Raw genomic sequence first — 72089 nt, 5'->3', positions numbered from 1 at the left:
AAATTCAGGAAAAATTAAATATTTGATTGCTTGCTAAAGAAAATATAAAATATTGGCGTGACTATAAATTACTTATTTCTGTGATCACATAGCATGTTTGTAATTGTCAATAAATCAGAAAGGGAATATCACAACAATAAAAATATAGTATCTAAAAGATTAGTTAAATTATCCTTCTATAAACTAAGTAGTTTCATATATTTACCTAAGAATAATTAATTCCTTGATCAACAAAGTCATAACATTATTGACCTAACGCAAGCATGACATATAATTTGATGATTGCGTAATTGCGTTGACTTTGATTATCAATTAAGGAATCAAATGGATACAATTTGAAGATGCTCTCTATATTCATTAGTTTCTCTACTACATTTGACATTTCTCCTAAATATGACAATATCATTTTCCTGATTGCTTTGTATCTTAATTGAAATATATTCATTTATTTAATTATTAATTACACATAACTAATTTTTTCGATATTCTTATCAATCCTATCAACTGGAAAGGCAAGTCTTAAAGGCCCGTCAAATCTATGCAGCAAAGATTATTTGTTCTCTGAAAAATACATGGCGAAACAAGATGTTCAAAGAAATTTAGACAATGACTAGATTCAAAAAGTAATGTGCTGCAATGACTTGAATAAGAATGTTGTAACTTGCTATTGATAAGAGTATTCTAGTCGATGTACAAGAGTATTAGTTTGGATAATATTTTAGTCTTGATGAACTTAGAACCTAATGCTTTATATAAGATTTGAAAATTTCTATGTCTACAAATGAATGCTAATGTGCTCCAAAATGTATGAGTTTGGCTAATACTTTAACAGTCATTATATGTAGCAGTTCTCTATAAATTTGTTCCATATAATTTTTTATGATCCATATGAAGTATATGAAACAGGAAAATAAGATTTTTTAGTTTAATTCTACTAGACAAGAAAAAAACTAAGGTTCAATACATTAAGATAGTATAACAGAAACAAATTTCATAACATCAAAATTTAGGGAATAATTTTTAACAGATTCAACGTTTCAATATTTGATTCCAGTCCATAACCAATATATCAAAGGGAAGAGAGAGATTTAAACATGTTTCTGTGACAAAACCAAAAATAAAGGAGAAAAAAACAATCGTTAAAAGTTCAAACTCGAATTAGTCGGATATTTTATTTCACATACAATACTTCTAAAACCCAAAAATTGGATAAGTGAACCCTAAATGATTAACATTTGTAAAATTGGGGAAAGATTTTAAATTTCATTACTTCAAAAATTTAGGATTTAAGTTACCGGTTCCTAGGCTTTAGGGCCTTTGGCCCTAAAGCCTAGAACAGTTTAGGGTTTAAACTTTGTTGCTTAGGGCCCCAAACCTTAAACCTTAATTAGTCGGATAGTTTATTTCACATACAATATTTCTAAAACCCAAATATGGGATAGGTGAACCCTAAACGATTAATATTTGTAAAATTGGGGAAAGGTTTTAAATTTAATTACTTCAAAAATTTAGGATTTCCGTTACCGGTTCCAAGGCTTTAGGGCCTTTGGCCCTAAAGCCTAGAACAGTTTAGGGTTTAAGCTCTAGTGCTTTGGGCCTAAAGGCCCTAAGCACCACACCTTAAACCCTAATTAGTCGGATATTTTATTTCACATACAATATTTCCAAAACCCAAAAATGGGATAGCTGAACCCTAAACGATTAACATTTGTAAAATTGGGGAAAGGTTTTAATTTTCATTACTTCAAAAATTTAGGATTTACGTTACCGGTTCCTAGGCTTTAGGGCCAAACTAGAACAATTTAGGGTTTAAGCTCTGGTGCTTAGGGCCTAAAGGCCCTAAGCCCCGAATTTGGGGGTGTTACAGAAGTGGTATCAGAGCTAAGCGTTATAAACCTCAGAGATGAAGTGACGTTAAGATAATAAGTACACTAAGATAAATAAGAACTCTTGCCAAGTTCATAGTCGGGCTACCTAACGTAGTACTGACAGTTAAAACCCTTACGGGAACCCTTATAAATATCGTGATAGTAACATAGTTCGTTCTCGTATAGGGCAGCGGGGCACCGAACCCTGAGGTTCAGGAGCATCAGCATGAGGATGTTTTATTACAAGCTGGAGATCAAATTGTGAATCCGATGGAGTACCCTAATGAGGGACCGGATGAGATTCATATAGAGAATGTTGCGGTTGAGGATGTTATTCCGGAAAGGATTGTGGCTGAGGAGGATCTCATAGAGGATCCTGATGAGAATGAAGAGAGGACCGCTGAGGAATTGATGACCGTAGTCAGGGCGACTACCAGAGCAAGAATGGCCGCGAGGGTGGCGCTAGAGGATGAAGAGTTACCAAGGGCACAAAGGTTAATGAGGGCAGAAGGAGGGGGGCCTTCCACGACCCCAATTATACCAGTATCAGACCCTCTTCCAGAGGTTTCTGTAGACATCCATGAGGTTCCACCAATTCCTGTTCCCTCCCCTGTACAGAGCCCAGCACATACTGAGGAAATGCCACCTTTATCTCCTGCACCATTGTCACCTGATACCATGCTTGGTTATCCGTTTGGATCTCCTGGGTCTGCGCCACCTGCACCCCATGGACTGCTAGATGCTACCACTCAGGCTTCTCTTATTGCCAATTATCATATGACTTTGGGTGGCCTGTCTGAGGCCCGTAATGTTAGGAGTGATCTGTTGGATCGACTTACTGCACCGAGGATTGAGGGTGGGGTACTTCTGGCAGGATTAGCTCATAGCATGGAAAGTATTGAGGCTACCACCCGTGTTATAGCTAGAGGCCATCTTGAGGGTCAGATTGATCCAGCTCTACTTGCAACTATCCTAGACCTCATCACCGCTTTAATGGAGCAGGTTAGGGATGTCGTGCGTGCTCGCATTTCTTGATCCATGGTAGTGTGCAGAGCCAGAGCAATCAGACAAGAATTTCATGCAGCACCGCTTTTAGAGGATTAGCCTAAGTTATGAATGATTAGTTTTAATGACGAGATGACTATCTATGGTAGTACTTTTGGGATAGGAGCGATAAGTTCAAATGATGTAATCCTCTTTAATATGTTCAGTTGTTGTACCCTCGAACAAATGGTTATGTATATATTCGTTAATTTCAGTTCAGATCAGTTTGTTTGTGATAAAATCACATTGTTAATTGCTCTATTAACACTTAAGAGAGTGTCATGAAGTTTATTGAACTTGAGAATTCATAATTTGCAATCGTGCAAGGACTAAACGAGGGGAAGACTTAAGCAAAGTAAGTAAGACAAATATCCGGAGATTCTCAAAATTTTCCAAGTAATATGCCCCCACAAGGAATAAGATTAGGGGCAAACCTTGAATGTGATAATCAGGGAGGTCGCAATTAAGATATAAAGAACCCGGAATATAATAAAGTGGAAAATGAAGATTTTAAATTAAAAGATGACCCCAATTATGGGGAGTAGGAAGAAATATTTAGACTAAGAAAGCAAAAGTCGAGCGAGATAAGGAGACCCGAGACGGTACTCCTATACGGAAATTCATGGACCTGTCTAAACAGAACTTATATTTTATTCCCAACCACCACCTTGATGAAACAATATGGTGTGAATTTCTTTCAGGACCTCTAAGTCGCTAAGCTCTCAGAGTTCCAAGGAACAAGCTGACCCGGTCGAGGCAAGAGCCTGGCTAAAGGAAATATAGGAATCATTTGAGATTCTAAATGATTGACGAACCACAAAAGACTGTTTTTATCACTTACCCTCCTAAGAGAGAGACCACCCGCTGGTGAAAGACCAAGGAAGGCACGGAGCAAGAGATTATAATAAACTGATTTAAGTTCAGTCAGTTGTTTTCAGGCAAGTACTTCCCAAGGTTATAGAGATAGAGTAAAAGCTTTAGAGCCAGAACAAAGGCAGACGAGTATGATGAATTATGAATCTCAGTTGTAAAAGTTGTCAAGATTCGTTCTGAGGACACGAATCCAGAATGATGCGATGTTTGAAATCGATGCTTATGTTAGGTTGGTTCATGAAATAATGATAAGAGAAAGGAAAAAAAAAGAAACTGAAGTGGAAAGGAATATAAAGGCAATAGAGTTTGAGGAATGATAAGGAAGTTGGGTATGAGGAAACCCTAAAGACTCGTAGCAATAGAAATAGAAAAGTATGTAATCGTCAGGATGAGGGTGATTCACCATGAGTTAAAATTGATGGTTGAGGGCATAAGAGATACATATATTTTATCCCCTGTAAGTTGGGAGGATTCGAGGAAACCTTGAGATAATTCGAAGGATAAATAATGAGACGCAGATAGACTAAAGAGACAAGAAAGTAAGAGATTAGGAAAATTGGATGAAGGAAGGACCTTCAAGAATGTAAAGTGTAAGACCGGTGGCATGATACCCAGAAAGGGAGACGCCAGGTATGAAAGATATCCCAACATTGAGATGATTGTTGAGGTAAACAACAAAGGTAAATAAGGAATTATTAAGAAGAAGTTCGCGTTGAACATGACCAATATCTTCCAGAACATCCTCGTTATCGTTACCAAATTAGGCAAGAAAAGCGGATAACCGTTGTTATCTTTTGGAGGCCATATTGATTGACCTCATCTTGAATACAGACGTTATTGTGAAAATTAGGCATATACTATCGAGGTGGGAATGATTGAATAAGACACCCTTATCAGGGATATATGACTTGATTTATCCATGGAAGGATGCATGTATTTTTTTTAAAGGTGGAATTAAGGATAGAACATCGGTAACTTAAAACGAATCCTAGGGGAATGCATAAAGGTTGGCATTTCACCCTTAATAGGGACATCATGAGTTTTGACCGTATGAATTAGGAAAGGATTAAGGTAATAACGACCTTTAAGGATCAGTGGAGAAATTTTTCAGAAGTATATAGACTATGATTCTGGTATTAATAAATGGTATCTTGATATGCCCTGTGCCTAGGGTGTACCTGATAAAGGATTTAGGATAACCTTAAGAGTTTTACAAGGAGAAAGGTAATATTTAAAATTCTCAAGAATAGAAATGTTGATAAAGGAAATATGACGTAATTATAATGATGCCAAGTGGGGCACGTGTTAAACCACGAGAAGGTATGGATCGAACCAGTAATGGTCGAAATTGTTCAGGGCAATTAGTACATAAGATAAAAGATGTTCTAATTATGATTGAGAGTCAGTCATGACAGTGATTAACCTCTAAAGACTAACGCAATAACTTATAGAAAAATGGTGATTTTTTTTTTACTCATCAGATTTTAAGGAAAACATCTTCACATAAGCTGCGACATTGACTGTAAGGAAATTTTACTATCAGGAAAGGCCAAAGAGGTGGCCGACACTTTAAAGGTAAGGGGATAATTATAGGCGCTTGTGCCAAAGGAATACAGTGATGATGGTTAAAGCTATGAAGGTTGTATTATGGTTTGGAAGATTGACATTCCTTCTGATGACTGTGCAATACCCAGCCGTAATAGTAGTTGGTAAAGGTTTAATTCGTGTAATCGCCATGAGCGGGCTATCTATCTTAGAAGGTACTATCTTGAGAATGAGCCTGGACCATGTTTCAAAAGGACTAAACGAACCTTTGAGTTAAGTCTTCTATCGAAGGCATATGATTAAGAATGGTATTAACCTACTATCGTTACTTTGATTGAAACTCTTCTGCAATTATATCTACTTCATGTCATGAAAGTACGTCAGAGTTTGGAGTGTTCTTCATGAATTGTGATTGGTGGTTATGTTAACTCCTTAGGAGAATTAGATACGAGATGTATGGACTCCGTATGGTTAGCTATGAAGACTTCATGGAAAATGAATGACTACAGTAGGTCAGTGGTGGACCATAGTAAGGCAACAATGATTCTGCGAGTAATGAGCTGATTACAACCGTGAGAGTTGTATTGGAATGGGTGTTGAGATTGAGTACCACTAATCGGGTCGTGGTAGTGTATAAGTTATCATTGATAGACTAATTAAGTAGAGTATCTACCTATTGAATATTATTCTTTCTTATCAATAGAGAGTCGTATTACTATACGAGGAAGGTTGCGGTGCAAGCATAGAATTCTATTAACGATGATGTATAAAATGAGATTCCAGATTCGATTTTCGATGTCGAGGGAGTTTCATAGGTGATTGAGTATAAGCTCGAGGAAGAGAATGGGTCCGTAGAATGATGGGTGGAATAATAAATATTTAGGCATGTGAAATACGATGCTATAATACTTGATGTTGATATAAATACATATATGTTTTGTTCTCCTATAATAAACCTCTATAATTCAGAGGTAGGTTCCAAGCCAGATATTTTATGGCAATATTTTTTTCATATATACAATTCTCTTCAGTTCGTTCTTTTCTCTTCTTTTCATTTCATATAACTGAGAAGAACAACCCTTCCAGAAGGGGAGGTCTTGCCGAATGACTATCTATCTGTGTGATAGAAGCCGAGTAGGATACCAGCTATTGTTTAATTGCTTGTCAAGTACTAAAGGCTGGCCACCTTCTGTACTAACTATGCAATGTAACAAGTGTTCATGATCATAGTGATCTCTCAACAAATTCCTTTACTTCTATATGATTGATCAAATTTTGGAAAATAGAAACAACTGAAAAAGGAGTAATAAAGTGGTGGTAGTATGCGGAATGGAAACACATTCGTGATACTAAGGTTGACGTGGTTATTAAAAGGTTATAGAACGCTAACGAGCAGAATTATAACCAGTATAATATTAGAAACGGAAGGTAGTAGCAACTACGAACTGGAAAAGAATGGGTAGTGAGAAGCAAAAGCTATAATGCTAGAAGCTATAATGAGAGTCTGTGCAATAGACTTGAAAGAAATTGGAATGATCACATAACGCGGATTGAGTTTTCTCACGACAATAGATCATATGTCAGTATTGAGATATTGCCATATGAGATTTTTGAGGGAAGACAATGTCGATCTCCCTTATGTTAGGATGAAGTTGTAGAGCGCAAGATGCTCGGACCCGCAGTAGTCCAAAGGACCAGGGATATAATAGATCTAATCAGAGGACGGCTGGTAGTAACCCAAGATGGACATAAGAGGTATGCTGATTTAACACGAAAGGACAAGGAATGGGAAGTAGGGGACCTAGTGTTGTTATAGGTATTCCCTTGGAAGGGGTTAATGAGATTCGGAAAGAAAGGAAAACTAAGCCCAAGATACATTGGACCTTTGAGATATTAAGATGGATTGGAAAGTTAGCTTACGAGCTAGCCCTACCCCCAAACCTGTAGCAAGTCATAACGTGTTTCGCGTATCAATCTTAAGGAAGTGTAATTCGGATGCCAGACAAATAGGGGCATATGAGCACATAAACATGAAACCCGACGTAACCTATATGGAGTAACCAGGAAGGGTTATAGATTGAAAAAGGAACAAGTGCTTAGGAGAAGGATTATCAAACTATTCAGAGTTTGATGGAAGAACCACAATGTGGGAGAATTTCCTTGAGAATTAGAAAGTGTATTGCTAAGAGAGTATCCCTATTCATTTTCTATCTAATTCTGGGACGGAATCCTTTTAAGGAGGTGAGACTATAATAACCCCAATTTTTGGAAATTTTTGAAACCCTTATGAATAGTGTTTTTGCTGAATGAGGTTACGTAAGAGGCCGTGGCGGCGGTCCAGCGTGAGCTATGTGTTATACAGGATATAACACCTTGCTAGGTCGATATGTGCCTTGGGTACCTTTTGTTTAGTTGGATATGCTTCGGCATACCGGTGTTGCTCCGCGGCTGATCACCGGCGGCAACACACCGTCGTTCGAGGATTCCAATCCCAAAACAAAATATATTGTAAATGTTGTTTATTATCAAATATATATCAGTTTTGATATTGTTCAGGTATTGTGGTTTGGTTTTGTTCATCAGATATATTATTGTTGTTGTTCCAAATCATAAGCTATTTACTGCTTGCTGAGCATTTCTTTCGCTCATACTTGTTTCATATCCTGATTCTTTCAGCTAGGCCAGGGCAAGCTTGAGTTCCAGTTCTGACTAGAAGTTGTGCGCTTGTAGATAGTTTGATATGTTTCCAGGTAGACAGTTTGGGACGCTTAAATAGTCTAGAGGTTTGTAATAAAATTTGAATAAGTTGTACAACTAATTAGACTTATGGTTTGTAATAATAGTTGGGTTGTATTAGTGCCTGTTCCATACTATAACCTGTGATCGATCCAGTGCAGGTAAAGGGGTCATATTTATTATATTATTCCGCTGTGATTATTTTATTATAGTTTATTGGCTAGTGACCCCCAAATCTAGACCCCGGGTTTGGATGGCGTCACAACTGCAATTTCCGGCTGCCGGTGTTCATCCAGACCAGAGGTCGACCCGGTTTTGACTCGGTTGTTGACCCGGGTTTAATCTTGTTTTTGCCTAAATCAAAATATGAATTGTGTTTTTGGATTTTTATTTTAAAAATGAATGAAAATTTATTAAGTATTTCAAAATTTGATTTTAGAATTTAAAAATTATTTAGTTAATTATTTAAAATAATTAACCAAATTATTTTAATTCCAGAAAAATTATTTTCTTTATTATTTTCAAAAATCTAAATTTGATTTAATTTTTTATCATTTATTTTATTTAATTATTTATGGATTTAATTAATTAATTAATTAATTTAATTAATTAGTTAATTCTATAAATATTTAAATAAAATATAATTATTTATAATTAAGCCAAATAATGATTTAAAAATCAATTTTAGCCATTAAAATTATATATACAAGTATTTAAAATTCAATTAATATTATTAGTAATTGAATTATTCTTATTTATTCATAATAAATCAATCGTTCGTCCGTTTAATACGAAACGAACGCTTCTAGACTCAGAAAAATATTTTACTTCTATTGAAAATATTTTCGAGACCTAAATTCTTTCATATCAGATGGGAGTTTGTTTTATGAATCATTCTGAGTCAGTTATTGATCCATAAAATACTATTTTTGACCCGATTTTAATTCTAAACGTTTTGAGACCTATCTTCTGACGATTCAACTTATGTGCTACATAAATTATGTGACTATGTGTTATATGAATTATGTGATACATGTCTTATGTGTTTACGTGTTATATAAATTATGCGTCCACGTGTCTTTTAAACGTTATCCGATTGAGATGTGATCCTTATCAATTATTATCGGGCGGGTAGATGATAAAGATAAACGTATAGGCTAGACAATGATATATTGTCAGTTAATTGAATAATATCTTTTATGATAGATACCCATAATGCGAGGCATTCAAATCCAAACAGAGATTGTAAAAGTAAGGTCTGATTACGTGTAGTCATGAAATGAGTGAATTCAGAATAGAGATAAACCTAAAATGGTGAATGACAAGAAAGGTCAAGTAGCCTGTCAATGGAAATACATATACATCAGGACTGAGTGATATGGCAGATAATTAAGATCAGAGGATTATCAATTGAAGCAAGTATTCCTAAATTTTCTTCTAAATACTGCAAATATTTTTTCATTCCTATTCTAAGTTCAGAATAGTTAAATGTTTTTGTATTTTGCTGCAATTACTCTTAATTATGCAAGTACCTCTTTGATCTTGTTCCATGATTATCAATTGATCTCTTGAGCAAATACCCATTATTTCGGGTTATGTTAGTCCTTAACAATACAACAAGAATTACAGAAGGGGGTTGAATATAATTCTGGCTACTTTTTAAGATTAAAGAAAAATGGTTCTAACTAAATAATGTATAAGTGTTTGATTTGCAAAGTGCGGAATGAATAGTTAGATAAATCAAAACACAAGTAATTAAAAACACAAGTCTTTAAAAACTTTCTGGTGGATTTGAATGTATCCACCAGATATATATATATATATATATATATATATATATATATATATATATATATATCAAGAGAACCCTGTGAAGCTTGAATAGCTCACAGCTGCTTACAAATATGAACACCTAAACTTATAGAGAAATGCTGCAGGATATAGCTTACAATTGTTTCTCTGAGAATGTATTTGCTTAGTCTTCTTGTTGTTCTATTTGCTACTCTTGGTTTATATATCACCAAAATTACATAGTAATAAGACAAGATAATAAAATAAAACCTATCAAGTCTAATACCATGCTGCTTCACTACTCTATTCCAGCATCTTTGAATATCTTCATAATAGCATGGAAATGGTAATGCTTCTTTGTTCCCAAAAACCCACTTGAATAGGCTGCCACATTCCTTTTGCAAACACTCGACGCATGTGACTGTGTTGTCATTGTCAATAGATGTTTGAATTTATCATTCATCAGGTACATGATTATCATCCGCCGGGTTGCCTTGTTGATCATCCGTCGGGAGCTTAGTTGATCATCCGTCGGTGGCTTTGTTGATCATCCGTCGGGTAGCCATTTGACATTTGACTTCATTTCACTTATGCAGAATTACAAGACATCTTATATTTACAATTAATCAACCTATTCTGCATATCAAATTAAAGTCAACATGACTTATATACTACTACAGAATCTATACAAAGGTGTTTATAGAAATGTGCTACATGACTTATTTTTACATAAGTTACTCACTCGATGGATGTCAAATCATCATCCGTCTGGACTATATTGAGTCATCCATCGGGACTATATCCGATCATCCGTCGAGTGCTACATTTTTCACTAAGTTGAATCTACTGAGGTATTTTGTTAATATAATCATCAAGTTCACAACATATTCCCAACAATCTCCCCCAATTTATGTCTACGAGAATTGTAGCCATAAATTAAGAGAAACTTGATGATAACAAAACACTCTAAGAATACAGATTTAAAAAGTAGTAGATAAAATTGAAAAGTGCTGCATAATTTACTGAAACATTTACAAGACAAAGTGTACAAAGATTTGCTCACAATCATTTTCAAGGTGCTCCTCTAGTCTGAGCAGATTGATCTATTTCCTTGATTGTCTGGATTTCTTCCCAAGCTTCCTATTATTTTCTTCTATCTGATTTTGGAGCTGTTTGTGGAATTCAAATTCATCAAATTCTGAAAGATCTAGCATTTATTGCATTTCCAGAAGAGTCTCATTGCTAGAGATGCTCACCTGGTCCTCTAATCTGAAGAAACTTCTAACTCCCTTATCATCCATGAATTCCATCAACCAGTAGGGCCTTAGATGCACTCTACTCCCTATGTAAGGAATAGTTAAGGTCTTTGGGAGTGCATCTTTGGCTCTAATACTCCTCAGTTCTTCAATCTTCTTTATAAATAGTCTTCTAGCTATCACATTAAATCCAAAGTTATTTTGAAGGATGAATAAACTTTTATCAGTACAGATTGGCTCTCTTGAAGAATCCTGTGAAGTGGCCATGATATCTCTTTTCCTCCCTTGTACTTGAATACTAACCTTTCAGGTAGATTCCTGTAAGTATCAATCCCTCTAACTTCTTCCAATTCATCTAGATAAAGGTTTAGTTCAGAGAATTCCTTGATGTCACAGATGTACATGATATCTCCCTTGTTGACCTTGGTTTGTGCTTTGGTTAGGGACTTGGATCTGAGAGGTGAGGGCTTCAATTTCTTGACTGCTCTAGTCTTTGTCTTCTTTGGCTTCATGAAATGAGGTAAATCGAGTTCAGGAATTGGTAGACTATCCCAGTCTATTGGCTCATCATTTGGAATGATAGGTTCACCATGGAAATTCTTGGATGGATCTATCTTGAATTCTCCATATGCCACAGAGGGCATGGATGTTTGAGTTGTTGTAGAAGTAGACTCTTTGGGAAAGTATCTTTCCATCTCCTCATCACTGAAATCCAATTTTCTCTTGATTCTTTGCTTGTATCTTGGCTTCTTTGTCTGTGGAGGTTTATTTTGCACTACTTGATCTTGAGATTCAGCAATTACAGATTGTTGTGCAGAAATTTGTTGTGTGGGTTTCACAGCTTGCAGCTTGGCCAAGATAGTAGCTTGCGCCTTCTTTTGCTTGAGCTTTTTAGCATCTAGAGCAACTTGCTTCTTTTCTTGCTTCAATCTTCCCTTTTCTTCCCTTTTTCCTTCAAAAAAAGAGGATGTCCAGCCACCACACAAATTTCCTTACCATTTCTGAAAATCTTGGCAATTCTTCTTTTTAAGACTGAATCTGCAGGATCCTTGTAGAATGCTATAGACCTGGCCAACAACTTCTTCTCATCAGGCTTTGGTGTCTCATATACTGTGTCTAAAGGATTCTTTAGTGAAGATTTTGGATAGTTTACCTTTGGCTTCATGATTAGATCTGATTTTGGAGACTTGATGCAAGATTTCTGGCCTCTTTCCAGATTGTTCATGCTCATATCATTCACAGAAATTTTCCTGATTTGAGAATGATGAATGGCTGAATTTTCTGGCTCCTTTGCTAGACCAAACTTCTTTTGAATATCCTCATCAATTTTCTCCCAGTTTATTGGACTAAACTGCTTCTTCTCAGCTGCTCTCAAAGTGGTTGCTTCTTCATTGATCAGATCAATGTTATTCTTAGCTGGCGGCTTTGTGAAAGCAATTGTAGGCACAATTACTTTGCTAACTTGAATGTTGAGCTGTTTCCCCCCCTCACTTGAGCCTTTGTCCCCCTTTTTGTTATCATCAAGTTGTATGGGAGGGAGTTGAGCAGCCACCAACTGTTGGAGTAGAGCAGTCTGAGTTTCTTGATTGGTAAGTATCTTGGCCATTGACTTCTCTACAGCAGATAATCTTGAGTCTGTGGCCTCAACTTTCCTATTAAGATCAGCCTCCTTCCTTAGCTTTTGAACTATTTCAGTCATGGTGGTTGCAGGAAGTCCAACATCCAACCTTGCTATGACATCTTGTTTTACTTCAGAAATTTCTTGCTTGATTCATGCACACTCTGACTGTGTTGGAGAGCTTAAATTTTATGCAGCTGGAGTGTTTCAAGGTGTGCGGTAAGTAGCTTCTTTGTGCTAGTATTAGAAGATTCCTGAATGGCTGTTTGGGTGTCATGAATTAGCTTGAATAGTGTTGATTGGAGATGTGAGTAGGAACATTCTTTTGTTAGCATCCAGGAAGGAACATCTTCATCTCCCCCTATGCTCATGCTATCTTCTTCATCATCCCACCAGCATCCCCAAAAGAATTTTCATTCAGTTCAAAATCACTGCCAATGGTAGAAGGCATAGCAGTGATTGTATCCTTTGCTCTCTGTAAAGATTATGTAGTATGTACCAAGTTTAGTATTCTTTCAGCCTCCTCATTGCCCTGTACAGCTTGAGTTTGGTAAGCTGTAACATGGTGAGTAAATGTCTCAGCATCTAGGGAAATAGAATCTATAACAACTTGATATTCTTGTTGAAATAGCCTTTTCCTTTCTGCATCATTGTCATTCATTGACTCACTTGCAATGGTTTCCATCCTTATCACTCATGTACCTGCATTTCTCTCATGATCTCTCTTTTCTTGCATCAAGATCTCACCTTGGCTCCCCACCCTCACACCCTCACCTTCACCATCTAAGGTGGAACTCCTCACACTCACTTTTACCAGTCTTGAAGAAATGGATTGCATTGGATCACTCTTTTTCTCTCCATTTTCCTGGGAGTAACCCAGACTCTCACTCATGTCACTACCTTCCCTCAATCCTAATAGTGATTGCACAATTACTAAGTCATCTGCACTTGTGACAATAGATGAACTTTGGAGTTGTGCACAGACACCCGACGGATGAGAAATATCCATCGGGTAGTAATTTGGCTAACCGACGGACGACTGTTGTTAGGCACATACAAACACCACTCGATGGATGAACAATATCCATCGAGTGAGTAGAAATAAATGAGTTTGGAGTGGAGACTATTGTTGACTCTGTGCAAATTGAGTAGAATTTTGGCACAGATGTCTCAACAGTCTCAGAAAGAAATGGCAAGTGAGCCAACAAATCATCTAGAAGATGATGCTCAATTGCATGGATTTTTGGCTTCTCCAACAGAGTTAAAGATGGAGGATATGGTTGTGATGTTTGAATCATGTCAACATCCAAAGATTGTGTGAGAGAATTTGGTGTTTGAGGTGTTTCAATTTGTACAGATTTTGGATATGACTCCACATTTATTGGAGCCACATCAATTTGACTTTGAGATGGTGCAGTGAATGGGTCTTTAGCTTCAGTTTGCACTGTGCGTGTACCCTGTGCATCCCCAAGGGTTTTAGATTTCTTCTTTCTTGTGTAGGTTTGTGGTGAACTTGTTTCCCTACCCCTCTTGGTCTGTGCTCTTGGCTGAGAGCTTGTTTCAATTGTAACATCCTTTTGGGAGGATGAAACCAGTAATGAGCTAATGTCCTTATTAAGCACTGTAATTTGTTGAGAAACTGCAGTGTGGCTAGGCTGGGAAACACTCACCTCTCCAACCTTATCCTTAGGGTTTCTTTGATTTTCACCCTGTCCCTCACTAGTCTTTCCCACCTTCACATTCCCCTCTTTGTGTTTAGTGGATTTTACAACTGGCATCTTTCGAGAACCACCAGAGGGGGCTTTCTTTGTCTTTGGTTTTGAAACTTTGGATTTGGTAGCTTGGGTAGGCATTTGTCTGGTCATTGACACAGATGCCACTGTTACACTAGAAGACAAAGAAATGGTTGAGGTTGGAAGAGTAGAGACAGTTGAGATTACCTCACTTACCTGAGGTGCCTCCATTACTGGAAAGTAGAAGAGTGGCACCTCTTTGTGGTGGTTTGCTCTGTTTAAATCTGCAATAATTTTTCTTTCTTGAACCCAACAATTTAACTTATTGGTTGGGTTCTCAAGCACAATGTCCTCAGAGAGGTGGTTAGCAAGCATCATGAAAAATATAACATAATAAATATTCTTACCCCACTTATTAAGCTCCCCTAACTTAAAACCCAACTCAAATAAGACTATATCACTAAATTTGAAGAATTTATCAGTTACTAGCATGTAAAGCATGTTGAGCATGGAGATATTAACTGAATCAAAATTGCTAATTTTACCAGAAAATACTTTAGTAACTACATCACACAGATAACTCCATTCCTTCCTAAGACCAAACCTCCTAATTTCACTTACTTTAGAATTAGAGAGTGCATAGCCCATGAAATTAAGCATATTAACAGTGTCAGTGTCTATGTGTGCAGAAGTTACAGTATTATCAGGAAACTTGAAGCATGCTTTAACAATATCACTATTAACACAGAATTCCTTACCTTTAATCGTGAAAGTGATGGTCTTGTCAGTTGAGTTGTACACTGCAGTTGTCCATATTTCTTCAACAACCTCACAGTAAATGGTGAGTGATTCCAGCATGGCATAGTTGAGTTTGCAGTTCTTCACAAAATCCATCATTTTATGGTAGTCGCCAGATTGTTGAATCCCCTTGTTCACTAGAGCCGTGAAATTGTTCTTCTCATAGATAAAACTAGTTTAAGACATGATTTTGACGACTGGTGCCATTGTTAGAGAGTAAGAACTTTTAGAGAGAGAGAGAGTAATTGCTTTTGAGAAAGAGAGAAGTTAGAGCAGATGAATTGAGAGTGATAAAAGAAAAGAAATGAAAATGAATTTTGCTTTTATATTCTCTCAAAAATAATAAAGTAAAATAAAGTGACCTATAAAAATTGCCCAAAATAGCCGTTTAAAATTTAACTGTAAAAATTCCATCACTTATCCGTCGTGTTATGCTTACAAATTGTAAGTATACTCGGTGGATAATGTTCAGAAAATCAACGGCTAAGAATGAGACAATTCAACGGATGAGGACAAATCAGTTATCCATCGAGATATAAAATATTCCAGAAAAATATTCCAAAATTTCATCCAAGACGGAAAAATCAATTCAATTTCTGGCTGCATTACAACTTGCAAAATATCTGAAAAGATTCAAGAGTAACTAAGCATACCTAACTCACTTACCAACCTTGAAAAGGTGGATTCATCCAGTGGCTTGGTAAATATATCTGCAAGCTGTTTTTCACTTGGAACAAAATGTAGTTCCACAGTACCATTCATCACATGTTCCCTTATGAAGTGGTACTTGATGTCTATGTGCTTTGTTCTTGAATGCTGTACTGGATTTTCAGTTATGGCAATTGCACTTGTGTTATCACAGAAAATAGGAATTCTTTCCACTTGCAGACCATAGTCTAGCAATTGGTTTTTCATCCATAAAATATGTTCACAGCAACTGCCAGCAGCAATATATTCAGCTTCAGCTATAGAAGTAGAAACTAAATTTTGCTTTTTACTGAACCAGGGCACAAGCTTATTTCCTAGAAATTGACAGGTTCCTGTTGTACTTTTTCTATCAATTCTGCAACCTGCATAATCTACATCTGAATAACCAGTTAGATCAAAATCAGAATCTCTAGGGTACCAAATGCCAAGTTTTGGTGTTCCCTTGAGATATCTGAAAATTCTCTTAATAGCTACTAAGTGAGATTCTCTAGGATCAGGCTGAAATCTAGCACAAAGACAGGTAGCAAACATTATATCTGGCCTACTAGCTGTTAAGTACAGAAGTGAGCCAACCATACCCCTATAACTTAAAATATCCACAGACTTTTCAGTAGTGTTTAACTCAAGCTTAGTTGCAGTGGCCATGGGAGTTTTTGTAGATGTGCAATCCATTATATCAAACTTCTTTAAAAGATCATGAATGTATTTAGTTTGACTAATGAATATTCCATCACTAACTTGCTTAACTTGTAAACCAAGAAAGTAAGTCAGTTCTCCCATCATGCTCATTTCATACTTACTTTTCATCAATTTGGCAAACTTTTTGCAAAAAATTTCATCTGTAGAGCCAAAAATAATGTCATCTACATAAATTTGAACAAGTATGCTAGAGCCATTAACATTTCTAAAGAATAAAGTTTTGTCTACAGTACCTCTAGTCAAGTGATTCTCAAAAAGAAACTTTGACAAAGTGTCATACGAGGCTCTATGTGCTTGCTTCAATCCATAGAGTGCTTTCAAAATATAGTATACATGATCAGGTAGATCTGGATCTTTAAAACCAGGAGGCTGACAGACATAGACTTCCTCCTCCAAATCTTCATTTAGAAAGGCACTCATGACATCCATTTGATAGACCTTGAAATTGGCAGGGGCTGCTTAGGCTAAGAAGATTCTGATGGCTTCAAGTCTTGCAACAGGAGCAAAGGTTTCATCAAAATCTATTCCTTCTTATTGACAATAGCCCTTAGCAACCAATCTAGCTTTGTTCCTGACTACTTTTCCATTTTCATCCATCTTGTTTCTGAATACCCATTTGGTGTCTATAGGATTCTTCCCTTTAGGCATGGGTACCAGCTTCCAAACATTGTTCCTTTCAAATTGGTTTAGCTCCTCCTGCATAGCTAAAATCCAATCAGGATCCAACAAAGCTTCTTCTACCTTCTTTAGTTCTTCCTTAGAGAGGAAGCTGCTATATAGACATTCTTCTTGAGTTGCTCTCCTTGTTTGAACTCTAGAAGATACATCACCAATGATGAGCTCAAAGGGGTGATCCTTTGTCCATTTCCTTTGTTGAGGTAGATTAGCTCTAGATGAAGATGCCTCATTGTTGCCTTGATGTGTGATTGAGTTTTGATTATTGGAAACTCCCCCTGAGTTTGTGAATCTATGATTTGAGAGAGGGGAATTTTCTACAAGTGATCTATTTTGACTTTCAACTTCTTTTGATAACCCGACGGATAGTGAATTTTGAGTTCCTACGGATGAAGCTGATTGTCTCTCGATGGATGATGCAGATTGTCTACCGACTGATGAGGCATTTTGTAACTCGATGGATGGTGAGTTATTAGCCTCATTGGTTTTAAATTTTTCTGCACTATCCTTATTAGTAGTTTCTTGATCACTTTCATCATCACTATCATAACAATCTCCACATTGTCAAAATTGAGGCTCTCATGGTAATCTCCATCTTGCAGTCCTTCAATCTTTTTATCAGCAAACACAACATCTATTGATTCCATAACAATGTTGGTTCTCAGATTGTAGATCTGTATGCTTTACCAATAGCATATCCAACAAAAATTCCTTCATCTGCTTTAGCATCAAACTTCCCATTCTGATCAGTTTGATTTTTCAAGATATAACATTTGCAGCCAAAGACATGAAGAAAGTTTAGAGTTGGCTTCTTGTTCTTGAACAATTGGTAGGGAGTCATGCATTTTGACTGATTAACCAAAGAAATATTCTGAGTGTAGCATGCAGTATTTACAGCTTCAGCCCAGAAATATATAGGTAACTTTGATTCTTCAAGCATTGTCCTTGCAGCTTCAATAAGTGATCTGTTCTTCCTTTTTACTACTCCATTTTGTTGTGGAGTTCTTGCTGCTGAAAACTCATGCATAATTCCATTTTCTTCACAAAATACTCTCATAATAGAATTCTTGAACTCAGTTCCATTGTCACTCCTGATTTTTCTAACTTTGAAATCAGGATGATTGTTGACTTTCCTTATGTGATTGATGATGATTTCACTAGCCTCATCTTTAGACTTTAGGAAATATGTCCAAGAGAACTTTGAGAAATCATCTACAATTACTAGGCAAAATCTTTTCCTTGAGATCGACAACACATTGACTGGTCCAAACAAATCCATGTGTAGAAGTTGCAAAGGTTCTTCAATTTTTTAATCAAGCTTCTTTTTGAATGATGCTTTGATTTATTTACCCTTTTGGCAAGCATCACACAGTCCATCCTTAGAAAACTCCACTTGAGGTACCTCTAACCAGTTATTTCTTTACAAGCTCATTCATCTTGAGGTACCTCTAACCAGTTAGATTTGATATCTTCTTGTGCCATAGCCAACTTTCATCTTGACTTGCTTTACTGAGAAGACAAGTAACAGATTCTGCATTTGATGAGTTGAAGTTAGCTAGGTACACATTTCCTTTTCTCACTCCAGTGAGAACCACTTTGTTACTCCTCTTGTTTGTCACAATACAGGCTTCTTTAGTGAAGGTTAATAAATTGCCTTTATTACAAAGCTGGCTGATACTCAACAAATTGTGCTTGAGATCATCCACTAAGGCAACCTCCTCAAAGATGACATTGTCTTTTGAAATCAATCCATATCCCACAGTATAACCCTTGCTGTCATCTCCAAAAGTATACTTGGGCCAACTCTTTCCTTGAACTCTGTTAGCAGGGTAGAATCTCCAGTCATGTGTCTTGAACAACCAATATCCAAGTACCACAGATTCTTTCTTTTTCCCTGCACACATTAAAATCAAATCAAGTTGATTTTGGTACCCAAGGTCCTTTGGGTCCTGCCTTGTTAGCTTTCTTCTTTTGTTTCTTAGGTTTGATCTCATTTGACTTGGGGATATCAGATTCATCCTTAGTCATCTGAGTCAGACCTTTGAAACCATTCATTAAAACAGAATTATCATGCACATTTTGATTAACAAGAAATGGTATGCTATTTGCAAAAATGTTATTCCAGTAGGGCATGCTAAATGGCATTTGAGGCATATTAAATGCAGCATAATAAGGATTAGGTACAAATGGCATATTGAAAAATTGTGCATTCATATTCTGTGTAGACATAGCATTCAAAGGCATAGAAGGCATATCACTCATGTTGGGAAAAGAAGGTGGTACAGTCATGGAAGTAGGCATGGCAAGTTTGTAATTAACAGACGGATGATTAACACTACCACACTTAACATAGATTTTTTTAGGAGCATACTTATCAGGTATGCAGTTGTTATGTTTGTTAATCCCTACTTTCCAATTTCTATTGTTTTTCTTTTTAGCCTCTGTTTTAACCTCAATCTTTTCTAGTCTGTCATTTAATTGCTTGATAGACAGATGACCAACATTCAATTTCTTCTCCTTCTTCACTTGACTAGATTCTCCTGAAATAAAGTTTTTAGAAACTGATCCATATTTTTCATTTAACTTGGCAAGTTTGGCTTTACTCACAGGTTTGCTCACAGCCGACGTATGAGGATTTATGTCACTCGACGGATAACCTTTTTGATTATCCGACGGATGACCCTCATCATCCATTGAGTCTACATCTATTAGCAATCCTTTAACCAAATTGGATTCTAGCTTCTCTTTACTCTTTTTCCAGGCTGCATCACAGAAGGACTCAATACCTTAAACTTTGGTGATTTGAGCATGGACATCTCTAGATGATTTCCATGCCTTAATCACCTCCTGTTCACGATCAAGCTGCTTCTTCAAAATTTCTTCTTTCTTCAAGGACTCAGTTAATTCATCCTTAGCAATCTTACATTCAATTCTCAATTTTTCAAATTCAATAAACTGAGACTCTAGCACATTATTCCTCTCACTTAAAAATAAATTGTTTTCTTTGATTTTAGCATTTTCCTTAGTGAGGGACTTAAGTGTAACACGCAAGTGATATAATTCTGTAGACATGTCATTTATAGCATTATTACACTCAGCTTTAGATAAATGTGCAAGGTTAGTGGTTATTACCTGATTACTTGAAGAACTTGTCTCTGTTTCATCAGACTTGGCCATTAGGGCTAGATTGACATAGCTGACATCTTCATCTTCATCCAGACCATCAGCTGCCCAGTCATTTTCTTGTGTAATAAAAGTCCTTTCCTTTTTTTTGAGCAACTTAAAATACTTCTGTTTATAATCCACAGGCTCAAACTTTTTGTTGCTGGAATCTGACTTTCTACACTCACTTGAAAAGTGCCCTGCCAAGCCACATTTGAAACATTTGAGTTTTGATTTATCCACCATGTTTCTCTTTGGCTTGGCTGCTCCAAAGTTCTTCTTGAACTTGAGCTTGGAAAATCTTCTGGAAAGAAATGCAAGATGTTCATCAATATCATCCATATCATCTTGGCTTAAAGAATCTTCATTTTCTGCTACCAGCCCCTTGCCCTTGTTTTCACAGACCTTTGAAGTAGACTCAACAGCTTCTATTTTCATCTCTTTCTCTTTCTCTAACTCAGCAACCAGTGCAATGGACCCTCCTTTATTTCTCCCTTTCTCCATTCTTTCATCTTGTTCTATTTCAAGCTCATAAGTCTTTAGAATGCCATACAGTCTCTCTAGTGTAAATTTCTTGTATTCTTGTGAATTTCTCAAGGAGACTGTCATTGGTTTCCATTCTTTTGAAAAGGATCTCAGGAATTTGAGGTTAGAGTCTTTGGTTTTATAGACTCTTCCATGCAGCTTCAGAGCATTTAGTAGCTTTTGAAATCTACTAAAGATATCTGTGAGCGTTTCACCTTCTTCACAGTGGAAATGCTCATATTGCTGAATTAGTAACTGCATCTTATTTTCTCTAACTTGTTCAGTGCCATCACAAATTATTTGAATGGTGTCCCAAACCTCCTTGGCTGTCTTGCAATTGATGATGTTGTCAAACATGTCACCATCAACTCCATTGAATAAGATATTCATGGCCTTCTTATCTTTCCTGACTTGTTCAATATTAGGATCTGACCATTCATGCCTTGGCTTGGGAACATATGGCTCATTTCCAGTTGCAGCTCTCATTGGTATATGAGGACCCCTCTCTATGCAATCCACATAGGCCTCATCTTGAGAAAGTAAATGAAGATGCATCTTTACCTTCCAGTGATGGTAATTACCTTTGTCCAGAAAAGGAATCTTGACTCCAACATCCTTCTTGTTCATCTTGCTGTTTGTTGTGATCTTTAAACTCTTTGTGCTTCAAGAGCTTGCTCTGATACCAATTGTTAGTCCTTAACAATACAACAAGAATTACAAAAAGGGGGTTGAATGTAATTCTGGATACTTTTTAAGATTAAAGAAAAATGGTTCTAACTTAATAATATATAAGTGTTTGATTTGCAAAGTGCGGAATGAATAGTTAGATAAATCCAAACACAAGTAATTAAAAACACAAGTCTTTAAAAACTTTCCGGTGGATTTGAATGTATCCACCATATATATATATATATATATATATATATCAAGAGAACCCTGTGAAGCTTGAATAGCTCACAACTGCTTACAAATATGAACAACTAAACTTACAGAGAAATGCTACAGGATATAGCTTACAATTACAAGATGTTTCAGTACTACACGTAAACATGCTTCAATTTTACAATATCTGTCTGGCTTTGAATGCCTCGAACTATGTGTATCTATCATAAATGATACCATTCAATTAACGGATAATATATATAATTGTCTATTCTATATGTTTATCCTTATTGTCTACCCACCCGTTAATAACAGACAAGGGTCATATTCTAATCAGATAGCTTTTAAAAGACACGTTGACTCATAAGTCACATAACACGTACACATAAGGCACATAATCATGTTATTTTTATAACACGTAGTCACATAATTTATGTATGACATAAGTTGAATAGCCAAAAGATAGGTCTTGATACTTTTAGAATTGAAATCGGGTCAAAAAGGTTATTTACCGATCAATTATTGACTCAGAATGATTCGCAAAACCAATGATCTTTTGATACAAAAGAATTTAGATTTTGAAAGTATTTTTATTGGAAGAGGAATATTTTTCTGAGTCTAGAGGCGTTCGTTTCGAATTAAACGGACGAACGGTCTATTTATTATCAATTAAATAAGAATATTTCAATTAATGATAATATTAATTGAATTTTAAATACCTTTATATAATTTTTAAAAACTCAAAATGATTTTTAAATCATTATTTGGTTTAATTATAAATAATTACATTTTATTTCCTTACTTACAGATAAAATTAATCAATTAAATGAATTAATTAATTAATTAAATCCATAAATAACTAATTAAAATAAATTATAGATAGTTGAATCAAATTTAGATTTTTGAGGATAAAAAAGAAAATAATTTTCTGGAATTAAAATAATTTAGTTAATTACTTAAAATAATTAACGAAATTACTTTTTATATTTAAAAATCAATTTTTTTTGGAAATTATAAATGATTTTGACTTATATTTTAAAATATAATTTCCACAAACAGTTTTTCAGAAATACAAGTGGGGAAATGAAGATCAAGGCCGGGTCAATCAAGCAACCCGAACGGGTCGGGAAAACTGAACTTGGGTCGCCAAGAACAGGTCGGAGATTTCCCCAAAATCCGGCGACCTGCCTGATTCCGGCGAACCTCCGACGAAGCCTTTAATGGCTTGATTCCACAACGAATTTAACTCGTTTCCATTCTGTACAATCGTACGAACTCACAACAATCATGAACCACCAGAATAACAGTCCGTTGTCGACTTCCGACCAAAAATCCGGCGAGCTTCGAGCACTTTCCGGCCGAAAACATAATTTCACAATTCTTAACCAAACTTTGTGATTTATATATGAAATCGAAACCCAGGACTCGTATAATCTACTCATATCAATGAAAACAATCACAACAACGTCTATAATCCGAAAAATCAAAGCTTACAAACCAAATAAAAACCAAACTCGACTTTCATACTCCGGGGGTCATAACAATTATTATATACACCATTCGATTGCGAATTTAATAGTAAAGCTTATTCAATCATCAAAATCAACAAATGATTCATAAATTTAAAACCCCCAATTCTGGCATAAATCCTAAATTTCGAATTTAGAGATTCACGAACCTGAGAATTGTTTTGTTGGCATAATTAGATAGAGCTTGTCGAGAGCATCAGATTGATTACAAATATGACACTATTTGCTTTCCAAATCACTGCAAAATCATGATTTGATCTTTGCACCAAATGAAGAACACAATCCCTAATCTTCAGAGAATTTTCTGATTTTTATATATTTTTCTGATTTTTTTTATATAATAAAATAATAATAAAATAATAAATAAATGGTATTTATAGTTATAAAAAAATAATACCCGTTGGATCGTATTGGATCAAAAAATAGGTTACTTAGCCACTAAGTAATTGAAAAAACGATCCGTTTTGATACCCGTATTGGATAATTATCCAAACCGGGCTTCTTATAAAACACGTTATATGAAAATTATGTAATAATATCCCGTCTCTTGAGATTACGGGTTTTATTGACCTATCGAAATGATTATTGTATCAAAAATCTTGCGTTGGGACGCGCACGGGTCAAACCGTAATCCGGATATAGTAATTGAGGTTTGATTTTCTGAAAATCCGAAATTAGGGTTCTTGGTGTTCTTGAATTGAAATTTGGGCCTTTTTGATTTACGAATCCTTTGATGGTTTTGATGCTTAAATAAGCTTTATTATTGAATTTGCAGTTAATTGGTATATAAAATTAGTGATTATAACCCCTGGAAGTACTAGATCGAATTCTTTGTTTTAGCCATTTTTTACTTTTGATTTTCTGAATAATATGTTGATTGTTGGATGTTATGGTTGTGGGGGTTAGATTCTATGTGTTCTAAACTTTAATTCCCCATGTAACTCGTTGATTTTGGTTTTGATTTGAGGGTTCACCGAAAAAATGTTTAAGGTCGCCGAGATTGGAGGTAAACTCGTCGGAATCGACGATTTCATCATCGTTTTCGGTGGTTGATGCGTGCTTTTTACCGCTGGGAATGAATACAACTGTTTGGAATAAAAAACGGTACTGAAATCATGAGTTTTGGCCGGCCGGAAAAGCTCGGCGCCGGCTTTAATGGCAGTGACCGGCAGCTGCAATTTCCGGCAGTCGGTGTTCGTCCAGACCCGAGGTCGACCTGGTTATTGACCCGAGTTTAATCTTATTTTTGCCCAAATCAAAATCTGAATTATGTTTTTGGATTTTTATTTTAAAAATAAATGAAAATCTATTAATTATTTCAAAATTTGATTTTAGAATATAAAAATATTTAGTTAATTATTTTAAATATAAACCAAATTATTTTAATTCCAGAAAAAATATTTTCTTATTATTTTCAAAAATATGAATTTGATTTAATTATTTATAATTTATTTTATTTAATTATTTATGGATTTAATTAATTGATTAATTTATTTAATTAAATAGTTAATTCTATAAATAGTTAAATAAAATATAATTATTTATAATTAAGCCAAATAATGATTTAAAAATCATTTTGAGCCTTTAAAATTATATATATAGGTATTTAATATTCAATTAATATTATTATTAATTGAATTATTCTTATTTTATTCATAATAAATCAACCGTTCGTCCGTTTAATACGAAACGAACGCCTCTAGACTCAGAAAAATATTTTGCTTCTATTAAAAATATTTTTGAGACCTAAATTATTTCATATGAAAAGGGTCTTTGTTTTATGAATCATCTGAGTCGGTTATTGATCGATAAAATACTCTTCTTGACCCGATTTTAATTCTAAACGTATCGAGACATATCTTTTAATGATTCAACTTATGTGATACATGAATTATGTGACTATGTGTTATATGAATTATATGATACATGCCTTATGTGTTTACGTGTTATATAAATTGTGCATCCACGTGTCTTTTAAACGTTATCTGATTGAGAGATGTGACCCTTATATGTTATTATAGGGCCGGTAGATGATAAAGATAAACGTAAAGGCTAGACAATGATATATTGTTTGTTAATTAAATGGTATCTTTTATGATAAATACCCATAGTGCGAGGCATTTAAAGCCAGACAGAGATTATAAAAGTAAGACCTGATTACGTGTAGTCATGAAATGAGTGAATTCAGAATAGAGATAAACCTAAAATGGTGAATAACAAGAAAGGTCAAGTAGCCTGCCAATGGAAATACTGATACATCAGGACTGAGTGATATGGAAGATAATTAAAGATCAGAGGATTATTAATTAAGGCATGTATTCCTAAACTTTCTTCTAAAATACTGTAAATATTTCTTCATTCCTATTTTAAGTTCATAATAGTTAAATGTTTTTATATTTCACTGCAATTACTCTAAATTATGTAAGTACCTCTTTGATCTTGTTCCTTAATTGATTGATCTCTTGAGCAAATACCCATTATTTCGGGTTATTTGCGAACTCAGAATCAGAATGTTTTGAAATCAAAGTTATTTGACATCAAAATACTCCATGGACTAGATGGTTATGATGAGGGCCAGGAATGAGCTTGATCCTAAGGGCCACAAGAATGGCTAGTCCCTTGATTATTAGGCCATAGTTCCTGGGTACCCCATATGTTGGTGGGTCTATGCAGTTGGGTATAGATCCACACTATATCCTGACTGATCAGCAGGTCATAGTGCATATGTTGGTTTCTAGTGTCCAGTCTAATTTATTGTTGACCACCATTAACGGCATTCCTTCTTGAATAGTTTATGATTACAAAATCAAACAAAGATTTGATTGAAAGAGATGAATCAGTGAAATGTTCACTGTTTCTTTACAGAGAAATGTGATTTATGATTAAAGGCCAATAAGGGCCCATGTTTTATTCGCTCAACTGTTTTATATAAATAAAAGTGTTTGATATCCTTTAAAGATTGTTTCCAGAAGTTTCTTTAATCTGATACCTCGAAACCATTCATGATACTTGCTGGGCATTTTTGATACCAACTTGTAACATCCCCAAATCCGGGGTCAGGATTGGGTGTCACTAAACAACTTCAAATAATATAAACCTGTATATTAAAACAAATATACACATAACCCCTCATTATTCCGGATCACTTACAGGTTATGGTATAAATCACGAATCTAACCTTCTTAAAATATCAATATCTAAATACAATTTCAGTACCTCTTTACTAAATTCCTCGTATTGTCACTCCGCCACCTTCCAATTCCTTCAGCTGGAAAATCTCCACTTTTGTTGTCTATTAAGAGTTAATCACTCTTGTCCTCATTTGATACTGAAAGAAATAAGAATTCACAAAGTAAGAGTGAGCTAAAAATGCCCAGCAAGTATCATAATTGGTTTCCAAGTATTAGATCAAAAAAACTTCTGGAAATAATCTTTAAATTATTTTAAAACACTTTTATCTATTTAAAATAGTTGAGCGAATAAAACATCGGCCCTCATTGGCCTTTAATCATAAGTCACATTTTTCTGTTAACAGAACAGTGAACGTTTCACTGATTCATTTATTGAATCAAATCTTTGTTTATTTTTGCAATCATAAACTTTCCAAGAAGGAATGCCGTTAATGGCGATCAACAATAAATTATACTGGACACTAGAACCAATATATGCACTATAACCTGCTGATTAGTCAGGATATAGTGCATATCTATACCCAACTGTATAGACCCACCAACATATAGGTTACCCAAGCACTATGGCCTAATAATCAAGGGTCCAGCCATCTCTGGTCCTTAGGGTCCAGCTCATTCATGGCCCTCATCGTAATCCATCCAGTCCGTGGAGTATTTTGATGTCAAATCACTTTGATTTCAAAACATCCCGATTCCGGGTTCGCAAATAACCCGAAATAATGGGTATTTACTCAAGAGATCAATCGATAATCAAGGAACAAGATCAAAAAGGTACTTGCATAAATAAGAGTAATTGCAGCAAAATATAAAAACATTTAACTATTCAGAACTTAGAATAAAAATGAAGTATTTGTAGTATATCATAAGAAGGTTTAGAAATACTTGCCTCAATTGATAACCCTCTGATTTTTAACTATATGCCAAATCACTCAGTCTTGATGTATCTATATTTCCATTGACAGGCTACCTGACCTTTCTTGTCAATCACCATATCAGGTTTATCTCTATTCTGAATCCACTCATTTCAGTACTACACGTAATCATGCTTTACTTTTACAATCTCTATCTGGCTTTGAATGCCTCGAACTATGTGTATCTATCATCAATGATACCATTCTATTAACTGACAATATATATAATTGTCTAGTCTATACATTTATCCTTATCGTCTACCCACTCGTTAATAACAGACAAGGGTCATATTTTATTCAGATAGCGTTTAAAAGACACATTGACTCATAAGTCACATAACACGTACACATAAGGCATATAATCATATTATTCATATAACATGTAGTCATATAATTCAAGTATCACATAAGTTGAATAGCCAAAAGATAGGTCTCGATACTTTTAGAATTAAAATCGGGTCAAAAAGGGTATTTACCGATCAATAGTTGACTTGGAATGATTCGCAAAATAAATGATCTTTTCATACAAAAGAATTTAGGTTTCCCGGATATTACATCCTTCCCCTCCCCTTAAAGGATTTTGTCCTCAGAATCACACTAAGAATAAGATAATGATACATTCAAGTATCTCACTTTCATTTTCTCAGGTTGATATTTCAACCTTACAACTTTTCATAAACTTTAACTTGCACATCAATCATTACTCAACAGCCTCTTGCCGACCTTGTATTCAGTTATTTGCTCATATAACTCAACTCAAGTCTCCCTTTTTATATAATGGAGCTAAATTACTCTTCCCGAGTATACATATATAAATAACTTATGAATCTGTTATACATGTGGCAGTGAAGTCAACTCACTTACACTTATCCTGCTTATTTTACTGTTCTAAAAGGACCAACATAATACATAATAATTCCCTTTTCTTTCTAATTCTAGTAATTCGTGCTCATGAACGCTTGCAATAGTTACTGGTTGTTGAACCTCATTCCCACAGGTTTCTTTGTTCAATTGACCTAGTTTGTAATCGCTTCTGATCGCATTCGAGGTTCTTTAATCATTCCTTTAATCTTCTTATTCATCTGCGAATGATATACTGAAACCATGGTGTACTTGATTTCTAAGATTCTCGAAATTACTCGAGAAAATCTCAACTAGATATGACTGACGCACAAACTTATCATTATACCTTTATCACAATCGAGTATATCTACCGAGCAAAAATCTCTTACTATTTAGAAGAAAATAAACTAGCCTAGAGGCATCACCCGCGTATTCTAACCCAACTATAACACCCTCCAAATCTGGGGTATAGATCTGGGGTATTACTATCACTAACTACCACAATTATAATATAAACAAATAATTACTCCTTCTTATTACTACTCGGGATCTTTTCTAGGTTAAGGTATGAAAACAAGAATGACATACCAACATATATTACAACGACTCGAATAAACTGTCCTACAAGCTCTCTTTATTACAAACCAGTTTTCTATTCAAATTTTAAACTAAACATCTTTTATTCAAATTACAACTACAACTTATCCTGTTACACCAGCTCTGGCATCTCAAAATTCTCTTATAGAAATGGGATAAACACTCTTGGTACCAGAGGGTCCCGCAGCTTGACCCGCTTCTTGACTACTCAGGTTCGGATGAGTTTCATTCTCAACCTTAACTGAAAAACAAGGTGAACAATAATAATAGGGGGAGCCAAAATTTCTCAACAAGACTGCAACAATATGTATATAGTGTAAAGAGAGAAAGATAAATGATCCCGTAACCTGTTGGTTTGAACAACCATCTGTTTCTGTAATGAACAATGAATGCCATTACTGGCGAGTACCAAATGAATTAGACTGGACACAAGAATTAACATATGCACTATAACCTGCTAATCCGTCAGGATATAGCGCGGATCTATACCCAACTGTATAGAACCCACCAACATATAAGGTACCCAGGCATTATGGCCTAATAATCAAGGGTCCGGTTCATACCCAGCCCATATTGTACCCATCCAGTTTATAGCTTAGCAACCAGAACAATTGGTATGATTTTGATGTATCCCAACATTGGAATATATCCGAGTATATGTATATGAGTGTATGTACTTATTGGAATATGAATAGAGAATTTTATGAATTAGGAGAAATCAAGAATTGAAATGAAATAGAAATAAAGGAACAACAATTGTGTATCAGTGTTTGTGAACAAGAATTATCAAGTGTAGCTGTCATGGAAAGTTGGAAGCGATTCACTATTCTGAACTTAGAATAGGGGAAAAACTTGCCTGGTATGTGCTTCGCCTCGAGTAATTCAAAGCTTTCTATATCCGGCTTGATTAGCCTTGCTGGTGCTGAATCTATCAAGGAAAGATACTTGTTTAGTTGACTTCCATCGTATACGTATCTCAGACTGGTACCACGTAGCCCTTATCATCTACCTATACGATTCTATCCGACTCGTATATAATTATCTAGAAAATAGAGTTAACATAATCACGTAAATCATATAACACATAAGGCACATAATTAATTTAGACTTATAAATATTTTTAGAATCAATCCTAGACCTATATTCGTACAAACAAACAGTATCTGACTCGATTCCCAATTTTTCGGGATTTATTGGACTTTTTTTTATCAATGATAGGGTTTATAAATAAATAATTATCATAAGTCGACTCGTTCTCAAATGAAATTATGATTTATAAGTATTTTTAATGGAATCTGGTCATTTTTTTGAGTTTAAGGGTTTTCGCTTCGCTTAAATCGGATAGACGGTTTAATTATTACGCAATTAACAAGATTAAATCAATTATTAAACAAATATAATTAATTATTCACAATTAATTAAACTTCAATTATATTTTTAAATAACTATTTAAGAATTATCATATTTTTAAAATAATTATTTCCTAATTTTTGGAATTAATTACAAATTATTTAGTTAGATTGATTAATTATAAATAATTAATCGATTCGAATCAATATTACACAATCTGGAATAAGTAAATAAATAAATAATTATTCACACTCCGACTTCCTAAAATTCAGAACGCAACTCATATTATTACGAATTATTTGCTTAAATCAATCAATTATCGAACAACTAATCGATCTAATTAATTAATTCTCAATTACTGAATAATTAGTTAAATAATAAATAATAAATTAAATAATTACATTTTCAAATTTCTAAATTAATAAAATTATTTAAAAATTATTTTCAAAATAATTCATATTTTAATCAAATTATTTATTTGATTTTCTAATTATCAAAAACTAATTTTCTGTTTTAAAAAAAAATTAAATTAGAAAATCTTGAAACACAATTCAGGAAACAAATTAGGGATTTTTAAGATCAAACCCCGGTCGATTTCCGGGTTTGAACCGGGTCGAACCCGGGTCGCAAAGAACACCGCCGGCTAGCCCAAAATCCGGCGCCGGTGGTAATTCCGGCGAGCAAAACATGATCAATCAACGTGATTTCTGGCCGGATTTTTCTGTGTTTTCTATCCTCAACCACCCAGGACTCCTCCTCCCTCTCCTTCATTAACTGTAAAGCCGGAATCCTCGAAGAACATGGCGGCGCCGACGAACACCGACCACCCCTTCGGCGAGCTCGATTACAGGCCATAACAACATCGTTTGGATCGATTTCTGATGGGTTTCATTCCAAATTTCACCAGGAACATGAATATACTAAACTCACAGTCTAACAATCCCTACAACAGATTTTCCGATCAAACCAACCAACATTCCGGCCAAAAATTGAACTATTGATTTCGTACACGAAAAATTACACATAATAGCTTAAAATAAAGCTTATAACTTCTATAATCTAACCCCTATCATCAAATCAATCTTAGGTTCCTATAAAATCAAAAACGAACTTATTAAAAATATACACAAACCCTAGAATAAGAACAACTAATTAGAGCAATCATTTGATGCAATAAATAGCACAAATCAACTGTAAACTAGCATATAAAGCTATCCAAAGCATCAATTTCATCCTATAACCCCCACAATCAAAACCCCCAATTTCAGTTCATAAAACCTAAAATACGAATCAAAAATTCAAGCAACAAAACATGAAATTGATGGTATAAAAAGAAAGTAGAGATCATAAGCTTCATGTTGGTTACTCACATGAGCGATTTGGATAACAGAATCATTATGAAATCTTGGTTTTAATTCTTGAGTTGTTCTTCACCAACACAAATGTTCTTGATTTTCTGATTTTTTTAATAATTAACTAATTAATAATTAATAATAAATTAGCTATTTATACTAGGATTAAAAATACTCCTAATTAAGATTAAGGGTCTAATTATACATCTAATAAAATTAATTGGCCCCAATTTTTATAATTTTTGGGTATTAATTATGAATTTTTAAATATCCAATAAATACAAAATATATGCCAAAAATTCCCAAAAATTGTGAATAATAAAAAAATGCAAAGAAAAATGATGTTTGATAATTTCATGATCCTATAAAAATCAAAATGTGATTTTTGTGGGGTTTTTGACACCCGAAGGGGCCCGGAAAAGTCATTTCTCGGTCGTTATGGTATAGGCCATACTTGACAAAATAGGATTAATGATTTTATATGAAATATCGGCTTTTAAAACACTGTTTGGGCCGTACAACTTTTGATATAAAAGCATTTAACTTACAATAAAATACTCGATAATTACCCGAAACACATTTTGGTCGAAATAGATAACACATAGCACATAGTAGCTAGGGTTTTATGACTCAACACACTTAACAACATAATAATATATATAAATCATCTTTATTAAGATATAATACAAGTGTAACTTCTCGGTCGTTACATTCTCCCCCCACCCCTTATTAGGGTTCTGTCCTCAGAATCGCGCTATGAAAATAACTAGGGATACTTTTCCAACATTTCACTTTCAATCCCCCAGATTGATTCTTCAACCACGGAATTTCTCCACAAGACTCTTACTAGTGGTACAGACTTATTTCTCAATACTCTCTCTTACCGATCTAAAATTGTAACATCCCCAAATCCGGGGTCAGGATTGGGTGTCACTAAACAACTTTAAACAATACAATCCTGTATATTAAACAAATATACAGATAACCCCTCATTATTCCGGATCGCTTACAGGTTATGGTATGAAACAAGAATCTAACCTTCTAAAATTACAATAACTAAATACAATTTCAATACCTCTTTACTAACTTCCTCGTATTATTCACTCTGACACCTCCAAATTTCTTCAGCTGGAATCTCTCCACTTTTGCTGTCTATTAAGGTTATTCACTCTTGTCCTCATTTGATACTGAAAGAAATAAGAATTCACAAAGTAAGAGTGAGCCAAAATTTCCCAGCAAGTATGATGAATGGTTTCTAGGTATCAGATTAAAGAAACTTCTTGAAACAATCTTTAAAGGATATCAAAACTTATTTATTTATATAAAACAATTGAGCGGATAAAACATAGGCCCTTATTGGCCTTTAATCATAAATCACATTTCTCTGTAAAGGAATAATGAACATTTCACTTATTCATCTCTTTGAATCAAATCTTTGTTTGATTTTGTAATCATAAACTATTCAAGAAGGAATGTCGTTAATAGCGATCAACAATAAATTAGACTGGACACTAGAAACCAACATATGCACTATAACCTGCTGATCAGTCAGGATATAGTACGGATCTTTACCCAACTGCATAGACCCACCAACATATGGGGTACCCAGGCACTATGGCCTAATAATCAAGGGACCAGCCATCTATGTGGTCCTTAGGGTCAACTAATTCCTGGCCCTCATCGTAACCATCCAGTCCGTGGAGTATTTTGATGTCAAATCACTTTGATTTCAAAACATCCCGATTCCGGGTTCACAAATAACCCAAAATAATGGGTATTTTCTCAAGAGATCAATCGATAATAAAGGAACAAGATAAAAGAGGTACTTGCATAATTAAGAGTAATTACAGGGAAATATGAAAACATTTAACTATTCTGAACTTAGAATAGGAATGAAGAAATATTTGCAGTATTTTAGAAGAAAGTTTAGGAATACTTGCCTCAATTTATAATCCTCTGATCTTTAATTATCTGCCATATCACTTAGTCCTGATGTATCTGTATTTCCATTGACAGGCCACTTGACTTTTCTTGTCATTCACCATTTTAGGTTTATCTCTATTCTGAATTCACTCGTTTCATGACTACACGTAATCAGGCCTTACTTTTACAATCTTTGTCTGTCTTTGAATGCCTCACACTATGGGTATCCATCATAAAAGATACCATTCAATTAACTGACAATATATCATTATCTAGCCTATACATTTATCTTTATCATCTACCCGCCCGATAATAACAGATAAGGATCACATCTCAATCAGATAACGTTTAAAACACACTTGTGTTAGATATATTTGAGATGTCATGTCTAATATGTTTCATGTTTAGTTTTCAGATCTTAACAAACAGGAAATATCAGGACTTACCGGAAGTCAGAACTTCATATCAGGACTTAAGGTCATATCAGAACTTAAGTATGGGAGGACTTACAGTTAAGGAAGAAAGCTGATTTAAAGTAGAAGATCGAGACTAAAACAAAAGAAGATATGCATGGAAAGAATTAGAAGACTGGAAGACTTGTATAAGATATCTGATTAATATATTTTAGGAGACAGAATTATATTCCATATCAATTAGAAGTTATATTGTAACTGTGTAGTATATAAACACAGATATAGGTTTACACTATATGTGTTATCATTATGGAGATATATTATTCATTGTAACCTAACAGCTCTTAGTGATATTTGTTCATCACTGAGGGAGAACAGTTCCATTGTAACAGAATTTATTATATTGAATATATCTGTTTACTGTTACTTGTGTTCAAGATCAATTTGATTGTAATAACACTGTATTCAACCCCCTTCTACAATGTTGTGTGACCTAACAATTGGTATTAGAGCCTATCTGTTAACACACATACAGTAAAGATCCAAACAATCATGTCTGAAGAAGCAGAATCTCCAACCAAGCCCACCAAAACTGAAGAAACTAAAAACACTCAAATCCACAGTCGATATGAGACTATTAGGGTTCCCATACTGAGACCTTCTGAGTATCCCATATGGAAAGTTAAGATGGCTATGTTTCTGGAAGCTACATATCCAGAATACCCTGATAGGATCAATGAACGACCATATAAACCAACAAAGCTCTCTGTTGTAGTTGCAGATCAACCAGCAAAGTTCATACCAAAGGAGAAAGGTGATTACACAGCTGAAGACATCTCATTTATTGCCAAGGATGCAAGGGTAAGGCATTTGCTGCATAGTGCCATTGATAATGTCATGTCAAACAGGGTAATTAATTGCAAAACTGCAAAGGAGATATGGGATGCCTTGGAGACAAGATGCCAGGGAATTGATGCAATCAAAAAGAACAGGAGGACTATACTTACTCAAGAGTATGAGCACTTTGACTCAAAAGCCGGTGAGTCATTAACTGAATTATATGACAGGTTTGTCAAACTCTTGAATGATCTGTCACTGGTGGACAAGGAATATGATCTTGAAGATTCAAATATGAAATTCCTTTTAGCTCTTCCTGAAAATTGGGATTTGAAGTCTACTACCATAAGAGACAACTATGCTCTTGATGAAACTACTCTTGATAAAATTTATGGTATGCTCAAGACTTATGAACTTGAGATGGATCAAATGAGCAAGAGATATGGGAGAAAGTCAAGGATAATTGCTCTTAAAGTTGAGGAGGAATCTCCTAAAATTGTCATCTCAAAGAAGGGCAAAGAAATGGCTCTCATCATAAAGTCTGATTTAGAGTCATCATATTCTGATGATGATGATTCAAAAATTGAAAGCTTACCAGAAATGGATGCTAATACAGAGATGATGAAATTGTGTGCTCTTATGGTGAAGGGTATCGCAAAGATAGCCTATAGGAAATTCCGAAAGGTAAAGAAGTTTTCCAGGAAAGGTGTAAGTGCTGATAAGAAAGGGTTGAGAAAGTCAGAAGGAAAAAGTGTAAAGTCTGACAGAGGAGACAACTCAAATGTCAAATGCTACAATTGTGGTGAAAGAAGCCACATATCTCCTGACTGCAAGAAAGGAAAGAGTGATAAAGGCAAGACACTTGTCACAAAGAAGAAAAGCTGGATAGATTCTTCAGGTTCTGAAGATGAGGTGAATTATGCCTTGATGACAAATGCTGATGGCAGCTCTGAAACTGCTGAATTGAAGGTACCTCAAAAAACTTATGCTTTTCATGGTGATGATATTACTGAGTTGAGATTATATCTTAAAACCATGTTTATTAGTTAAAGAGATTAAACTTTAACATGTGAAAGATTAACTTCTGAAAATCTTGCTTATAAGAAAAGGAATGACTATTTAGAAAAAGAGTTAGTTATGTTCTACCTAACTCAGGAAGAAAGAGATGATGCCTTTTATGTTAGAGATGAAGTGCTAAAATTGAATGAATCTCTGAAAACTGAGTTAGAAAAAGAAAGAGAGATTATCAGGACTTGGACTAACTCTGGCAGAACAACTCAGAATTTATTAAGTAATGGAAACTGGAAAGAGGGCTTAGGTTATAGTGATGATAAAAGTGAAAAAGGAACTGAACAAATTAAGCCAAGTGTTGTTAAACAGACTGCTAAGCCAAAGGTGAATCCTGTTAAGTTTGTATGTTAGATATATTTGATAATGTCATGGCTAATATGTTTTATGTTTAGCTTTCAGATCTTACGTGAACAGGATAAATCAGTACTTAACTGTTGATCAGTACTTATACTGGAAGTCAGGACTTAAGGATATCAGTACTTATATTATCAGGAGATAATCATCAGAAGATAGATATCAGAACTTAAGTGCGGAAGGACAATCAGATAAGGACAGTAGCTGATTAAAGGAAAGAAGATCGAGATAAACATAAGAAGAGATATGCATGAAGAAGGAATTCCGTGAAGAATGGAATACTTGGAAGAAAAGATATCTGATTGATATATTTTAGGAAGCAGAATTATATTCCATATCAATTAGCGATTATCTTGTAACTGTGTAGTATATAAACACAGGCATAGGGTTTACACTATAAGTGTTATCATTATCGAAGTTATTATTCTTTGTAACCCTAGCAGCTCTCGTAATATTTGTTCATCACTGAGAGGTAACAGTTCCATACTGTAACAGAGTTTATTGTTTCAATAAAGTTTGTTTTCTGTTACTTAAGATCTTAAAGTTCGATTTGAGTGTACTATACACTGTATTAACCCCCTCTACAGTGTGTGTGTGACCTAACATTGTAGCTAAAACTGTAAAGTCTGATTCTGAAAAGATGAAAGAGTCTGTAGCAGAAGTTAAGGAAAAGTCAACTTCTGACAAATTAGAACAGGATAAACCAGCTAAGTTAACAAAGGCTTAATGACGAAGAAGCAGCTTAAGCATAAGCTGAAAGAAATCAGTAATGTCAACAAGGTAAAGACAACTAGGAAAAATAGGAATGGTAAGGAAGGTGTGAATAAAAGTAATAATTATATGCCTGTTCCTAATGCTCCTAGAAAGAAATGTTATAACTGTGGAAACTCTAACCATCTTACTTTTTTTTGCAGGAAGAATAAGAATATAAACTCTTTACCTCCTAAGTCAGGAATTAAGAGTCAGTCTGTTAGGTTTAAGCCACAAAATCCTTGTTTTCATTGTGGTAGTTTATGGCATTCCATTTATACTTGTAAGGAATATTATAGTTTGTACTATGATTATTATCAAATAAAACCTTCTTTGAAGAAAGTTACTTTAATTCCTTCTAGTGTAAAGTCTGATGCAAAGTCTGTATAAGTTCTGATAAACAACATGTTAGCATAAACTCTGATATCAAATCCGCTGTAAATGCTAACAAACTTAAAAAGGCCAAAGGATCTAAGCAAGTCCGGGTCCTTAAAACTAACCATTAGTGGTCTTTGTGATTGCAGGGCAACATGAAAGATATCCTAGTGTTGGACAGTGGATGTTCAGGACATATGACTGGAAATAAAGCCCTGCTATCAGACTTTATGGAGAAAGCTGGCCCAAGAGTTTCTTATGGAGATGGAAACATGGGAAAAACTCTGGGATATGGCAATATCAATCTTGGGAATGTCATCATTGAAACAGTAGCTCTTATCTCGGGACTTAAACACAATCTGCTGAGTGTAAGTCAAATCTGTGACAGGGGTTATCATGTGGATTTCTTTGAAGAACACTGTGAAGTTGTAAGCAATTCTAAATGCAAAGCGGTTCTAAAAGGTTACAGGCATGGTAACATTTATGAAGGCAGACTTTCAACAAGTATTGATGGTTCTGCAATCTGTCTGTTGAGTATAGCATCAATTAAAGAAAGCTGGAACTGGCATAAAAGACTCTCTCATTTAAATTTCAACAACATAAATGAGCCTACAAAGAAAGATCTTGTGAGAGGATTGCCAAAATCAGTATTTGCTCCTGATGACCTTTGTTATTCATGTCAAAAGGCAACACAAAGAAAATCTTCATTCAATAGCAAAACTGAAACCTCAATTCTTGAGCCTTATCACCTACTGCATGTTGATCTATTTGGTCCAGTCAATGTCATGTCTATTGCAAAGAAGAAATATGCTATGGTTATAGTGGATGAGTTCACAAGATACACTTGGGTGTATTTCTTGCACAAAAAGAATGAAACTGCATCTACTCTAACTGATCATGTCAGACAGCTGGATAAGTTGGTCAAAGATTCTGTTAAAATTATAAGAAGTGATAATGGCACTAAATTCAAGAATTCAATCATGGAAGAGTCCTGCAAAGAGCATGGAATCAAACAGGAATTTTCTGCACCAGGAACTCCACAACAAAATGGAGTTGTAGAAAGAAAGAACATGACTCTCATTGAAGCTGCATGAACTATGCTTGATAAAGCAAGGCTACAAACCTATTTTTGGGCTGAAGCTGTGCAGACTGCTTGTTTTACACAGAATGCTACACTCATAAACAAGCATGGAAGAACATCATATGAGATGGTGAAGAAAAGAAGCCAAATCTGAAATACTTTCATGTATTTGGATGTAAGTATTTTATTCTTAAGACTCATCCTGAACAGCTGTCAAAATTTGATCTAAAAGCCGATGAAGGAATATTTGTTGGATATACACTTATTACAAAAGCCTTAAAGTCTATAATTTAAGAACAAGGGTTGTCATGGAATCTATCAATGTATCTTTTGATGATAAAAAGCTTATTGAACTTGAAGATTTCAATGATCACGATCAGCTGAGATTTGAAAATGAAGACTTAAATCCTGATTCTGTAAATTCTGATGACTTATACTCTGATCATGTAAGTCCTGATGTCGTTGAAACTGTGGTAACAACTCCAAAGGAAAATGCACTTGTCCAGGGGGAGCAAGCTGACGATCCTACCACAACTCAAGATTCTCAAGAAGCATCAGAACCTGTAACTGGCTCTTCAAGTTCTGATGAGCCAATTTCTGATAATTCTGGAAACTCTGATTCTTCAAATACTGAAGGATCTAACTCAAATTCTGAAGTCTCAGAGAGCATAACTACAGGAGGAGCATCAGAAAATGCTGATGAAGATAGCATAGATCATGAGGGAGGATCCAGTTCTAGAAATCAACTTCCATCTGCAAGGAAGTGGACCAAATCACATACATCTGACTTAATTATTGGAGATCCTGAAGTAGGTGTCAGAACTAGAACTGCAACATCAAATGAATGTCTCTATCATTCTTTTCTCTCTTAGACTGAACCAAAGAAAGTGGAAGAAGCTCTTCAAGATGTTGATTGGGTGCAAGCAAAGCAGGAAGAGTCAAATGAATTTGAAAGAAACAAAGTCTGGACCTTAGTGCCAAGACCAAAGAACAGATCAGTTGTTGGCACAAAGTGGGTGTTCAGAAATAAAACTGACAGTGATGGCATAATTACAAGAAACAAAGCAAGGCAGGTTGCTAAGGGTTACTCTTAACAAGAGGGTATTGATTATGATGAAACATTTGCACCAGTTGCTAGATTAGAAGCCATAAGAATCTTTTTGGCTTATGCTGCTCACAAAAAGGTTAAAGTCTTTCAAATGGATGTAAAAAGTGCTTTTCTCAATGGAGAATTGGTAGAAGAGATGTATGTTGAACAACCTCCAGGATTTGTAGATTCAAAATTTCTAAATCATGTCTACAGGCTTGACAAAGCACTTTATGGCCTTAAACAAGATCCAAGAGCATGGTTTGAGACTTTAGCTCAATTTCTTCTGGAAAGTGGATTTCACAGAGGTATAACTAATAAAACACTGTTCCACCTCAACCATGGAAATGACTTACTTTTGGTACAGATATATGTTGATGATATCATATTTAGTTCTACAAATGCCAAACTCTGTGAGAGGTTTGCAAAGCTAATGCAGTCAAGATATCAAATGAGTATGATGGGAGAACTTAGTTATTTTCTGGGCCTTTAAGTCAAGCAAAATGAAGAAGGTACTTTTATCTGTCAATCCAAGTACACCATAAATTTACTCAAGAAGTTTGGAATGCAAGACAGTTAAACAACATCCGCTCTTATGGCCACTGCAACCAAGTTGGATAAAGATACTGGCTCATCATTATATATTACTAACTATAGAGGTATGATTGGTTCTTTACTCTATTTAACTGCAAGTAGACCTGATATCATGTATGCTACCTGTCTTTGTGCAAGATTTCAGGCTGATCCAAGAGAACCTCACTTAATAGCTGTGAAAAGAATTTTCAAGTACCTTAAGGGTACAACTGATCTAGGATTGTGGTATCCTAGAGAATCATATTTTAAGCTAATAGGTTACTCAGATGCAGATTTTGCAGGATGCAAAATAGACAGGAAAAGCACTAGTGGAAGCTGCCAATTTCTTGGAGGCAGATTAGTTTCTTGGTTTAGCAAGAAACAAAAATCAATTTCCACATCAACTGCAGAAGCAGAATATATTACTGCAGGAAGCTGTTATGCACAGATTCTTTGGATGAAGAATCAGTTACTGGATTATGGGTTAAAATTTTCGAAAATACCTATTTATTGTGATAATCAAAGTGCAATTGCTATGACAGGTAATCCAGTTCAACACTCAATGACAAAGCACATCAGCATTAGGTACCATTTCATAAGGGAACATGTGATGGAAGGTACAGTGGAATTGCATTTTGTTCCAACAGATCAACAACTAGAAGACATCTTCACAAAACCACTATGTGAAGCTACCTTTACAAGACTGATAAATGAAATTGGAATGGTTTCAGGTTCTTTCTCTAAATTTGTTTTGTTTTTGTTCTCATGCATCAGACTTTATGATCAGTATTTACAGATTGTTTTATTTTCATATAATCTATGCTTTAATTGAAATACATTAAATGTTGATTGTTATCTAATGTGGATCTTTAAACTCTGATAGTGATTTGAATGTTCTGTGACTATTCAATCCAATGAGGATACATGTGCTAGATGCTGACATAGTAGTCTTTAACACACTAGAAATCCCATGTTTGAATTAGTTGTTTATGTGGAAACTCATTAACACAAGCAAATTCTGATTTTGAGCTTAGTAAGTTTACTTTGTGTATCTTATTACTAAGTCACAAACTAGATTCTTGCTTCTTATATGTCAGATTCTGATGTCAGTAAATCTTAAGGATGAACCTAAATGCTGATAAGCTTCACTTATCTGAAGAAAAGAAAAGAAAATAATAATAAAAGTCAGGCACTCCTTTGAGATCTAGAGAAAAAATGTGGAAGGGAAGACCCAAGTGCATTGCTGGTATTAAGTAACATGCATTAGAAAAGCAAATTAATTTTTTTGGTGACTTTTCACATTCTCTGATTACTAGAAAAATACTCTAATAACATAATTTCTGATAAGCAGTTGTGACTCACTTACACTGAGAAGCCACTGTAAAAAGGAATTTCAAAAGATGCATAAAATGAGCACAAATAGTTGAGGTGGACTCTAGCATAAATTTGTTCTTTAGTAGACTTCATGATTGATGACAGATTTTAAGCACTTTTCTCAGTTATGCCTTATTTCTAAGATGTACTGAAGTTTATCAGACTTCAATCTTTATCTGATATTCTGCTAAATGCACACACTATCACTCCATATGAATGATGAAAATTACTGTGGTGATTAAGTTGTTTTTGACAAACAGTTTCGTGTCATTTGCATAAATTCTGAGGACAAGTTCCGATGAAAGTTCTGATGATTAAACTTTGAAGAATCCAGTCAGTTTTTGCATGAAGAATCACAGAAAAAGATATTCACTTTTTGAGTTGGTAAGACATAATCTGATGATTGTTACAATCTGATATAAGTTAAAGTGCTGATATTAAATCCTGATAGAATCTCTGATGTTTACGTGGCATTATTCTTTACTTGACTTATTTGTGGTAAAAACTGTAACGGTCATAGTTAATCAGAATATATTTAGGTGAAATAAAAAACAGTCATAATCATTAAGGGTTAGTGGTAAACGTGTCTGTCCTGAAAAACTGCATGTGCATGATAATTCTTGCTTATTTCCCGTGCCCATTAACTCCTGCTTTAACTTTTTACTGATTGTTCCCACGTTGCCAGGTGTAAATTGTCTGCCATGCTTCAAAAATATAATTGTTGAGTGGAGAGAGTATATATATGAGAGTTACAAGATTTTCTAATCTTTTACTTACTTTTCTCTTCTTAATCTCTCTTATTCTCTCTCTCTAATATTCTCTGAAGCATTATCGTACAGGACTTTTATCAAACCCTTGCAAACACTCTCTTTCTCATTTAATCTCTTACAGAGATGGCACCAAAAGAATTGATTTTCAATGGAGCTAAGTTTGTTCCTAACAACTACTCGTCTATTCTTAGCAAGAATGAAACTCCATCGGAACTTCACTTTTTTCAGGTTTTTCTTTCTAATTCTGATATTGGGTATGCTTTGACCCAACCTGAAGCAATCTTTGAAACTCAAGTGCTGGAGTTTTGGAGAAGTGGCGTATATGATGATGGTGGTGCTCATGGGTCCCCAAGTATCATCTTTACAACAGGGGAGGATGAGTATGTTCTGACATTGGCTACAGTTCACCAAGCACTGCAATTGCCTGAGAATTGCATTTATTCGACTATTGAGGAACCAGTTCTTCAACAGACGATGGCCACTCTGGGGTATGAAAAGATATTGGAAAAGCTCGGTCAATTGAAGAGACCTTACATAAGGAGGGAATGGAGTTTCTTCTTTGACTGCATCACAAAGGCTTTTGCAAACAAATGTTCTAATTTTGATGCAATCCCAATTCTCAGTCAACAAATCGGGTATGCTCTAATTAATAAAACTGATTTTGATTATGCAAGTGCCATTTTAGGTTTTATTGGGGATAGGATGACAGAAGATAGGAATACAGTTTACTTTGCTAGATTCTGTCAACTTATTCATAGTTCTTGTTGTACTGATAAGCCCCAATTAGCTAGTGAATTGATTTCACTATTTAGACTTGCTAAAAGAGCTTTTAATGACTTATTATCTACTGATAATAAGAAGGTTGTGTTGAGAGCCCTCCAAATTCCCATATATGTCATACAAGCCTTAATAAACTATGATCCAGTTACATATACTGCACTATACCCTGATGTCCAACCATTTTGAACCTCACCCTTCAGCACCTACCACCACTACACAAGCACCTCAAACTTCTCAACCACAACCAAAATCTACCATCAGGACATCTTTCAAACTATCAACTCAATCATCTCAACCTGATTCATCAGCACATACAGTCAGACCTTCATCTTCTAGGCCAAATAGGACAAAGTCTGCTCCTCAACCTCCACAAAAGAGAAGGAAGATGATTCCCAGGGATGAATCTGACAGTGAAAAGGAAGCACGGGTTCATGCTTCAGAACATGTGACAGTTGAAGCTGTGAATGTAACTTCTCAGAAAGAAATTGCAGCTCAAAGTTCTGATACTTTGAAGAGGAAATCTGTAAGCTCTGATGCTGCAACAACAACTCCTTCATTGGCAAGGAGATTGAAGAAAATGAGGGCAAAGAGGTATAATGCTAAATCTCCATCTGAAGATACTGCAGAAGCTGAGGAAGGGGATCAGGAATCTCTGATCTCAAAAGAGCCAATAATAATTGAATCTCTGCTACCTCCATCTACAGACAAAGACACTGTACAGGATACAGTGGTTACACCTCTAGCCTCTCCTTTTCATGAAGATATTATAGTTGAAGATTCAGGATTAAGTCCTGAAATTGTTATCACTAGGCTGCACATTCCAACTATTCTTTATTTGGAAGCTCCTACAGAAGCTCAGCAATCTCCAGTTCACTCTCCAATCTTAAATGTTGAGATACCAAATCCACATGTTTCTCCAAAGCATGTTGAAATTCCTACAGTAGATGAGGTTATTCCTGAATCTCTAGTTGCCTCACACACTGTTGTTCTGTCAGAACATAATGAATCTTCTTCAAGTTCTGAAGATAGTGTTTCTGTTAAGACTCCAATTCCCATTCTAGGAAAGGAAGCACTGGTAAAGAAGTTTATTGAGCAAGATGTACCTATACCTTGGGAGGACACTCGCAGGGGAGTTGAGTGGACCAAGAAGTGGAATGATTCTGATTTCATTCCAAGCTCTAACATTCTGACAGAGCATGTGTCAAAAGATGATGAGTTATTGTCAAATTCTGATTTCAAGACACAACTCAAGATTACTGCTATCTCTATCAAGCATCTTCAAGGTCTACACTGTGCAATTCAAGAAAAGTTGACAAAATTCTGGAAAAGGCTGAAAAACTAGATATGGAAACCAATCTTGATAAAAAGAGGTTTGTCAGACCTATTTCTGAGAAAGTAGAAGCGATTGAGAAAACTCAAGAGAAGCAACAGGCCCAAATTTCTGAGTTTCTGGAAAACCAAGCTTCTCAACAGGATCAATTGAATGAAATTCAAACTTCATTAGAACTTCTTCTCTCGCTCCTACTATCAGATGATGCCAAAAAGGGGGAGAAGATAGTTAAGTCCAAATGCTCAGAAGATCAAATACTGAAGAAGATAGATGGTGAAACTGATGACCAGGGAAACCCTAGTCAGGGTAGAGGTCAAGCTCAGAGTAAACAAAGAAGCAAAGTGAAACTAAACTTAAACTCTGATGCAAGCAAATCTTCTACTCAAAAGAAGACAAGTTCTGAAGCTGCTCAAACTGAAAATCTGATAGCAAGTACTGAAATTCAAAATCTGAGATCAAGTTCTGATGAGCAAAGTCTGACAAAGCCTGATGTTCTGATATAAGGTGGAAGTCAAGATTCTTAAAAGTTCATGCAAACTTTGAAGCTCAAGGGAAAGCAGATTATTGTCTACTACAAGGATCCCAAGATTCAGAAACTTGATGAAAAAATTGCTAGAAGATTGTTTCTGAAACATAATCCAGGAATGGATTTAGATAATCTCAAGGAGGAAGAAGCTAGATTTAAAGCTGAAAAGACAAATCTAAAGTCAAAAGCTTCTGTTGCAAAGAAACCTCCAAGGCCTAAGGATAAAGGCATTGTGATCAAAGAAAAGACAATTTCTGAGGCATCAAAACACAAAACAAGATCACAATCTGAGATTGATCTTAAATGGAAAGGAAAGGAAAAGGTTGATGAACCTACAAAGTTTCAAAAGAGGAAAATATCTTCAGTTGTGATATATCCTGTCTATTAAACTACAATTCATGATGATGATACTCTGACTGAAGAAGATGTTCAAACTTTGAAAAGAAAGAAGATTTCTGAAGAATCAAAGACAACCTCTGACAAAGCTCAAGTTGTTCAGAGTGAAGAACAACAAGCAAAAGTAAAAGCAGCAAGTTCTGATAAAGTCAAGAAGTCAACCTCTGACAGTGCTCAAGTTGATTTAGACAAAATAGAAGTAGTTGATAAAAAGAAACTTCGGTGGAAAAATGTCAAACCATCAGATCCAAAGAAAAGTCAATTGATGTCTGATTTCATGTCTATTAGGTTAAATGCTAGAGAACCAAGAGAAATGGCTGGACTAGGTTCTGATGAAGCTAAAATCAAAACAGGACTTGAAGTTGCTACAAGAGATCCATTTTTACTAACAGACAAACCTCTTAAAGATCTTACTCAGAAACTCCTTAACAAAGTTATCTTTGTTCAAGTGGTACTGGATGCTCATGATAAGCACAACATTAAAGAAAATCTGATTCTATTTCTTGAAGATGAAAGGACATATCAAATGTTAGAATCAGATGTACTGAACAAAACTCTGAAAGAACTTCAATTCTTTCATTACCTTTTAGAGGTAAAGTCTAATATTATCAGGAGATGGTCAAACTTCATACTGAAGACCATCAGAGATAAAGCAAGAATTTCTGGTTCAAGATTTACAGAATTCATTCCATGTATTGTTGAAGATGATGGAAGTGAAATTCCTATGAAGAAGGATTCTGCTAAGCTTGAGGTAATACTGAAAGAGAAATGTCTATGCTACAATGAAGACTTTTCTCATCCTAGGGTAATAAGACTGGACAATGGTTTAGAAAGAAACCATATCTCTACTTTAAGGACTGCAATCTATCAGATTGGGAGTTAGAATGAAGAGATGAAGCAAGTCAAGACTACTCTCTCAGGTCCTGAGGATTAAAGAAGAAAAGCTGATATCACACTTTGTGAAGAATCATTATGGATTCAGATTGACTCAGTGAGATTGGTAAAAGCTACAAGAACTGTAAGTTGTAGTTAGTTATACAGTTAAATTCTTTATGCATTTGAACTTAAATGTTTTTAACATCATCAAATCTATTAACTTGTATATTTTGCATAATTTACAAGTTGGGGGAGATTGTTAGATATATTTGAGATGTCATGTCTAACATGTTTCATGTTTAGTTTTCAGATCTTAACAAACAGGAAATATCAGGACTTACTAGAATCAGGACTTACTGGAAGTCAAAACTTCATATCAGGACTTGAGGTCATATCAAAACTTAAGTACGGGAGGACTTACAGTTAAGGAAGGAAGCTGATTTAAAGTAGAAGATCGAGACTAAAACAAAAGAAGATATGCATGGAAAGAATTAGAAGACTGGAAGACTTGTATAAGATATCTGACTGATATATTTAGGAGACGTAATTATATTGCATATCAATTAGAAGTTATCTTGTAACTGTGTAGTATATAAACACAGACATAGGTTTACCTTATATGTGTTATCATTATCGAGATATATTATTCATTATAACCTAGCAGCTCTTAGTGATATTTGTTCATCACTGAGAGAGAACAGTTCCATTGTAACATAATTTATTATATTGAATATATCTGTTTAATGTTACTTGTGTTCAAGATCAATTTGATTGTAATAACACTGTATTCAACCTTCTTCTACAGTGTTGTGTGACCTAACAACGTGGACGCACAATTTATATAACACGTAAACACATAAGGCATGTATCACATAATTCATATAACACATAGTTACATAATTCATGTAGCACATAAGTTGAATCATCAAAAGATAGGTCTCAATACGTTTAGAATTGAAATCGGGTCAAAAGAGTATTTTATCGATCAATAACCGACTCTGAATGATTCATAAAACAAATGCCCTTTGGATACGAAAGAATTTAGGTCTAGAAAATATTTTAATAAAAGCAAAATATTTTTTTGAGTCTAGAGGCGTTCGTTTCGTATTAAACGGACGAACAGTTGATTTATTATGAATAAAATAAGAATAATTAAATTAATAATAATATTAATTGAATTTTAAATACCTATATATAATTTTAAAGGATCAAAATAATTTTAAATCATTATTTGGCTTAATTATAAATAATTATATTTTATTTAACTATTTATAGAATTAACTAATTAATTATATAAATTAATCAATTAATTAAATCCATAAATAATTAATTAAAATAAATTATAAATAATTAAATTAAATTTGAATTTTTGAAAATAATAAAGAAAATATTTTTCTGGAATTATTATAATTTGGTTAATTATTTAAAATAATTAACTAAATAATTTTTAAATTCTAAAATAAAATTTTGAAATACTTAATAGATTTTCATTTATTTTTGAAATAAAAATCCAAAAACACAGTTCAGATTTTGATTTGGGCAAAAACAATATTAAACCCGGGTCAACAACCGGGTCGACCTCGGGTCTGGACGAATACCGACTGCTGAAAATTGCAGCTGCTGGCGACTGCCATAAAGCCGACGGAGCCGAGCTTTTCCGGCCGGCCAAAACTCATGATTCCAGTACCGTTTTTTATTTCAAACAGTTTTATTCATTCCCAGCAGTAAAAACCACGCATCAACCACCGAAAACCACGATGAAATCGTCGATATTGACGAGTTTACCCCTAATCCTGGCGACCTTAAACATTTTTTCCGGTGAACCCTCAAATCAAAACCAAAATCAACGAGTTACATGGGGAATTAAAGTTTCGAACACATAGAATCTAACCCCCACAACCATAACATCCAACAATCAACATATTATTTAGAAAATCAAAAGTAAAATTGGCTAAAACAAAGAATTCGATCTAGTACTTCCCGGGGTTATAATCACTAATTCTATATACCAATCAACTGCATATTCAATAATAAAGCTTATTAAGCATCGAAACCATCAAAGGATTCGTAAATCAAAAAGGCCCAAATTTCAACTCAAGAACATCAAGAACCCTAATTTTGAATATTCAGAAAATCAAACCTCAATTACTATATGTTACCGAACTCTATCTTTGAAGTATAACATATGAAATTGACCAGAAAAATATGCTCTATAACATGGAAACATCAAAACAATTAGAAAATCACGTTTGCAAAAATTCATATTTTAAATCATATAAATTCGAATTTTAAAAAATTAATAATTTGATACTTGCTAAATCTGCTGTAAAATTGATGGTAGATTTTTAAAGTACTTTTTACAAGCTTCGATTCGACTACTTACACGCCCAAATCGGAGTTCGATAACGCCTCCATTTGTGAGTTTGATTATGAAGAACGCGGTGTTTTTAGGGGTTTCTTTGTATTTTATCGGTTTCTACTGATTGATTATCATTATATGAATAAAATAAAATAATAAAAGGGCTATTTATATTTATGGAATATTGGATCGTGTAGGATCGTATTGGATCGATAAATTAGTTACTTAACCGCTAAGTAACTGCAAAAACGATCTGATTTGATAACCGTATTGGATAATTATCCAAACTGGGCTTCTTATAAAACACTTTATACGAAAATAATGTCATATTATCCCGTCTTTCGAGAATATGAGTTTTGTTGCTTTATCAAAATGATTATCGTATCAAAAATTTTGCACCGGGCCGCGCACGAGTCAAACCGGACTTCGGATCGAAAAAGTCAAAATATGAAAAATATCCAGAATTACCAACTTATGGTTAGTTGGATGGAAATCGAATCCAATTAGATTAAGTCAAATTCTTATGTAAATTTCAGATCCGAAGTCAAAGCAATGAGAAATTTGGAGGAATTAAGGACACCGGTAGAATTCAGAAGTTTAGCGGAATTAGCTTAATGTTACCGCAAGTGTGCGAGGCTTTAATTGGATAAATATTCCTTTGTAATATATAAGAGAATTAAAACGTTATTTGCACATGTGAGTGAGAAGAACGTTTTCAAGAACTAAAGGGTCAAGATAAGAGCCAAGAGAAGGAAGGAAGAGAATGAAGAAGAAAGGTTGAATAAAGAAGATATTGAAAACTACGCCAACATGGCTGTTGTTAGACGATTAAAGAAATTTTATCATCGGCAATAAAGTTTTATTAAAGGATTTGAAGGTATATCAATATAAAACGATAATGTAATCGTCCAACTTCACCCGTTTTTACGTTTTTACTACCCAAAACTCTTTACAAAACTCATTCCTAACCTAATTTGGTAATTCCGGACATTTTTTTGTGTTTTAACTTTTTCGATCTGGATTACGGTTTGACCCATGCGTGGCTCGACACAAAATTTTCGATACGGTAATCATTTCAATAAAGCAACAAAACCCGTATTCTCGAAAGATGGGATAATATTACGTTATTTTCGTATAACGTGTCTTATAAAAAGCCCAGTTTGGATAATTATCCAATATGGGTATCAAATCGAATCATCTTTGCAGTTACTTAGCGGCTAAGTAACTTAATTATCGATCCAATACGATCCAACTCGTACCAATAATCCAATAAATATAAATATCCCTTTTATTATTTCATTTTATTCGTATAATCATAATCAATCAGTAAAAATCGATAACATACAGTAAAAACCCTAAAAACACCGCGTTCTTGAAAATCAAACTCACAAATGAAGGCGTTATCGAACTCCGATTTGGGCGTGTAAGTAGTCGAATCGAAGCTTGTAAAAAGTACTTTCAGAATCTACAATCAATTTCACTGCAGATTTAACAGGTATCAAATTATTAAATTTTAAAAATTCAAAATTATGTAATTTAAAATATGAATTTTTGCATGTAGGATTTTATACATCACAAAAGCATGGTAAAACATTTTCTTGATATAAAATCCATATAATCGCATACAAATCGTGAATAAATCGAGGGATCGATTACTAACCTTTAATAGCGATCCAAGAACGATGAACGGAGATCCCTAGCAGCTACTCCTCAATTATGAAGCACTGCACTGGTATCTACCAAGAGATCAAAATAATGGAGGGAGGAAGAGGTTGAGAGAATTAGTTGCCTCCCTCTTTTTCTACTTTAGAATTAGGGTTTTTAATTGGGTTGAGGCAAATAGGGTTTATAATAGTATATTTATAGGCAAAATTTTTAGCTGAAAATTTTCCATATAATATTATTATTATTAACCCTTTAATTCATTATTCTTATTAACCAATTAACTAATAATTAAAACACCTTTTAATCATTAATCCCTTTTCTAAACACTTTAGAAAAATAATTCTCTCACTTGATTTAATTTCCAAAATTAAATTCTTAATTAATAATATTAAGAACTTTTCTTAATTAATTTATAATTAATTAAATCTCATTTAATCAATTATTAAATTTGCTAATTAATTATTTATTTCAAAAATAAATAATTACCAGCCATTATTAATTAATTCCTCCACCATTAAATCATTCTCTTTTATGTTGTGACCCTGTAGGTTCAATATTAAGCCGGTAGTAGAAATAAATAATAATAAAACTATTTTATCATTATTTATATAAATTCTCTAATTTATTAAATATGATTAATTAATAAATTAATCATGTTTATTCTACATCGTGAGGGATACTTCTCAACATATCGCGACTATCCGGATAATACGAATTCACTGCTTAGAATACCAAGAACCTATTCAGTGAAAAGTTATCGTACAATTAATTCCTTTTACCCTGCAATGTCATGATTAAATACAAGGCATGGAACTCGTGTCAAGCCTATCTTATTTAATCATATGCTTTCCCATTCACTATGCTTAGTTCTAATTTATATGAATTAGAAACTCCTTTCTAATTTCATTCACTCTGGCCAGAGATTCCTGAACTAGCATAAGAGGATCAGCATTGAACATTCTCTTCCTTTCACTGGAAGGGGTAGATCCTTTATTGATCATACACTATCTTCGTGTAAAAATTCCTACACCCAGTAGAGCCCTTATTATTGTCCCTGGAGACTAAGAACTAAACCAAAGTATAGTTCAGTGCACACAAGATGACTATGATGACCTCAAGTCTAAGGATACTTGTACAACTATCACTATGTGAACATCTGCTGACATGTGAGTGAACTCCATCAGTTGTTCAGCTCTGTGAGTCATGTTCAGTGAACTTATTCTATAATAAGCACCTACATACTAGCTATAGTGTCACCAGACAAATGTCTATGAGAACAGACATCCTTCATAATAAAGCAAGCATAGTATGTACCGATCTTTGTGGATTACTAATTACCAGTTAGTAATCCTACGGCCAGGAAATATTTATGTTCAAAGTTATCTTCTTTTAGGTCTCATTATTATGATCTCATCATAATCCATAAAAAGCTTTACTCTAAACTATGGCATATCTTATTTAAACACTTAAATAGATAAAGCCCGCAGTAAAACCAAAACAAGTCTTTTATTAATATCAATGAAATCAAAACAGATTATATAAAAGTTATTCCTAAATCATCATACATGATTGGACTTAGGACACATCTCTTTCAATCTCCCACTTGTACTCAAGCCAATCACTCTGCTATCTAATACCCATCTCGTCTTTATGATGATCAAAGTGACTTTAAAAAAGTGGCTTTGTTAGAGGGCCTGCTATGTTGTTATGTGTGTCAACTCTCTTGACGTTGATTTCTCCTCTTTCAACAATCTCCCTAATCAGATGAAAGCATCGCAAAAATATTTCCTATAAGAAGTATGTCATCCACATACAATACAAGAAATGTTACCGCGCTCCCACTAACCTTCTTGTAGATACATGGTTCATCTATGTTTTTGATAAAACTAAACTCTTTGATTGTCTCATCAAAACGGATGTTCCATCTACGAGAAGCTTGCTTTAAACCATATATGGTTCATAGCATCTTACACACTAGGTGTTCATTTCCCTTGGAAAGAAAACCCTCTGGTTGTGTCATATACACTTCCTCTTCAAGTTTCCCATTGAGAAAGGGTGTTTTTCACGTCCATTTGCCAGATCACATAGTCGTAGTGAGCAGCAATCGCAAGCAAAATCCGAATTTATTTTAACAGGGCTACAGGTGAAAAAGTTTCATCAAAGTCAATCCCTTGCCTTTGTTTGAATCCTTTCGCCACGAGCCTGGCCTTATAGGTCTCCACCTGGCCATCTGCTCCAATCTTTCTTTTGTATACCCACTTGCACCCAACAGGCTTAACACCTTCAGGCGCCTCAACCAGAGTCCATACTTGGTTGGTATACATAGATTCCATTTCGGATTTTATGGCACTTTGCCATTTCTCTGAGTCAACACTACTCATAGCCTCATTATAGGTCACAGGGTCATCATCATCAATGATTGAAAACTCATTTTCATTCTCAATGACAAGGCCATAATACCTCTCAGGTTGGCGAGACACTCTCCCTGACCTACGAATGGGCTGTTCTACAGAAGGTTGTTCAGTCTGAACAGGTGTTTTTACTTGATCTGTAGTAGTTTATGCTTCTTGAACTTCATCAAGTTCAATTTTGCTCCCACTGTTTCCTTCAAGGATAAATTGCTTTTCCAAGAAGGTAGCATGTCTGGAGACAAACACCCGATGATCGATGTAAAAGTAATACCCTAAAGTCTCTTTAGGATATCCCACAAAATTACATTTTACGGATCGAGATTCCAGCTTATATGGGTCAACTTTCTTGACATAAGCTGGACATCCCCAAATCTTAACGTGTTTAAGACTCGGTTTTCTTTCTTTCCATATCTCATATGGAGTTTAAGGAACAGATTTGGAAGGCACCTTATTCAGTAAATATGCTGAGGTTTCCAATGCATAACCCCACAGGAATACTGGAAGATTCGCATAGCTCATCATGGACCGAACCATGTCTAACAAAGTTTGATTTCTCCTTTCAGATACCCCATTCAACTGTGGAGTATATGGAGGAGTCCACTGGGAGACCATACCATTTTCTTTGAGATAAGCTAGAAACTCTCCATTCAAGTATTCACCACCTCGATCTGATCGAAGAGTTATAATACTATGTTTGGTTTGTTTCTCCGCTTCATACTTATATTCTTTGAACTTTTCAATGGCTTCAGACTTGTGTTTCATCAAATACACATATCCGAATCTAGATCGATCATCTATGAAAGTAATGAAGTATGAAAATCCACCCATGGATTGCATAGACATTGGTCCACATACATCTATGTGTACCAATCCTAGCAAATCTGCAGCCCTCTCTCCATGTCCACTAAATGGAGATTTGGTCATTTTACCCAATAGACAAGACTCGCATGTAGGATATGATTCAAAATCAAAGGGGTCAAGTAACCCTTCCTTATGCAATGTCCGCAGTCTATTTTCACTAATATGACTAAGTCTGCAGTGCCACAAGAAAGTGAGATTTTCATCATCCCTTTTTTCTTTTATTAGTTTATTCAATCTGAAGTAAATTATGCTCTACGTCACATACATACATACCATTATTTAAAGTACCACATCCATAAAGAACATTATTTCTAAGAATAGAACATTCATTATTCTTAATAATAAATGAAAAACCATCCAAATCCAATATAGGAATAGAAACAATATTCCTCACAATAGAGGGAACATAATAACAATTATTCAAAATAATAGTCTTGCCCGTAGGCATATGTAAACTAAATGATCCTACAGATATGGCGGCAACCCTTGCTCCATTGCCCATACGTAGAATCGTCTCATCTTCTTCAAGAGTCCTACTTCCCTTTAGTCCCTGCAACGAATTGCAAATATGAGAACCACAGGCGGTATCTAATACCCATGTAGAAATTTGACTTTATGATATATTAACTTCGATCATGAACATACCTGAATCAGAAGCGGTAGTCTCACTACCCTTCTTCTTCTTCAATTCTGCAAGGTAAACCTTGCAGTTCCTCTTCCAGTGCCCCACCTTGTTACAGTGAAAGCAAACAGCTTTCCTCTTGGGTTCTTCAGCTTTTGGTGGAACCGGCTTTTTCTCACCTACTTTCTTCTTCTTGGAAGGGTTCTTCTTCCTTTTCTTAGGATTGGAACCTTTACCAATTAGAAGAACATAAATCTTTTTAGGGGGGAAATTTGATTCCGCAGTCTTCAACATGTTGTGGAGTTTAGGCAGGGTGACATCCAGCTTATTCATGTGAAAGTTCACAACAAACTGCGAGAACGAACCCGGAAGCGATTGTAAGACCAAGTCTTAGCTCAGCTCCCCATCCATGGCAAAACCAAGTTGTCCAAGACGTTCAATCAAATTGATCATCTTAAGTACATGGTCATTCATAGATGATCCCTCAGACATCCTACAACCGAACAACTCCTTCGATATCTCATATCGAGCTGTCCTCCCTGCCACATCATACAACTCTTGTAGATGCATAAGGATAGTGTGAGCATCCATATGCTCATATTGCTTTTGTAGCTCAATGTTCATGGAAGCTAGCATGATGCATTGAGCAACATTTGCATCATCTATCCACTTACGATACACAACATGTTCATCATTATGTGCATCGTTAGTAGGTTCAGTAGGATTAGGTGAGTCAAGCACATATTCCAGCTTCTCAACCCTGAGAACAATTCTCAAGTTTCGAAGCCAGTCAGCAAAATTAGGACCAGTCAACTTGTGAGCATCTAATATACTCCGGAGTGATAGTGCAGAAGACAAAACGTATATAGTAAATCTGTAAATGATGAACACATAACAACACTTAGCAAATATTCAATTTCATTTCAAAACATTATATGAATCGGGTCTTTATTCATAAGTGGCTCCCACTAGTTTATCTAATTTATACAACCCCCTTAAGTGAAAAATTAAGCATTCATAATGCTAGTGGGAATAGGGATCCTACATTCCATCACACAATCTCGGCTGTAGCACGAAACGTCATGTGATGTTCAATAGGCAAACAACTCTTGTCAATTACATCTTAAATTATTCCCCGATAAAACTTTAGCCTCTTGAATAATTGAGTCACGGCTGTAGCACGACAGACTCAATATTCTAAGTCAAGTCTAACCCAACATTTCATACAATTGAATCAGTCTCCAACGGTCCACGGCTGCAGCACGTAACGACCTTTAGATTCTAATTCAATGTACACATCTCTATGTAATAGACAAGTATTTCTTATTTTGAAATCAAAGCCCTCTGCTGTAGCATGAAACGACAATGATTCAAAAATAAGAAGTACTTTCTACCATGTTGGAAGGCTTTGACCGACACAAGCCCGTTGTGTCATTGGCCAATTACTACTTGATATTATTTAATTTTAGAGGGATTATATTACGTTACAATCATAATCATATTATAAAGAGATTCTTCCTTTTAAATTAAATATTTCAAATTAATAATCGATAATCAGATGATTCCCAGATCGGGGGGAGCATTGTCAAGAGACGTCACTTAATACCCCTTTCTTACAGATATAAATCTGTTGTTGACAAAATCATCCTTTCTCTCAATATTTAAAGTTCATATTCAATTACGTGTTTCATAAACACAAGAATCTCATGATTGTATGGATAATATTTATATTAAGGTCATGAAACAATTTCAGTATACTAGATTGTCTAATAGACGCCTTATGTTAATTAAGTCCACCTAAATCTATCATCGCATGATAAGTTAAGCATATATCACATATATAAGCATGAATAAACGTAAAGGTAGGCATGTTAAATCATGTAGCATATTACTCTAAGCATTATACACCTCTATGTATCACATGAGGCATTTAAAAGTAATTAAAACAGTTAAAAACAGCTTTAATACACTACTGTTAGCTTTAAACAGTCCGAAACAATTTCAGAAAATACAATACAATATACCATTAGATGCGTCTTGAAAAGACGAATCCATCGGCACCAAGCACGCCCCAATCTGACAAACCACGCGCCCCGAGAAGCACATCCACGCGCCCCCACGCGCACACGCGCTGTCAGGCGTGTGTCTGACAGTCTGCCACGTGCCCCCACGCGCACACGCGCCTCACGTGCCCTGACAGATGTGTTGACATCAGCATGATGTCATCTAATGACGTCAGCACAAGCGCTGACCGCGCGTGTCTGACACGCGCCGCGCGTGACACACGAGCGCGTGAGCCCCACGCGCGCTAGCCAGACGCGCGACCCTTTGCCCGTATCAGACTTCAGCCGTTTTTTTTTAATTTCCGCCGCCGTACACTTTATTGGAGGTCGTGCCTCTATCAACATCAGTGCTGTCTTTAATTCCCAGCATACAAATATATATATATACAACAGATTGCAAATATATATACATTTAAGTACGAATTTTAATTAAAATAACTTTAAAAAATCATAATAATTAATCCACACATCCGAAAATTATGAAAAAAATACCCAGACGATCTACAACACTTGTAGAACCCAGATCTACAGTCAAAACAATTTTGAGAAACAATTTGTAATCAATCATAATTAATCCATGATATAACTTGCAAAAATTATAATAAATTCATACAAGCTCATAAAATTCTGAAATTTTTATCACATATCTATATACATACAACCTAAGCTCTGATACCATTGTAGGATTTTATACATCACAGAATCATGGTAAAACATTTTCTTGATATAAAATCCATATAATCGCATACAAATCGTGAATAAATCGAGGGATCAATTACTAACCTTTAATAGCGATTCAAGAACGATGAACGGAGATCCCTAGCAGCTGCTCCTCAATTGTGAAGCACTCCACTGGTATCCACCAAGAGATCAAAATAATGGAGGGAGGAAGAGGTTGAGAAAATTAGTTACCTCCCTCTTTTCCTACTTTAGAATTAGGGTTTTTAATTGGGTTGAGGCAAATAAGGTTTATAATAGTATATTTATAGGCAAAATTTTCAGCTGAAAATTTTCCATAAAATATTATTATTATTAACCCTTTAATTCATTATTCTTATTAACTAATTAACTAATAATTAAAACACCTTTTAATCATTAATCCCTTTTCTAAGCACTTTAGAAAAATAATTCTCTCACTTGATTTATTTTCCAAAATTAAATTCTTAATTAATAATATTAAGAACTTTTCTTAATTAATTTATAATTAATTAAATCTCATTTAATCAATTATTAAATTTGCTAATTAATTATTTATTTCACAAATAAATAATTACCAGCCATTATTAATTAATTCCTCCACCATTAAATCATTCTCTTTTATGGTGTGACCCTGTAGGTTCAATATTAAGCCGGTAGTAGAAATAAATAATAATAAAACTATTTTATCATTATTTATATAAATTCTCTAATTTATTAAATATGATTAATTAATAAATTAATCATGTTTATTCTACATCGTGAGGGATACTTCTCAGCATATCGCGACTATCTGGATAATACGAATTCACTGCTTAGAATACCAAGAACCTATTCAGTGAATAGTTACCATACAATTAATTCCTTCTACCCTGCAATGTCATGATTAAATACAAGGCATGGAACTCTAGTCAAACCTATCTTATTTAATCATATGCTTTCCCATTCACTATGCTTAGTTCTAATTAATATGAATTAGAAACTCCTTTCTAATTTCATTCACTCTGGCCAGAGATTCCTGAACTAGCATAAGTGGATCAGCATTGAACATTCTCTTCCTTTCACTGGAAGGGGTAGATCCTTTATTGTGTTAGTGTAGGTGCCCTATAGGCAATACATTATTCTTTTAAATCTTTATGTCAGTTGATCATTCAATAAATGTATTTATTATGACCCTAATTATTGCGATATTTTGTTAGCATAATAAATGTCCTTAGAATCATGATACACATTGTATAGTTTAAGTGCATGACTTGAACTTGAGATTATATAATATATCATATTCTTAAAGGTCCCTAGTCGAGTATTATTATATAGGACAATAATAATACATAGATAGACTAGTATGTTGTTTGACAAGATAACCACATCTCATTGGTTATAAGTATGGGGATACTAAAGTCAATACATAGGTACATGTGAGAGTACATGGTACTGGACAGACCCACAGTGATATTCTTCATGTTTAATAAAGTCATAAGAAAGACTCACAGTGATAATGGTGTAACGATCCTTTGACTTGAAATCATTATATTTCTATACGAGGATTAATATACTTTGACTAAATTAAAAGTTACTTTTGATCGGGTGATGATAAAAGTGGACATCGGGTATATCATGAGTCGTATGAGAAATATGAATGATAGATAAAGGATTTAACCTTCCTATAATTAAGAGAGATATTATTGGCCTCTTGATTGAGTGAGATTATAAATGCATGGCCATGCTCAAATAATGATTTGTCTTGATAATCTACTCATGGATCAAGTAAACCCGAATTAAATGTTGAAGAGGATGACTAAATACATGCCTCGAGTTTAATCTATAATACGTATGGTTAAAGGGATTATATTACACGAAAAACATTAATCACGAAAGGTTTTATCTAATCACGATTTAATTATTGTTTAATTGGGTCACAATGATGTATTACTAGATACCGCTCATTGTTTATAATTTTATTAGAGAATAAAATTATTGCCAATTAAATAATAGCCTATAGGGTCGCACAAATAGAGCACTTAATGGAATAGTTAATTTAAATTATGGATTTAAATTAATTGATGATTATTTGAATTTTATTATAATTAAGTAAGACTTAATTGAGATAATATAAATTCGAATTAAAAGGAATGTTTTTGCCCATAATAATTAAGTACGACTTAGTTATTAATTAAATAATAGAAATTCATTTTTATTATTTAATCCAATACCTACTAGGGTTGGGCTTTGATGTTATGGGCCTTTTTAATCAGCCATTCTAAATACATAATGATAGGTTAAAGAGGCTTGTACGTTTTGGAGAAAACCCTAGCAGCAAAGAGAGGCAGAGGCAATTCGGATCGTCAAGAAGGAGGCTAGTACATCCATTCCATAGTCAAGTTCGTGAAACGTTTTGGAGGTGCTCGTGTGGATACCATATAGGTGTTTCTTCGAGAGGTAGACACAAAGCGTGATAGCTAGGATCTCCGTTGAGTTCGTGAAAGTTAAGCTCTAGAAAGGTATGATTCGTTATCTCCATAATCTGCCCACAATTATACATGAATCCTGTTTTTGGGTTTCGAATTTTTTTTATTTACGTTTATCCACTGCGTTTTATGCCTCGGAACCCAACATATTGATCATACATTATCTTTGTGTACAAATTCCTACACCCAATAGAGCCCTTATTATTGTCCCTGGAGACTAAGAACTAAACCAAAGTATAGTTCAGTGTACACAAGATGACTATGATGACCTCAAGTCTAAGGATACTTGTACAACTATCACTATGTGAACATCTGCTGACACGTGAGTGAACTCCATCAGTTGTTCAGCTGTGTGAGTCATGTTCAGTGAACTTACTCTATAATAAGGACCTATATACTAGCTATAGTGTCACCACACAAATGTCTATGAGAACAGACATCCTTCATAATGAAGCAAGCATAGTATGTACCGATCTTTGCGGATTACTAATTACCAGTTAGTAATCCGCAGACCAGGAAATATTTAAGTTCAGTGATATCATCTTTTAGGTCTCATTATTATGATCTCATCATAATCCATAAAAAGCTTTACTCTAAACTATGGTATATCTTATTTAAACACTTAAATAGATAAAGCCCACAATAAAACCAAAACAAGTCTTTTATTAATATCAATGAAATCAAAACAGATTACATAAAAGTTATTCTTAAATCATCATACATGATTGGACTTAGGACACATCTCTTTTATTGCAAACGTGATTATCTGATTTTTTTGTTGATTCCATGTTGTAGAGCATGTTTTTCTGGTCAATTTCATAAATTATACTTCAAAAAAAGAGTTTAATAACATATAGTAATTGTGGTTTAATTTTCTGAAAATTGGAAATTAGGGTTCTTGGTGTTCTTGAGTTGAAATTTGGGACTTTTTGATTCGTGAATTATTTGTTGATTTGAATGTATAGATAAGCTTAAGCATTGAATTTACAATCAATTGATATATATAATTAATTATTATAACCCCCGGAGTCGTATAAACAAGTTCTTGAATTTTATGGTTTTTACTTTTAATTTTTTGATTAATATGATGTTGGTGGGATGTTATGAATATGGGGGTTAGATTCTACTAGTTCTGAACTTTAAATTCCCCTATAACACGTTGAATTTGGTTCCGTTTTTATGAAAATCGGATGTTCGCCGGTAAAATTTTGAACATCACCGGCTTTCATGGTGTTTAGGCCGGAAATCGATCTCCGGTGCTTGATTAGTATGTTGATTGCTATAATCATATTTCTGAGAAGGGTTGGAACAGTTCTGACACCGCAAACGGCTCGATTTGGCCCGGAACGGTGGCCGAATTCCTAGCAGAATCGAAAGAAACCGTCGGTGTTCTTAATGACCCGACCGGTTCTTATCGACCCGGTCAACCCGATTTCCGACCCGGGTTTGAGTCCTAAAATCCCAATTTCCCAACTCAGTTCCTGTTTTTGGAATTTTCTATTTTAAAATTTATTCCAAAAAAAATTCTAAATTCTAAAAGTTGTTTCAAAACTCAAAATTAATTTAGTAAATTATTTTAAATAATTAACTAAAATATTTCAATTCTAGAAAATTATTTTCTTTATTATTTTAAAAAATCAAAATTTGATTTAATTATTTATAATTTATTTTAATTAATTATTTATATATTTAATTAATTGATTAATTCATTTAATTAATTAATTTTATCTATAAATAGGTAAATAAAATATAATTATTTATAATTAAGCCAAATAATGATTTAAAAATCATTTTGAGCTTTTAAAATTTATATAAAGGTATTTAAAATTCAATTAGTATTATTATTAATTGGATTATTCTTATTTAATTCGTAATAAACAGACTGTTCGTCCGTTTAATACGAAACGAACGCGTCTAGACTCAGAAAAATATCCTGCTCCCATTAAAAATACTTTCGAGGCCTAAATACTTTTGTATCGAAAGGTTGTTTGTTTTGCGAATTATTTTAAGTTGATTATTGACCGATAAATATTATTTTTGACCCGGTTTCAGTTCTAAAAATCTCAAGTCCAACCTTTTAAGGATTGGACTTATGTGTTATATGAATTATATGTGACTACGTGTTATATGAATAACATGATTACATGCCTTGTGTGTACGTGTTATTTGAATTATAAGACAACATGTTTTTAGACATTATCTGATTAAAGATGGTCCTTATCTGTTAATGTCGAGCGGGTAGATGATAAAGATAAACGTAGAGACTAGACAATTATATATTGTCAGTTAATTGAATGGTATCTTTTATGATAGATATGTATAGTTCGAGGCATTCAAAGTCATACATAGATTGTAAAAGTAAAGCATGGTTACATGTAGTAGTGAATCGAGTGGATTCATGATAGGGATAAACCTGAAATGATGAATGATAAGAAAGGTCAAGTGGCCTGTCAATGAAAATGCAAACACATCAGGACTGAGTGATATGGCAGATAGTTAAAGATTAGAGGGTTATCAATTGAGGCAAGTATTCCTAAATTTTTTTCTAATATACTGCAAATACTTCATTCTTATTCTAAGTTCAGAATAGTTGAATATTTTTATATTACGCTGCAATTACTCTTACTATGCAAGTCCCTTCCATTATTGTTCCTTGATTATCGATTGATCTCTTGAGCAAATACCCATTATTTTGGGTTATTTGCGAACCCTGAATCGAGATATTTTGAAATCAAAGTGATTTGACATCAAAATACTCCACGGATTGGATGGTTACGAGGAGGGCCAGGAATGAGTTGGACCCTAAGGGCCAGAGATGGCTGGACCCTTAATTATTAGGCCATAGTGCCTGGGTACCCTATATGTTGGTGGGTCTATACAGTGGGTATAGATCTGTGCTATATCCTGACTGATCAGCAGGTTATAGTGCATATGTTATTTTTAAGTGTTCAGTCTAATTTATTGTTGATCGCCATTAACGGCATTCCTTCTTGGAAAGTTATGGTTACAAAAACAAACAAAGATTTTATTCAAGAATTAAATCAGTGAAACATTCACTGTTCTTTTACGGAAAAATGTAATTTATGATTTGTTAGATATATTTGATAATGTCATGACTAATGTGATTTATGTTTAGTTTTCAGATCTTACTTAAACAGGACAAATCAATACTTAACTAGAAATCAGTACTTATACTGAAGTCAGAACTTAATTCATCAGTACTTAAGGTTCAGGAGATATCTATCAGAAGATAATATCAGGACTTAAAGGAAACGTTCAGATAAGGAAGGCAGTTGATTTACAGGAAGAGAAGATCGAGACAAACATAAGAAGAGATATGCATGAAGAAGGAATTCTATGAAGAATAGAATACTTGAAAGAAAAGATATCTGATTGATATATTTTTGGAAGCAGAATTATATTCCATATCAATTAGCGATTATCTTGTAATTGTGTAGTATATAAACACAGACATAGGATTTACACTATAAGTGTTATTATTATCGAGAAGATTATTCATTGTAACCCTAGCAACTCTCGTGATATTTGTCCATCACTGAGAGAGGACAGTTCCATACTGTAACAGAGTTTATTATTTTGAATAAAGTTTGTTTTCTGTTACTTGAGTTATTAAAGTTCATTTTGATTGTGCTATACACTGTATTCACCCCCCTCTACAGTGTGTGTGACCTAACAAGTGGTATCAGAGCCTATCTGTTAACACACAAACAGTTTAAGATCCAAAAATAATCATGTCCGAAGTAGAAACTCCAACTAAGCCCACCAAAACTGAAGAACCTCCAAAGACACAAATTCAAAGCCGATATGAGACTATTAGAGTTCCCATATTGAGACATCTGAATATCCCATATGGAAGGTGAGGATGACCATGTTTCTGGAAGCTACAGATCCAGAATATCTTGATAGAATCAAGGAAGGGCCTCACAAACCAACCAAGCTCGTGTTGCAGTTGCAGGTGAAGCAGCAAAGTCAGTACCAAAGGAAAAGAGTGACTACACTGCTGAAGATATCGCATCAATTGCTAAGGATGCTAAGGTACGACACTTACTGCATAGTGCCATTGATAATGTAATGTCAAGCAGAGTAATAAACTGCAAGACTGCAAAGGAGATATGGGATGCCTTGGAAACAAGATGTCAGGGAACTAATACGATTAAGAAGAACAGGAAGACAATACTCACTCAAGAGTATGAACACTTTGAATCAAAGGCTAATGAGTCATTGACTGATTTATATGATAGATTTGTCAAACTCTTGAATGAAACAACTCTTGATGAAATTTATGGGATGCTCAAGACTCATGAACTTGAGATGGAACAAAGAAGCAAGAGGAAATGAGGAAAGTCAAGGACAGTTGCTCTTAAGGCTGAAGAAGAATCCCCCAAGGCAACTACCTCAAGGAAAGGCAAGGGTAAAGCTCTCTTCACAAAGTCTGATACTGAGTCATCAAGTTCTGAAAGTGATGATGACTCAAAATCTGAAAGCTTGCCTGAGACGGATGCTAATGAAGAGATGATGAAGCTGTGTGCTCTTATGGTGAAAGGAATCACAAAGATTGCATACATGAAGTTCAGGAGGGGAAAGAAGTTTTCAGGAAAGGTGCAAGTTCTGATAAGAAGAATTTCAGAAAATCTGAGGGCAGAGAAGGAAAGTCTGACAGAGGAGATTATACAAATGTCAAATGCTACAACTATGGTGAGAAAGGCCACATATCTCCTGATTGCAAGAAAGTGAAGAGTGACAAAGGCAAGGCTCTTGTCACAAAGAAGAAAAGCTGGACATACACTTCAGATTCTGAAAGTGAGGAGAATTATGCCTTGATGGCAAATGCTGATATGGCAAGTGCTGAAAGCAGTTCTGAAGCTGCTGAGTTAAAGGTACCTCAAACTACTTATGCCTTTCATACTGATGATATTAATGAGTTGAGAAGATATCTTAAAACCATGTTCATTAGTTATAGAGATCAAACTTTAACATATGAAAGATTAACTTCTGAAAATCTTGCTTGCAAAAAGAGGAATGATTATTTAGAAAAAGAGTTAGTCATGTTCCATCAAACTCAGAAAGATAGAGATGATGCTTTCTATGTTAGGGATGAAGTGCCTAAAATGAATGAATCTCTAAAAGCTAAGTTAGAAAAGGAAAGAGAGATTATCATGACTTGGACTAACTCTGGAAGAACAACTCAGAATTTGTTAAGTAGTGAAAACTGGAAAGAGGGCTTAGGTTATGGAGATGATAAGTATGGTAAAGGAACTGTAGATATTAAGCCTATAGTTGTTAAACAAAAGCCCAAGTTAAAACCTGTTAAGTTTGTAGCTGTAATATCTGATACTGAGAAATCAGAAGTTAAAAAGGAATTAACTTCTGACAAACTAAAACAGGAAAAGACAACTGAAGTAAATGTAGGCTTAATGACAAAGAAGCAGCTTAAGCATAAGCTGAAAGATGTTAAGAATGCAAATAAGGTAAAATCACCTAGGAAAAATAGGAATGGAAAAGAAGGTATGAATAAAAGCAATGATTATAAGTCTGTTCCTAATGCTCCTAGAAAAACATGTCATAATTGTGGAAGTTCTAACCATCTGGCTTCTTTTTGCAGGAAGAATAAGAATATAAACTCCTTACCCTCAAAGTCAGGAGTTAAGAGTCAGTCTGTTAGATATAAGCCACAAAATCCTTGTTTTCATTGTGGTAGTTTATGGCATTCCATTTATACTTGTAAGGAATATCAAAGTCTGTACTATGATTATTATCAAATAAAACCTTCTTTAAAGAAAGTTAGCATTGTTCCTTCTAGTGTAAGTTCTGATTCAAAGTCTGATAGTATAAATTCTGATAAGAAAAATGTTAACATAAACTTTGATGCTAAATCCGCTGCAAATGTTAACAAACTTAATAAGGCCAAAGGATCCAAGCAAGTCTGGGTCCTTAAAACTAATCATTAGTGGTCTTTGTGATTGCAGGGCAACAGGAAAAACATCCTAGTTCTGGACAGTGGATGTTCAGGACATATGACTGGAAATAAAGCCCTGTTATCAGACTTTGTGGAGAAGGCTGGCCCAAGTGTTTCTTATGGAGATGGCAACATTGGAAAAACATTGGGATATGGAAATATCAATCTCGGGAATGTCATCATTAAAGAAGTAGCTCTGGTCTCAGGACTTAAACACAATCTGCTGAGTGTTAGTCGAATCTGTGACAGAGGTTATCATGTGGATTTCTTTGAAGAACACTGTGAAGTTGTAAGTAAATCTACAGACAAAGTTGTTCTGAAAGGATACATGCGTGGTAACATCTATAAAGCCAAGCTTTCAACAAGTACTGATGGTTCTGCAATCTGTCTGATGAGTAGAGCATCAATTGAAGAAAGCTGGAATTGGCACAAGAAACTCTCATTTAAATTTTAACAATATAAATGAACTAGTCAAGAAAGATCTTGTGAGAGGACTGCCAAAGTCAGTATTTGCTCCTGTTGGCCTTTGTGATTCTTGTCAGAAGGCTAAACAAAGGAAATCTTCATTCAAGAGCAAGGCTGAATCATCAATTCTTGAGCCTTATCACCTACTGCATGTTGATCTATTTGGTCCAGTAAATGTCATGTCTATTGTAAAGAAGAAATATGCTATGGTCATAGTGGATGAGTTCACCAGATAAACATGGGTGTATTTCTTGCACACAAAAAGTGAAACTGCATCTATCTTAATTGATCATGTCAGGCAACTGGATAAGTTGGTCAAAGATTTTGTGAAGATAATAAGAAGTGATAATGGTACTGAGTTCAAGAATTTGATAATGGAAGAGTTCTGCAAAAACCATGGAATCAAGCAGGAATTTTCTGCTCCTGGAACTCCACAGCAAAATGGAGTTGTTGAAAGAAAGAATAGAACTCTCATTGAAGCTGCACGTACAATGCTTGATGAAGCAAAGCTTCCAACCTATTTCTGGGTTGAAGCTGTGCAGACTGCTTGTTTTACTCAGAATGCAACACTAATTAACAAGCATGGACAGACACCATATGAGATGGTGAAGAAAAAGAAGCCAAATCTGAAGTATTTTCACGTATTTGGATGCAAGTGTTTTGTTCTTAAGACTCATCCTGAATAGCTATCCAAATTTGATCTAAAAGCTAATGAAGGAATCTTTGTTGGATATCCACTTTCCACAAAAGCCTTCATAGTCTATAACTTGAGAACAAGAGTGGTCATGGAATCTATCAATGTCTCTTTTGATGATAAGAAGATTACTGGACTTGAAGATTTCATTGATCATGATCAGCTGAGATTTGAAAATAAAGACTTAAATTCTGATACTGAAAATCCTGACAGTCTAAATCCTGATACTGCAAACTCTGATGGATTAAACTCTGATGTTATTGAAACTGTGGTGACTACGCCAAAGGAAGATGCACCTATGCAGGGGGAGCATACTCAAGATACAACCACATCTCAAGAAGCATCAGAACATACATCTGGCTCTTCAAGTTTTGATTCATCAAGTTCTGATAAGCCAAGTTCTGATAATTCTGAAAACTTAAATTCTGAAGAGTCCAACTCAGAGAGCATAGTTTCAGGGGGAGCATCAGAAAATGTTGATGAAGATAGCATGGATCATGGGGGAGCATTCCATCTGTAAGGAAGTGGACTAAATCACATAAACCTGACTTAATAATTGGAAATCCTGAGGCATGTGTCAGAACTAGAACATCTACTTCAAGTGAATGTCTTTACAATTCTTTTCTTTCTCAGACTGAACCAAAGAAAGTGGAAGAAGCTCTTCAAGATGTTGATTGGGTGCAAGCAATGCAGGAAGAGTTAAATGAATTTGAAAGAAACAAAGTCTGGACCCTAGTGCCAAGACCAAAGAACAGATCTGTTGTTGGTACAAAGTGGGTATTCAGAAACAAAACTGATAGTGATGGCATAATTACAAGGAATAAGGCAAGGTTGGTTGCAAAAGGATACTCTCAACAGGAGGGAATTGATTATGATGAAACATTTGCACCAGTTGCTAGATTGGAAGCCATAAGGATATTTTTGGCTTATGCTGCTCACAAAAAGTTTACAGTCTTTCAAATGGATATAAGAAGTGCTTTTCTTAATGGAGAATTAGAAGAAGAAGTATATGTTGAACAACCTCCAGGCTTTGTAGATCCCAAATATCCTAATCATGTCTACAGGCTTGATAAAACACTCAATGGCCTTAAGCAAGCTCCAAGAGCATGGTATGAGACTTTAGCTCAGTTTCTTCTGGAAAGTGGATTTAACAGAGGAACAATAGACAAAACACTGTTCTACCTCAACCATGGAAAGGACTTACTTCTGGTTCAGATATATGTTGATGATATCATCTTTGGTTCTACAAATGATAGACTTTACAAGAAGTTTGCCAAACTGATGCAGTCAAGATATCAAATGAGTATGATGGGGGAACTTAGCTATTTTCTGGGCCTTCAAGTCAAGCAGAATGCAGAAGGCACTTTTATTTGTCAAACCAAGTACACCAGAAATTTGTTGAAGAAATTTGGAATGCAAGATTGTTCAAGTGCATCCACTCCCATGGCCACTGCAACAAAATTGGATAAGGATACTGGTAAATCAGTAGATATTATTGATTATAGAGGTATGATTGGCTCTCTACTCTATCTAACTACTAGTAGACCTGATATCATGTATGCTACCTGTCTTTGTGCAAGATTTCAAGCAGATCCAAGAGAACCTCACTTAACAGCTGTGAAAAGAATTTTCAAGTATCTTAAGGGAACAGCTGATCTGGGATTGTGGTATTCCAGAGAATCAGATTTTAAACTAATAGGTTACTCAGATGCAGATTTTGCAGGTTGCAAAATTGACAGGAAAAGTACAAGTGGAAGCTTCCAATTTCTTGGAGGCAGATTGGTTTCTTGGTTTAGCAAGAAACAAAAGTCAATTTCCACATCAACTGCAGAAGCAGAGTACATTATTGCAGGAAGCTGTTGTGCACAGATTCTTTGGATGAAGAATCAGTTACTGGATTATAGGTTAACATATTTGAAAATCCCTATATACTGTGATAATCAAAGTGCTATTGCTATGACAGGTAATCCAGTTCAACACTCAATGACAAAGCACATCAGCATTAGGTACCACTTCATAAGGGAACATGTGGATGAAGGTACAATGGAATTGCATTTTGTTCCAACAGATCAACAACTAGCAGATATCTTCACAAAACCACTGTGTGAAGCTACTTTTACAAGATTGGTAAATGAACTTGGAATGGTTTCAGGTTCTTTCTCTAAATCTGCTTAGTTTTTGTTTTGATGCATCAGACTCTATAATCAGTATTTACAGAAATTACTCTCTTTGTGTATTCTGTGCTTAATTGAAAATTGCTTAAGTACTGATTGTTGTCTGATGTGTATTTCTAAACTCTGATAGTGATATGACTGTTTATGTGACTATTCAATCCTATGAAGATAACTGTGTTTGATGCTGACCTAGTAGTCTTCAATATACTAGAAATCCCATGTTAGAAGTAATTATTTATGTGGAAATCTATTGACACAAGCAAATTCTGATATTGAGCTTAGTTCAGTTTACTTTGTCTATCTTATTACTAAGTCAAATTCTGATATTGAGCTTAGTCAGTAAATCTGATGAATGTACTAAGTGCTGATAAACCTCACTCATCAAAAGAAAAAGTAAAAGAAAAAGAAATAAAAATCAGGTACTTCTCTGAGGTCTAGAGTAAAAATGTGGAAGGGACGACTCAAGTGCATTGCTGGTATTAAGTAATATGCATCAGAAAAGCAAATAATTTTTTTTCTTGGTGATTTTTCACACTCTATGATTACTGGAGAAATACTCTGTTAATAGCATAAATTCTGATAAGCAGTCGTGACTCACTTACACTGAGAAGCCACTGTAAAATGGAATTTCAAAAGATGCATAAAATAAGCACAAAACAGTTGAGGTGGACTCATGCATGAACTCATTCAATAGTAGGCTTCAGAATAATGACATATTTTAAGTAAAGTTTTAGTTATGCCTTATTTCTAAGATGTACTGAAGTGACTCAGACCTTACTCTTTGTCTAATATTTAGCTTAATGCACACACTACCACTCCATATGAATGATGAAAATTACTGTGGTGATCAATGTTGTTTTAGATGAACAGTTTATGTGTCATATTGCATAAATTCTGAGGACAAGTTCTGATGGAAGTTCTGATAAATAAGTCCTGAATAATCGAAATCAGAATTTGTGTGCAGAATCACAAAGATAGGCATTCATTTTTCGAGTTAAGAATTCATGTTCTGATGACTGTTAAGTTATGATATAAGTCTAAGTTCTGATATTAAATTCTGATCCTTTACTTGACTTATTTGTGGCTAAAATCTGAAACAGTCTTATTTTTACTCAGAATATGAACGGGTAAGATATTAACAGTCAATACAATTAGGGTTAGTAGAACACGTACATGCACAGTAATTTTTTTTACTTGTTTGTTATGCGCATTAAACCCTGTTTTACTTTTCCAATGACTGTTTTTCTTCTTCCCAGTCTAGGGAGACGAGGTAGAATTATTTCTACCTGTCAGCATTAAATTTCCTTGCGTCTCCTGGCATTCTCTTGCCTATATAGACCAACACCTCAAATCAGCCTACACGTCATTTCTTTTCTCACACACTCACTCTCCTTTCCTTCATACCAACACAAACATGGTCAACTACAATATATTTTTGAACTATGAGACCTTCAACATGGAGCTGAGCTGTGAGGACTGGCAGCGGGAATGGCACGTAACTGTCATTCCTGATGAGATTAGGGACTCGGTTCCCTAAGAGGTTCTCACACACCTCCTGTTCTTTTACATGGACTACCATCGCCATCTGGAGCGATTGGAAGAAGAAAGGTGGAAGCTCTCCGCCAACAAGAGCGAATCATACGACTCACTATTCTTTTTGTAGAGAGTTGGAAGAAGAAATAATTTATTTTCTTCTTCCTGTTTTTCTTCATCGTCAGCTTTGTCCAGCTTCTTAGCCAATGGCAAAAGCGGTTGATGTTAGGTTTAGAAGCTTAGGACAATCTTGTAATGCTCTGATGTAATTTCAATTTCATGGATGTATTCTCTTAATATATTAATGGAATTTCTTATTTTTGCAAGATTTTGTTTCTGAGATGTTTGCAATTTTACTACACTGTTAAATCCTGATATATCCATATTCTGATGACCATTTTTAATTTTTGATTTAAATTAAGTTCTGATTTTAAAATATCAGTACTTGTTTACTTGATTTATTTTTTTTGGTCATTCTCACACTTGATTTTTTTTTCAGAATATTGATTTTGCAGTACCAATAATTCAATACGTGGGAACAGTTTAAATTTTGAATTAAAACTGACTTACCTCAATTAATGGGATTACTGGGGAAGTGACACGGTTTTTCCTTGGAAAACTGCATGTGATAAGTAATGATTACTGTTTTCCCGTGCCCATTAACTATACATTATTGCTACATGTCTGACAGGTGTCCAACAGTTATTTTTTTAACCAAGTATAAGTAAGAGAGAGAGAAGATTATACAATCTTTTATTTACTTTTACAGTTTATCTCTCTTTCTTTTCTTTTACTCTCTCTCATCTCCTGACGTTGGTTTTTCATACAGACATTTTATCAAACACCTTACAGGCAATCTTAATTTTCAATTTTTCTCATGGCACCTAAGGATTTGATCATCGATGGAGCCAAGTTTGTTCCCAACAACTATGCTGCAATTCTAAATCATGATGAAGCTCCGTCTGAGTTACATTTTATGCAAGATCTTCTTGCACACAGTGAAATTGGGTATGTATTGACCCAACCTTCCATCTTTTCAAGCCAACAAGTTCTGACGTTTTGGCGGACTGGGCATTTTGATAATGGTGGTGTTAATGGTTCTCCCAGCATTGTTTTTGAAGTGGATGATTCTGAACATGTGGTAACTCCTGGTACAGTTCGCAAGGCTTTACATTTACCATAAGGCTGCATTTTCTCAACACCGGATGAACCAGCTCTACAACAGCTCATGGCCAGTTTGGGGTATGAGAGGAGTTTGGCTAAGCTTGGACAGCTGAAACGAGCACATATCAGAAAAGAATGGAGCTTTTTCTTCGACTGCATCACTAAAGCCTTCGGGAATAAGTGTTCCAACTTTGATGCCATTCCTATAATTAGTCAGCACATCGGGTATGCTATTATTATTAAACAAACTCATTTTGATTTTGCAAGTGCTGTGATAGGTTTTATTGAGGATAGGATGAGAGAGGATAGGAATGTTGTCTACTTTGCTAGATTTTGTCAGCTTATATATAATTTCTGTTGTGCTGATGAACCCCAACCTACCACTGACTTATATCCACCTTTTAAAATTGCTAAACGAGCCTTTAATGACTTGGTAAATGCTGACCTTAAGAAAACGGTGGTTAGACCTTTACAGATTCCTCAGTCTGTAAAACAGATCCTGGTAAATCCTGATCCTCAAACCTATATATCTGTTTATCCTGATGTTCAATCTACCACCACATCTCAAACACCACACCAACCATCAGAACAAACCATAGATACATCTATACCTCAACCCTTCCTCAGAACATATCTTAAAATATATCTCACACCTTCACAGACAGCTCACCCTTCATCCTCAGCACCTACTGTGAAGCCTTCATCTTCCAAGCCCAAGAGGACAAAGACTGTTCC

This window comes from Apium graveolens, chromosome 6 (genome assembly GCF_009905375.1).
Source record: "Apium graveolens cultivar Ventura chromosome 6, ASM990537v1, whole genome shotgun sequence".
In the NCBI taxonomy this organism is placed as follows: domain Eukaryota; kingdom Viridiplantae; phylum Streptophyta; class Magnoliopsida; order Apiales; family Apiaceae; genus Apium; species Apium graveolens.
Note: the sequence above shows the minus strand (reverse complement) of the source record.